This window comes from Meles meles, chromosome 2 (genome assembly GCF_922984935.1).
Source record: "Meles meles chromosome 2, mMelMel3.1 paternal haplotype, whole genome shotgun sequence".
Taxonomy (NCBI): Eukaryota; Metazoa; Chordata; class Mammalia; order Carnivora; family Mustelidae; genus Meles; species Meles meles.
Genome location: NC_060067.1, coordinates 185,885,928 through 185,946,875, shown reverse-complemented (window position 1 = coordinate 185,946,875; position 60,948 = coordinate 185,885,928). Strand labels below are relative to the sequence as shown.

Sequence of the window (60,948 nt, the reverse complement as noted above, 5' to 3'; positions counted from 1 at the left end):
TTGTGATCTCTGTCTGTCAAATAAATAAATAAAATCTTAAAAAAAAAACTGGGCAAGATGCGGAATTTCTTAGAACTAATTTATTTATTGTATAGGAAAATGTTAGTATTGAATAGAGAAATGGTATTTTATGTTCTAAGAATGCAGTAACTAGTAAGTAATGTATTAAAAAGAATAATTTATTAGATTTAGAAATAAACCTAACTTTAGGAAAATTAAATCTATTAATAACAGAGAGGACTTGGAACTGAGAAAGTATATTTCAAAACATTTTAAATGAAAAGTGTACTGGTAAAGGGATGCTCTTGGAGGGTCATTCAGAGTTACAGATCAGGATTTCTAATTTTGGAAGAGAGTGGAGCAAAAAGCATGTTCAACCCAGCTGGTCTATTGTTAATTTAAGGTGGAGTAATAGATCAGCTGAGCCAAGAGGACAGAATTTTTTAAGGCAGATCAAAGAAAGGTCACAATAGCGTGAATGCTGGAGTCAATGAAACTGAGATGGGAGACTCCATGAAGAAAGGACTACTAGCCAGATTTCAGGAGGGTCAGGACACTGATGAAGAGCAGTGCAGAACTGCAGTGGTAATGGGTATGGATGGTATGTGCTTCAAAGACTGAGCTGATGGGTCAGGATAATGAGAAGTTTCAAAACTGATACTTGGGGCCATGGTATATGATTCTCCAACTCTGGGTACACTGGAATGATAGCTGAATTCAGCATGGAAAAAATCAGAAAGGGCATTCTCATGAGAGAGTCAAGAGAAAATTTGTCTATTAGAATTTTTTGCTTACCTTTTTGTTAAATGATTAAATCTTTGTTCATTTTCCTATATTATGGAAAGGGCACACTGGTTTGAAATGAGGCTATAGTAAAAGGAACATGGAGAAACAAAGTTGGTCATCACAGGTGGAGAGGCAGAAGCAGCAGTAGTAATGGGATATATAGAAGGCCTTCTAGAGAGGATATTTGGACTAAAAATGAAGAACAAGGGAATAGGCAAGAAGGTTCTGTTTCCGTAGACAGGGAAATTATTTGTCTACACAACAATAGGAAACTGAAACATTCCTGCTGCTGTGCAAGCTGATTTAAATTAGGATTTAGGGTTGAGGTGCTGTAGAACAGCCTAGGTTGGTCTTAAGTCCACTGGTCTTTCCTAAGTAAGCACCACATTTGAGAAAGTCATTTTATATATACAGGTAGTATCAAGCTGAATGAAGGCTGGTGGGCTGCTGAACTATTATCTTAATTTTAAGTTCTCCCAAACCTAGGTATATCCCTGGGCCTTTTCAGCTACCAGTTAAAAAACAAAGCAAACAAAAAACCTTGGTGGAATATACTTAGCAGAATAAAAAAATAGGTACTAATATTTATACCAACATAAGGAATAATAAAGAAAAAGAATAAGACATTAGAAGCTTAAAGCATCGCCTATTTTTTTCCATGTGATTGACTAGCTATACAACTTAATTTTGTCAGCTAGTAGTTAAGGAACTAACAGAAGTCATGACTTGATTCCTTACCTTGGAATCTACTTATATTTAGGTTTTCACCTTTTTTTTTTTTTTTAAAGATTTTATTTATTTGACAGAGAGAGAGATCACAAGTAGGCAGAGAGGCAGAGAGAGAGGAGGAAGCAGGCTCCCTGTGGAGCAGAGAGCCCGATGTGGGGCTCGATCCCAGGACCCTGAGATCATGACCCGAGCCGAAGGCAGCGGCTTAATCCACTGAGCCACCCAGGCGCCCGAGGTTTTCACCTTTTTAAAGGAATAATGAAGTGTGCTTTGTTTTGTTCTCTTCCTTACAGTTCCACTTAGTTTCTAAGGACCAGAATTAGGAAATTGCATGATGGAAAAATAAACACAAGTAGTGCTACACCCCTTCTTCTCTACTAGCAGCACTCAGAACAGGATTGCATAACCTCATTAGATTTGCAAAACATGGTAAGAAAAATAAACACCTGGAGATCTTAATTTGTAAGTCCTGGTTATGCTCTCTGAAAATCTATCCTTTATGAAATACAAGGGTAACACTGAAACACAAAGCTAAATGGAAAGATGGCATATTGTTTCTCCATGATAGAAAATAAACCTCAGCAATATTTAAGAGAAATAGTCCAGTGGCATAAAATTAAACAGAAATACACCAAATAGTGTCAGAGACTTTCTGGGGTAAGATGAATAGGAGATGTCATAAAGCAAAACCTGCCATCAAAAATCAAAAAAGCAATTTCTGGGTCATAGGGTAGTTCTATTTTCAACAGGGAGAAGCAACATGGGGGGTTAGGGGGATAGGAGGAGAATAAATGAAACAAGATGGGATTGGGAGGGAGACAAACCATAAATGACTCTTAATCTCACAAAACAAACTGGGGGTTGCTGTGGGGAGGTGGGATTGGGAGAGGGAGAGGGGGCTATGGACATTGGGGAGGGGAGGCGAACCATAAGAGACTATGGACTCTGAAAAACAACCTGAGGGTTTTGAAGGGTCAGGGGTGGGAGGTTGGGGGAACAGGTGGTGGGTAATAGGGAGGGCACGTTTTGCATGGAGCACTGGGTGTTGTGCAAAAACAATGAATACTATTACGCTGAAAAAAATAAATAAAATTAAAAAAAATCAAAAAAGCAAAACAATCATAAAGTTCCCTTAATGAAATATGAATATTTATTTTAAAAATTAACTGTAAGCTAATAGGCTGGTGAGGAAAGAGGAAATAGTTGTGAAATTTTTTTTCACATTTTTTTTTCATATTTTCATTAAATGTAATGGATTTCAACAGGAGTGAGCCTGGAAAAATTACAGTGGAAGTTACCTTCCACTGAATTAAGGCCCTCAGGCTAATATTATAACGCCATTTAAAAAAGTATCATGAAGAGAAAGTCACAGTATAAAAGCTATCCTGAGGGCACCTGGGTGGCTCAGTGGGTTAAAGCCTCTGCTTTCAGTTCAGGTCATGGTCTCAGGGTCCTGGGATCGAGCCCCACATCGGGCTTTCTGCTCAGCGGGGAGCCTGCCTTCCCCCCCTCTCTCTGCCTGCCTATCTGCCTGCTTGTGATTTCTGTCTGTCAAACAAATAAAAATAAAATCTTTAAAAATAAATGAATAAATGAAATAAAAGCTACCCTGTCTTACTAATTTGGTTAATGAAATGTGGTAGAATGTTTTAATATGTTCTTCTGTGTCTTAAGAGTTTAGAATAACTGAAAAAATATAATTCCTGCTTGAATAGGAAGTTGGAAGCCATGACTGATTGGCATCTAGACTGGGAGTGACCCAGGAATTGCACGGTATTTGGATAGTACTGGGCCATCAGGTATGATGAGTTCATTTTTGGAATTCAGGCCTATCTTAAGAGGTATGAATATATTCATTTATTTTAATGATCAACTTCTTTCTAGAGAATGTTAGAGTTTTGTGTCTATACTTAGGAAAGCCCAGGCAGGTCCTTAACTGGGAGAGGAGAGGGCAAGAAATTAATGAGAGTTTGAGCACGTCATGGTTGATGGAGTAGCTTGTGCTAGACCAGCCCTCTCACACACACGAAATTAAACTTTAGATAAAATATTAAAAATTATCTAAAGGCAATGGAGAATGGCCAAAAACATGGAGAAACTCGAGAAGAACTAGTAAGAGGGGAAACATTTTAACATCTTTTCAACTTAAGGCAGACCCAGTGCCACTAAGAATAATTATATAGAAAGCTTAAGTCATTACTAGTTGAAGAATCAGAGTACACAGTTCAGAGTGACCAGAGAGTCTGGAAAGTGAGAAAGAAATCCTGAAGAGTAGAGAGTCACAGAAGATATTAGCCACACTGCCCAAATCTCTCACTGATCTCTGAACTCCACATCCTTGGGACTGACTTCAAGAAGCTCAGCTAAAACAAAAAGAACTGAATAGATATTTCAGCTGTTGCCCACCATAAGGGAGACAGAATTTGGAGCTCAGATCAACCAAGTTAACTGCCTACTAAACATAAAAGATCACTCTGCAGAACAAGAACACAGAATGCACAGTTTCTACAATGTTTTATTCACAATGTCTACAATATAATCTCATCAGATATATGAAGAAACATACTCAAAGGACCATCAGTGGAGACGGACTCTAAGATGACCCAGATGTTGGAATCAGTAGACAAGAATTTTTAAGAAGCCATTATAACTCTACCCAAAAACAAATAAATGGGTAGAAAAGCAGTAAATGAATAGGAAATTTCAGCAGAAATAGAATCTATTAACAGTAGGATCAAATAGATTCTAGAAATGAAAAATAATGTCTTGAGATTTAAAAATCACAAGATGTGTGTAACAGCAATTTGGAGACGGTAAAAAAAAGTGAGTCAGTAAACTTGAAGATAAGAACAACTGAAATGATCTGAAATGTGAGCAGTCAAAAATATATAGGTGTAGGGGAGCTTTTTCTTTGGTTATTGTTTTTTATCATATATAAAGCCTTTTTGATATGGCTACTGGACCTGTAAATCAGGGGAATGCTTGACCAGAATCCATCTTGACTTTGACAGTGCTTTAAACAAAGTTTCATGACATCCTTTTGTACAAGAAGAAAAATGTGGACCAGACGACAATATTTAGATATATTATTCTTGACTCCTGTCACTCTGCCAGATTACCTTCACTGCTGTAATGAGGGTTGGAGTCAAATGTAATGATAGAAATTGGGAAGGAACGCTTATCTATTACCTGCGATTTTTTCTTGCTTTCCTCCTTCAGTAGCGCATAAACTCCATGAGGGCAGGCAGTGCATATTTTTAATCTGTATCTTCCCAGTTATCAGGACCTAAAATTAGTTTTACTCTCTGAAAAGGACAAGACCTGGGGGAGCTTGAGGGTGAGCATGGTGATAGGGAATCCAGGAATACACTATGTTCTGAAATTGAGGCAGAATGAATGCTTGTTCCAGGGAAATCAGTCAGCTGGCAGATGGTCTCAGGTACTGAGCTAGTGTGGGAGGCAAGACTTCAATCTCTCGAGGGTAGTGTTTCTCAAAGTATATTTCAGATCATTTGCTTCAGAGTTACATGGAGTGCTAGTTAAAATGTCAATTCTAGGACACAATCCTAGACTTGCTAAGCTGGCATCTTTATGGATCGTTCTTGAAAATCTACAGGTACCTCAGGTGATTCTTACATATATAAATTTGAACTACTATTTATTTTTAGGGGCTGGGAGCTGACAAAAGCAAGAAACAGACTAAGTCCAAGGGCAGGTGTCAGAAACTTGGCAGTTACTATCTTGGGCTGGAAATTTTTTTTTTTTTTTTTATGGGGGCTGCTGTCCTGTGCCTTGTGTGATGTTAAGCAGCATTCCCAGTCTGTAACCCTAAATGCCAGTAGCACCCCCTCTCTCAGCTGTGACAACCAAAAATGTCTCCAGACATTGTGCAATGCCCCTTAGAGGCACACTGGTCTCTGGTTGAGAACCACTGCTTTCAGCTGTCCAAGTCGTAAGCATGTTCCTAGCCCAAGGATCAGAGGAAAAAGAACACAAGATGGGGGGCTGGGGGGAAACCAGCTACTGAACTGGAATGACAATTTAGGACTAGATTTACAGCAAGAGCTCCTTTATAAGGTTGGTACTGGTAAGCTTACCTTACTTGCTGGAGAGTGGCTGTCTAACTCCAGAGCTAGTGACCAATGGAATACAATGGCTGAGAACTAGACAGGTCTGGCACTTAGGCCAGGTCTCAATCCTGGCTGTGCATCATCCATGGGGAAAAACATAGAGATGCATCAGCCAGACTTAGTCCTTCTGAAGCAGAATTCCCAGAGGTGAAGCCCAGGCATCTGGAACACTCACAGGGTCAGGTGACATCTGGAATACTGTGTTCAGGAATTCAGAGAGACACAGGCTAGGAATACAAGTGTCTCAGAATAGCAGACCTCAGCAATGTATAGTATCTGAACCTCTTTAATAGCTCCATTCTCATCCTATCCTGTCTCTATGTAGGGAATTTTCCCAATTTTCTTCTTATTCTCCATTCAGAGCCTACCTCTCTTTTGTAATGTTTCTTATTCCCATCCTACTGCCTAATAACTGATTTCTTTCTCTTTTCCCACCCACTTTGTTTGATATCTGTTTGGCTTGTGTGATTTGGATGATATTTAGGAGGCAAAATCAAAGCCTTGTTGACTGGATTGGGAGCTTCTAACTTCCTTTTAAAGGTCCTAATTAAGCATCAGTGGTATAAAGTAATATAAAGTAAGACTGTAAAGAGATTCCATAAGCTGCACAAGACACACAAAGTTCACAGAGTATCATCTCTTGCTTTATGACAGAAAACCTAGAAAAGAGAAAAGATTCTATGGCATGTTCAGTGTGTACTCTGTTTCAATTCCATGTGAAACACTACAATTAACTAAAAAGTACACCCATGGGGACTCTCCATTAAACTTGATTCATCTTGTTTAAACTAGCTCTAGTTCAGCAATAATTCCCTAACAGCCTAAGAGCTCTGTAAAAACACTTCCACTGATTATTTTATTCAGAAAAAAACAAATAGGAGAAGAAAGAAACACAATTCTGGTCATTTGCAGTATCTATCAGCTTTCAATTTGGCTCTCCTGTTTAAACAAAGACAAATGATAAAAATTATGTAACACATGCCATACATAGTCAACTACTAAATATATATGCACACTCAGAAATTGTGTTTTCAATTTTGGTTATTGCCATACTACTTATATTAAAATATTTTAATTAAAATTAACTTTTCAATATTGTTTCATGCTAAATATGTTCTTCTCTTATGAAAGTTTTTCATAATCTTTAAGAAATGTTGCCTAAGAGCTTTTTCAATCCACAATAGCAATTTTAATTGCCTCTGAATTTAAGCATGCCCTAAACTTCTATTTAATAGGGTGGCAATGTTCTATTTTCATGAATGATAAAAGTTAACAAGACATACAACTTATTTCTTTTGTGTCCATATCCTGATTTTTTTTTTAACATCCTATTCTTGATTTCTTAAAAATAAATACATACTTGATATAAAATTCTTATATCACTTACTAACTTCTGGTAATAAGTCGATCAACTAGTTAAGAAGAAATAGGATAAGCATTATCTTTATCAGTAGTGTGAAGAAATGTTTTAGGACTAATTTTGCAACATAGGTCTTGAAGGAGTGGCAGATTACCAAATTCTTTTTCAATCTGGCACTTATTTATGGTTATAAACTTACAGCTTAACCTCTCTACCATTTTTTTGTTATAGATCTAAGACATTATTTACCTAAATAAGAATAGTATTAGATAAATATTAACAATGTGCTGTGATAAATGAAGTATGCTGTGCACACTGCTAAATTCAACTTAATGAAAATGCTTCAATTTTATTTCATTTTATACTTAGTAATTTTTAAACTTATCTGTCTTTATCTCATTTTTAGGAACCTATACTATTCTACTAGAACCCACTAAGTTTTGAAATTAAACTACTTCTTTCTAGCCCTTCTAAATAGTATAAAAAGTTGTTGTTAAATAAATTTATAAAGGGGTTTCAGTCAAACCTGAATGTCTTACAACAAAATATGTAAGTTTTTGGAATTTGGCTACTACTAGATATTGTTTCCTGGGTGATCTTTTCCTAGACTTATGATGTCCTTTTTAGGTAATATTACTATGTTCATAAATTAGGAGACAAAAATTTAAGAACAGTAATATTTGAAAAAGAACACTGATTATGTATATGCCATTTCTATTGGATCCTGAAAATAGTTGGAAATAAGTAAAAATATACCTACCTGTCCAGAAGTGTTTCATGCAAAAATCCATCTTTCCGGGCCTTTTTGAGAATTTTACTGTCTTCTTTACTTATTTTAAGTTTGTGGTCTTGGAAGCTCTGAAATTTCTTTCTGTTAAGAAAATGCCTTTCTTGAAAATCATCTCAAACTTTGATTATACATGTTTACTCTTGAATTTACAAATTTTTTAAAGTTTTTCATTTATTTAAACAAAACAAAAGGGCAGTTGTTTGGGCAGCAAACTACAAAGCCCCAGTTCCACTAAGGCATGTTGCTGGAGTCCCTGAATCCTGCCTATGGAATAACATTTGGTTGGCATTATGTACTGATAAGCTATAGTCATTCTATTAATGAATAGGGAGAAAAGACTAACCCAAGTGACTTTAGCTTTGAAAGTTAGCAGGGTAACTAGGAAAACTGAAGCTCTGTGAAAAGAAAAGCATTCAGCTTCGTTCTTTGTCCTAGAGTCTATTTTATGCTGCCCCTTGTCCTTCAAGTATTTTATTTTATGTGTCTTAAGGAGTACTTCGTTGCCAAGTCTGTAAAGTCTAAAAGGGAAAAAATACATACACATAATTGATTTCACACTGTTTAACATTTCCTTTGTCTTCTTCTGGAATATCATCTTTTTTCTTAGTTTCTCTTTCAGCACAGGATCTAATCTGGACAACAGAGATGAGAACCCAACAGATTATACATCTATCTTCCCTCTTCCCCACTTTACTTATTTCCTAAGAGCCCTGTAGGTGATTTTCTTTTTTTTAATATTTTATTTATTTGACAGAGAGAAATCACAGCCAGGCAGAGAGGCAGGCAGAGAGAGAGGAGGAAGCAGGCTCTCCCGCGGAGCAGAGAGCCCGATGTGGGGCTTGATCCCAGGACCCCGGGATCATGACCTGGGGATCATGACCTGAGCCGAAGGCAGAGGCTTTAACCCACTGAGCCACCCAGGCGGCCCCTTGTAGGTGATTTCTTACGCAAATGAAGAAAACAACTTAGCAATCAAATTCAGAAAAAGACAGGTTCTAGATATGTTTTTATTTATATATGTATAATTTATATAAATAATCGGTTATGTTTCTCTAGAGCATTTGCATCAGATATAAAGGATAAAATTATTTGAAAAACATTTTATAGATCAGGTCCTGCTGAGCAATTAGGCAATAATTTAATTAATCTGGCCTCAAAGTAAATATTCAAATTATCATATTTTTTATTTTTTATAACACTGAAAGTTTAAGATAGCTCTTTTAATTTGCATAGCTATTCCCAAATCCATTTAAACTTTTAACATGACACAGACTACTTTCACTTAATTGGAATCCACTCCTTTTAATTCTTCCTTGTATCCTCTTAAGTTGTGACAGATAATTACTATCAATGCTATAAACTGATATAGCAAGTAAGATCTACTGGTTTGGACAGGAAGTGGACATAATTCAGGCCCCAGGAACTGGCAATTTGCAACACAGAGGACAGAATTTACATCTCCAAGGATTTACATTTCCAAAGTGATCTTTGTGGCTCAGAGTCCAATTCCAAGGCTTCTTAGAAAGTGCTGACCAATGAGGCATGTCCTAGTGCTACCCCTGTGACAAGTTTGGGTAGCAGAGTCCTAGCAGACCTGGAGAAATTACTACTTTCCAGGGTCTGTGACAGTACTACTTTTGGCAGGAGGTAATGTGTCTGGGTAGGCTATAAAGGCGCATGGCTGATCCAGATTAGCAGAACCTATTAAGTAAAATGCAAGGTAGAAGGAGTTCTGGATTATCACTGCTCAGAGCTTCCAGGTACTTGACTAACCAAACAGACCCTGGGAAATGTGACAGATACTTATATAAAAAGTTATAATTAAATACACTACAGTTTTTTTCCCCATAAAGTACAAAATGCTGCACTTTATTTGCATTGTCTTCAAAAATCGTACTTTTAGGTAAGTGAGAAATCCACCAGCATTTTTCTAATGACCTGATCTTTTCTAATGAGAAGCAGTATGGTATAGAGGTCAGAGTAATTTCCAGTCAGCTGGGCCTGGGTACACATCCTGTCTCTATCCGATCTAGCTGTGTGAGTTTCATGACTGACTACAGCAGGTGAGGATACGAGGAGGTTCAAAGGCTCTCTCCTCATTGGTAAAGTTAAGATAATAGGTACCTCACAGAAATTAAAGAAGATTCAAGAAGACAATGCAGGAGTCACATTAGCAGAGTACCTGCAGCTACTGGCTTCTGTTTTGGTTTGTGTGTTGTTTTTTTTTTTTAAAGATTTTATTTATTTATTTATTTGACAGAGAGAAATCACAAGAGAGGCAGGCAGAGAGAGAGGAAGGGAAGCAGGCTCTCTGCTGAGCAGAGAGCCCGATATGGGACTCGATCCCAGGACCCTGAGATCATGACCTGAGCCGAAGGCAGCGGCTTAACCCACTGAGCCACCCAGGCGCCCCTGTGTGTGTGTTTTTTTTTAATGTAATTATAATTACATAGTTATAATTCTGTTTTGGGGACTTTTTCCTCAGATATACCTGTACACCTACAGAATGATGCCTATCCAAAGTTTTGTGTTACAGTACTGGTTCTAAGAGCAAAAGACTGGAAGTAACCTAAATTAGCATTTATGAGGAACTGACTAAATAAATTAGGGCACATCCCTAAAATGGAATATTATGTAGCTATTAAAAAAGAGAAAATTTTCTACATAGTTATTTATAAGGGAAAATCTCCAAGATAAAAACATTAAGGAAAAAAAGAAAAGTTCTAAAGGATTATGTGCAGGAGCCTAACTATATTGTAAAAAAGTAGAAAATTATGAACATATATTTTTATTAAGAACTGGTAGGCTAGAGAAAGATGGGAGTCATGTCTTTATATGCTTGTATTTTTAAGATTTTGAACCATGTGAACATATCTATTAAATTTTAAAATGTAAGCAAGCAAAAAAAAAGAAAAGAAAGTAGAGTTCTAAAAAGCATGTGGAACTACTCAGAAAAAGGTACTAATACATGGAGGTAAGATATAATAATTTCTCTAACACATGGTACAAATAAGCCATGAGTTATAGGATTTATAATTAAGCTTTTTATAATAAAGCTTATTTGGAGTATAGTATAAAAAACTATGCATTACATCTTTAAAGTAATAGCAAATGAGGATTGAACATTATTAAGAGATAGGGTCACATCATATATGTGACTGTATTAATCTATAGAAAAATTAAGAATAAAGCAATTTATAAAAAAGAACAAAATAGGTCACGATTACCTTTATCATTTCTTCTTCTCCTGCTGTTTTACTCTTTGCTTCTATATCACCTGCTTCATTGCATCTAATAAAGCAGCTATTTGAGGCCAATAAAGCCATTTTCCCCTATATAAAAAATAACAAAAAAGTTATAAGACTACTGCAAAAGAATTCTTAAGTCTTGAGAATGAAATGAATTCCGCCCCTTAGCCCCAAGTATAAAAGTAATCGGTAAAGAGAATTTGGAGAAAACACAGAAAATAAAAAAAATACAGAAAAGAAAACCAAAATTACCTATAACCTTACTACTCAAAAATAACCCAATAAGGGGCGCCTGGGTGGCTCAGTGGATTAAGCCGCTGCCTTCGGCTCAGGTCATGATCTCAGGGTTCTGGGATCGAGTCCCGCATTGGGCTCTCTGCTCTGCAGGGGAGCCTGCTTCCTCCTCTCTCTCTGCCTGCCTCTCTGCCTACTTGTGATCTCTCTGTCTGTCAAATAAATAAATAAAATCTTTAAAAAAAAAAAAAAAAAAAATAACCCAATAAATATTTTTAGTATATACTATTAGTAGGACTAAATTGTAACTAGATGAAATAGAATTGTTTCTTTCAGCCTTAAAGATCTATTGAGGATATAACTGAATTAGTTCTGTTTGAAAAATAATCAGCTTTTAAAGATAATAAAAAATTATATAATACAAAGTAATTTGCTCAAATAATAGTGTTTTAAGTAAGATTTTCTTCATAATTAGAAAATATAAAAATTTGTAAGAGCTAGCTTTTGGTGTTTTAGAATTTACTCCTCAGAACTTCAAGAATCAATGTCAGGGGCGCCTGGGTGGCTCAGTGGATTAAGCCGCTGCCTTCGGCTCAGGTCATGATCTCAGGGTCCTGGGATCGAGCCCCGCATCGGGCTCTCTGCTCTGCAGGGAGCCTGCTTCCTCCTCTCTCTCTGCCTGCCTCTCTGCCTACTTGTGATCTCTCTCTCTCTGTCAAATAAATAAATAAAATCTTTAAAAAAAAAAAATCAATGTCAGAGGGTTGTGGGCAGAAATGATGGTGGGCAGAGGTACTACTGCTATTGCACTATTTCCTCCCCCAGTTTTACTGAGATATAATTGACATAATCACTGCGTAAATTTAAGGGGTATAGCATAATGATTTGGCTTAACACTTACTGTGAAATGATTATCTTAATAAGTTTCAGTTAGCATCCATCATCTCATGCAGTTAATAATAAAAAGAAAGCATAAAAAGAAAACGATTTTTTTCCTTGTGATGAGAACTCAGGATTTAGTGTCTTAACAACTTTCCTGTATATCATACAGCAGAGTTAGCTGTAATAATCATGTTATACATTATAGTCATGGGACTTATATTTATCTTGTAATTGAAAGTTTGTACCTTTTGACCACCTTCTTCCTCTAATTCCTAATCCCAACACCTGCTACTCTGGTAACCAACCACAAGTCTGATGTCTTTTTCTGAGTTTTGTTTTGTTTTGTTTTTAAGATCCATATATAAGTGAGATCATACAGTTGTCTGTTTTTCTCTGATTTATTTTACCTAGCAAGGTCCATTTGTTGTTGCAAATGGCAAGATTTACTCACCTTTTATGGCAGAACAATATTCCATTGCATATATATATATAACACAATTTCTTTATCCATTTATCTATCAGTGGACATTTAGATTATTTCCATAATTACTCTTATAAGTAATACCACTATGAACATGGGGGTGCAGGTATTGTTTTAAGTTAGTTTTTTTGGTTTCCTTTGGATATATTTTCACAAGTAGGATTGTTAGATCTTATAATAATTCTATTTTTAATTTTTTGAGGAACCTCCATACTGTTTTCCACAGTGGCTGCATCAGTTTGCATTCCCAACAGCAGTACATGAAGGTTCCCTTTTCTCCACATCCTCCTAGCATTTACCTCATCTTTTTGAAGAGGGCCACTGGAACAGGCAGGAAGTGATACTTTACTGTGCTTCTGATTTGCATTTCTCTAATGACTAGTGATGTTGAGCATCTTTTCATGTACCTGTTGGCCTTCCATATATCTTTTCTGGGAAAAAGGTCTTTTGCCCATTTTTTAATTGGGTTATTTGTTTCTTTGCTATTGAGCTCTTTATATATTTTGGATATTAACCCCTTATCAGAGAAATGGTTTGCAAATATTTTTTCTCATCCTATAGTTTGTCTTTTCACTTTGTTGATTATTTCTTTTGCTGTGTTGCACTGTTTTTCAAGACCTTTTTAAGGTTATGAGTTCATATTGGTTTTCTTCAATTTAGTGGGTTATATTATTGCACTGTACTTTTGGGTTTTCTTTTTTTTTAGAATATGTATTCTCATTGAATATTCAAGACTATCTTACATTGACAAGAAGCTTATGAACAATAATAGCACTTACATCTTGAAAGACTGGTTCCCATTGTTCTCTTGGTCCAATTGCATCTGAACGCCCCACAACAAGTCCATCTGAATTAATACCTAGGTATTTTCCATAGCCAGATTTCAGGGCAATTCTTTAGATTAACAAAAAGGAAATGTTAAAAACTGAGAGCAAGAAAATTAAATATGGAACATAAAAATAATGTTTGTGTATAAAAATCCAGGCTAGCCATAGTCCAAATTTTCAAAAGCCCTGTGATATGTGGCTAGTGACTACCATATCGGACAGTGTAGTTCTATTTATATAATTTTATATTGTACTTATAAAGCTCCTATTACATGCTACCAAACTGCTTTCCTCTGTATCAAGTTAACATTCTCACCTCAAATCAGGAGAGTATCATTTCATGGATCTATTAACATTATGCCTTTTTAAAGAAAAAATTAGAATATCAGATACAGGAAAAATAGTATCCTATTTATCTTTTAACCACCATAAACTGACATTTGCGCTTCCTTTCCTTTTTAGGTTTTATCTTTTTGTCCATTTTTCTATTGGGATCTTACTGTTTTCCTTAGAGTTATGAATCCTGTACGTACACACAAAGAATAAAAACTCATTGCTGTTAATGCTGTTGCAAATATTTTCCTCATTTGCCTATTTTATATTTTTTGTTTTCAACTGTAAGTTTGAGTTTATTGATTTTCTTCTGCTTTTATTCTTTAAAAGTCTCTCAGGCACCTGGGTGGCTCAGTCAGTTCAGTGTCTGACTTCAGACACTGACTTCAAGTGATCTTGTGGTCCTGGGATAGAGCCCCACAAGCCCCACAGTGGGCTCTGTGCTCCCTATTCAGCAGGGAGTCTACTTCTCCTTCTCCCCCCACCCCACCCAGTGTTCAGTTGTTATCTCCAAAGTAAATAAATAAATTAAAAAAAAAAAAAGTCTTTCACTATACTTATTGGCCACTCAGATTATAGGAATGATAATCTTCATGTGATGTTTTTTAAAGAAAAAAATATGATTCGTAACTTTTAGCTTACCCAATTCCTTGTAATGCCAAGGGACCGATTTTATATTCATCTACAGGTTAATGATCGTAAAATACAAATCATGATCATGTTGATACAGCCAATTATTATTACTGAAATTCAATTTCTGTATGCACTACCCAAAGTATCATTCTATACTTTGGCACTGTGAGAATAAAAAAGGTCAGCTTATAAAATGATTGTAAAAACAATGAAATTCCTTTGGTCTTCATGACTATGTAACATTCTTTACTGATTTTAATAATATTCCTTTTTTTTTTTGTTTATCTCTTGACTTCTGACAATGAGTTTATGTATCATAGTAACATCAAACCAGGTTTTGTCTTATGTCTATTTTCTTTGCATGATCTTTCTAATCTATATCTTATTTGGTCTGTGACATTATTAATACTCATTTTTTTCTAGTCTAGTATTATATATTGGTAGGAATCACAGGGTATGTTTTTATTTGGAGCTTTCATTCTCTTTTTTTAAGATTTTACTTATTTGAGAGAGAGAGAATGAGAGAGAGAGATAGAGAGCATGAGAAGGGGAGGGTCAGAGGGAGAAGCAGACTCTCTGCTAAGCAGAGAGCCTGATGTGGGACTTGATCCCAGGACTCCAAGATCATGACCTGAGTGGAAGTCTCAACCAACTGAGCCACCAAGGTGCCCCGCTTTCATTCTCTTTCAAAGACACAGTTGTTACAAATGAAATTTAATAATACAGCATATATAAATGTCGTATTTTTAAAATGTCACAAAATATACTTTCAAAAAGATTGTTTTGCTTTTTACATCAAAATTGGTCTGTGGAATTAAGTTAGCTTACTTAATTAGCTGTATATAGAAATTTTTCGGTAAATAAAATTAAGTTAAAAAAATAAAAGGTGATTAATTATAGTTCAACTTACTTACCTGGAATCAGACAGTTTGACAGCTGTAAACTGCTCTGGAGGACTAGGGCCTTCATCAACTGTAGAGGAAAAAACATTTTAAAATAAATTTGACATTTGTTACCAATATACACGTAAAAATATTCTTCAGCTTTAAAAAAAGTTTTCTTTCGGGGAACCTGGGTGGCTCAGTCATTAAGTGTCTGCCTTCGCTCAGGCCATGATCCCAGGGTCCTGGGATGGAGTCCCACATTGGACTCCCTGCTCAGTGGGAAGTCTGCTTCTCCCTCTCCCATTCCCCCTGCTTGTGTTCCTTCTCTAACTGTGTATCTCTCTGTTAAATAAATAAAAAAAATATTTTTTTTAAAAAAGGGTTTTTAAAAAAATTAAATATAAGAATACAATAATATTTTGATATAATCGTAACACACTATTCAGATTAGAATATCAAATTCTACTTTATCTTCTCATAACTACAGTGTTAGTTTTACATACTTAATAGGTAAGTCAGCATGATGCTTAATCACTTATATTTTCTTTTTGTGTTTTTTTATAAAGTTGTTTTTTTTTTTTTTTTTTTTTTTTTTGACAGAGAGATCACAAGTAGGTAGAGAGGCAGGCAGAGAGAGAGGAGGAAGCAGGCTCCCTGCGGAGCAGAGAGCCCGATGTGGGGCTCGATCCCAGGACCCTGAGATCATGACCTGAGCCGAAGGCAGCGGCTTAATCCACTGAGCCACCCAGGTGCCCCTTCTTTTTGTGTTTTAAAATGCACTCGGTATATAAACAAGCATTCAATATTTATTTATTTATTTTTAAAAGATTTTGTTTATTTATTTGACAGAGAGAGAGACAGTGATAGAGGGAATACAAGCAGGGGGAGTGGAGAGGAAGAAGCAGGCTTCCTGCCGAGCAGGGAACCCGATGTGGGGCTCGATCTGAGGACCCTGGGATCATGACCCGAGCTGAAGGCAGACGCTTAACGACTGAGGCACCCCAGCTTTTAACATTTAAAACACTAAATGCTGTAACTTATTCAAGGGATGGTCATTCATACTTAAAGATACTGCTTTTTATCTTCTGATTACTTCATGTCTCATTAGTGCTTATTCTGGTGGACCAGAAGGAAATAGAAAACTTCAAATTGTTAATAATGTTCCAGGTTAGTTTTGGCAAAAGGTCTAAAGAATAAAGATATCAAATCTTTATTCTTTATTGAAAATTTCCCTTTCAAGTCAATTATTTATGTTGCATTTGATTTCAATTGATACTTTTCTGGAACCATAAAGAATGTTTCCACAGGCTTATAATGGAAAGAGGGATTTACCAATAATTGGTAAATATTAAGGAAGGAAAAAAGGGGAAGAGTCAAATGCAATGGATTTATTCCTTGTACTATACTTGAGATGTTAGAATTTGGCCTAAGGGAATGACTGTCATAAAATATATGCTTTTTAAAAATTTTTTTAAAAAATTTTTATTTGAGAGAGACCACAAGCAGAGGGAGCAGCAGGCAGAGGGAGAAGCAGGCTCTCAGCTGAGCAAGGAGCCCTATACAGGACTCGATCCCAGGAGCCTGGGATCCTGACCTGAATTAAAGACAGATGCTTAACTGACTGAGCCACCCAGGCATCCCTAAAATACAAAATTTAAGTGGTCTTTTCCATTCCATTGTTTCAACTAGACACAAACCTTCTTTATGTGGAGCTCCCAGTGTAAAAAGTCCATTGTCAAGTGCATGTATGTAGGTTCCTTTATCCATTTCAATTGCTATGGTTCCTGATATTTCGCCAAAGTTTGTTACTGTCCACCAGATTCCTAAAAAATAAAATCAATATTTTAAATTTAATTTTAGATTTGACACAAGGTTCTTATTTGATGTTCTTGTTGTTGTAACTTATTTTTTGAAACTTTTTATTTTGCAGTTATAAGAAATAATACAGAGAGATCTCATATGTCCTTTATTCACTTCTCCGGGTGGTAATATCTTACATAATTATTGTACACTGTCAAAACCAGCAAACTATCCTTTATACAAACTATGAACCTTATCCAAATTTAATCCATTTTGCATACATTCATTTGCATGTTTGTATGTATGGATATAGGTGACCACCACCCAAAATCAAGATTACATTCTTTTCAAAATATAAAAAAGCAGTGCATGTGAAGGCACAAAATGATGGAGAACAGTCTCTTTCATTTCTTCCCCAGCCATCCACGACTGCTTTCCAGAGGCAATGACTATTATAACCTGTCCCTTACATATCCCTCCAAAAAGACTTTTTTTTAAAAAAAAGATTTTATTTATTTATTTGACAGAGAGAGAGATCACAAGTAGGCAGAGCAGCAGGCAGAGAGAGAGGGGGAAGCAGGCTCCCTGCCGAGCAGAGAGCCTGATGTGGGGCTCGATCCCAAGACCCTGGGACCATGACCCGAGCCCAACCAAGCCAGATGCCCAAGCCACTGAGCCACCCAGGCACCCCCAAAAGACTTTCTAACATAGTATTCTTTTTAAATTTTTTTCAAGTTTTTATTGAAATTCCAGTTAGTTGACATACAGTGTAATATTAGTTACAGGTACAGAATTTAGTGATTCATCACTTATAACACTCTGCTTATCACAACAAGTGCAGTCCTCAATATCCTTCACTCATTTAACCCATTTCCAAGCCCACCTCCCCTCCAGCAACCTTCAGTTTGTTCTCTATAATTAAGAGTCTGTTTTCTGGTTTGTCTCTCTCTCTCTCTCTTTCTCTTTTTTCTACATTTATCTGTTTTGTCTCCTGAATTCCACATATGAGTGAAATCATATGGTATTTATTTTTTTCTAACTTAACATAATGCTCTCTAGCTCCATCATGTTGCAAATGGCAAGATTTCATTTTTTTTGTGATCTAGGACAGTATTCTTAACTATGATTTTAGATTAGAAACAATATGAGCAGAAACTATGTATTCTATATACATGAACAGAAATGGGTGTCTTTTTAAATTCATTTTAATGCAAATATAATTAACAAATGGTGTTATATTAGTTTCATATGTATAATATAATGACTCAGCGACTCTATACATTTCTCAGTGCTCATCAAGATAAGTGTACTCTCAATTCCCCTTCACCTATTTCTCCCATCCACCTACTCATGCTGCATATTCAATATAATCTCTATCAAAATACCAGTAACATTTTTCACAGAACTAGAATAATCCTAAAATTTGTATGGAACCACAAGAGATCCCAAATAGCCAAAGCAATCCTGAAAAAGGATTAAAGGATAAAGGAAAAAGGATAAAGCTGGAGGTATCACAATCCTACATTTCAAGATATACTACAAAGCATTATGGTACTGACAAATACAGACATACAGATCAATGGAACAGAAATGAGTGTCTAGAAATAAACCAACACTTGTACGGTAAATTAATTTATGACAAAGAAGGCAAGATTATAGAATGGGGAAAAGACCATCTTCAACAAATGGTGCCGGGAAAACTGGACCCCTTTCTTATACCATATATGAAAATAAACTCAAAATAGATTAAAGACTTAAATGTGAGACCTGAAACCATAAAATTTCTATGAGAAGACACAGGAAGTATCCCTCCTAATTCTTTGACATCAGCCATAGAAACGTTTTTCTTATATCTGTCTCTGCTGGCAAGGGAAACAAAAACAAAAGCAAAATTAAACTACTGAGACTACACCAAAACAAAAAGCTTTTCCACAGTGAAGGAAACCATTAACAAAACAAAGACAATCTATAGAATGGAAGAAGCTAGTTACAAATAATATATCCAAAAAGGAGTTAATATTCAAACTATATAAAGAACTTTTACAACTCAATACCAAAAAAACACAAATAATCCAATTAAAAAATTGATCGAGGACCTGAACAGAAATTTTTCCAAATAAGACATACAGATGGCCAACAGACACATAGAAAATGCTTAACATGACTAATCATCAGGGAAATGCAAATTAAAACCACAATGAGATACCACCTTACACCTGCTGTAATGGCTAAAACAAACAAAAAAAGACAATAACAAGCGTTGGAGAAGATGTGAAATGACATGGAGAAAAAGGAATCCTTGTAGGATTGCAAATTGGTGCAGCCACTGTGGAAAATAGTATGGAGTTTCCTCACAAAATTAAAAATAGAATCACTACATGATCCTGAAATTCCACTACTGGGTATTTACCCAAAGAAAACAAAAACACTAATTTGAAAAGATAGATGTGCTCCTATGTTTATTGCATCAGTTTATTGCTGGACTTTTTGTTCTGTTGATCTCTGTATTGGTATTATGCTAATACCAAACTGTTTTGATTAGCGTATTTTTGTAGTATTGTTTGAAATCAGAAGTGGGGTACCTCCAGACTAGTTCTTCTTTCTTAAGACTGCTAGCTATCTGGGATTTTTTGTGGTTCCTTACAAATTTGAGGATTGTTTGTTCATTATGTGAAAAATGTGAAAAATGCCACTGGAATTTTGACAGAGATTACATTGAATCTGTAGATTGCTTTGAGGCAGTGTAAGTATTTTAACAATTTAATTCTTCTGATCTGTGAATATGGAATATCTTTCCATTTATATGTGTCGTCTTCAAATTCTTTTATCAATGTCATACTTTCAATGTACAGATCTATCACATCCTTGGTTAAAATTATTCCTAGGTATTTTTGTCTTTGGTACAACTGTAAGTAGGATTAATTTTCTTATTTCTCTTTCTGGTAATGAAGTATTAATGTAGAGAAATGCAACGGATTTCTGTATGTTGATTTTATATCCTGCAACTTTACTGAATTCATTTATTAGTTCTAATGATTTTTTGGTGCAATCTTTAGGGTTTTCTATGTATAAGATCATGTCATCTGCCAATAGTGACAGTTTTATTTCTCCCTCTCTGATTTGGATGCCTTTTCTTCCTTTCTTTTTGCCTACTTGCTTTGGCTAGGGCTGCCGATACTATGTTGAGTAAAAGCAGCAAGACTAGGTATCCTTGTCTTATTCTTGATCTTAGACGAAAAGCTTTCAGATTTTCACTGTTGATTATGAAGCTAAATTGTACATTAGCTAAAGGAGAAATGTGTCAGTCATTAATAAGATATTAGATGACATTAGGAACTCTTATTAATTTTGTTAGGTCTGATAGTGATATACTCTTGGTATTAAAAGAGACGGCAGGGCGCCTGGGTGGCTCAGTTGGTTAAGGATCTACCTTTGGCTCAGATCATGATCTGAGGGTCCCAGGATTGAGCCCTGCTGAGCAGGGAGCCTGCTTCTCCCTCTCGTACTCCCTCTGCTTGTGTTCTCTCTCTGTTAAATAAATAAATAAAAATATTTAAAAAAAGTAAGAGAGCAAAACAGAAGGAAAGATAGTAAGACTGACTTTATCAGCACTGTGCATTTATATATATATGGGTAGAATGACATAATATTCTGTGTTATACTTTAAAATTCTTCAGAAAAAAAAAAATGGGGCCCCTGGATAGCTCAGTCCATTGAGCAACCAGCTCTTAATTTCAGCTCAGGTCATAATCTTAGGGATTGAGCCCCCGCAGTAGGGCGGGAGAGAGTCTGCCCGAGATTCTCTCCCTCTCCCTCTGTCCCTTCTCCCGCTCATGCACACACTCTCTCTCTCAAATAAATTTTAAAATTCTCCAGAAAAAAACTGTGCATAGGATATTATCTAAGAGTAAGCAAGTATGTAAGTGAAATAAGATTGGCAAAAGAAGGATCATTACTAAAGCAGGGGGTATGGACACATGGAAAATTCATTATATTCTCCTATCTACTTATGTATTAGTTTGAAAGCTTCCAGATTACAAAGTTTTTAAAAACTGAGTTTATCTCAATGCATAAGATTTCCTATTTATCTAAACAAGAAAGGCTTTTAATACCCAACAAAAAATTAGTAAAATTTCACTTATATTAAGTTGGAATTTTACCTAATTTCATATATACAAATTAACTCAAAATGGATCAAAGACCTAAATTTAAGAGCTAAAACTATAAAACTCTTATAAGAAAACATATGGTAGAAACCTCACAAAATGGGATTTGGCAATCATTTCTTGGATATGACACCAAAGGCGCAAACAACAAGAAAAAAATTAAACAAATCAGACTCATCAAAATGAGTAACTTTGGGGGCACCTGGGTGGCTCAGTCAGTTATGAATCTGACTCTTGATTGCAGCTTAAGGTAGTGATCTCAGGGTTGTGAGATTAAAGTCAGGCTCTGGACTAGGCCCGGAACCTGCTTAAGATTCTCTCTTTCCCTCTCCCTTCACCCCTCCCCCACATCCGTCTCCCTCTCTAAAAAAAGAAAGAAAAAAGAAAAACTTTTGTGCATCACAGGGCACTATCAAGAGAGTAAAAAGACAATACAGAATAGAAGGAAATATTTGTACATCACATATCTGATAAGAAATTAAGATCCAGAAATTAAGATCTGATAAGAAATTAAGATCTTAAAACTCAACAATAATAACACAACCCATTTCAAAAAATGGGTAAAGGACTTAAATAGGTATTTCTCCAAAGAAGATACACAAATGACCAATGAGCACATTAAAATTACTCAATATTGCAATTTCACTGAGGAAATATAGATTGAAATACTATTTCATACCCACTAGGATGGCTACTATCACAGAACCAGAAATAACAAATATTGATGAGGATATGGAGAAATCGAAACCCTTATGCACTTGCTGGTGGAAATGTAAAATGGTACAGTGACTACGGAAAACAGTTCTCACAAAATTAAAAATGGAATTACCATATGATCCAGCAATTCCACTTCCAGGTATATGTTCAAAAGAACAGAAAGCAAAGTCTTGAAGAGATATCTGAACACCCATATTCCTAGAAGAATTATTCACAATAGGCCAAAAGTGAAGTAACCTACGTGTTCATTGAAAGATGAATGGTTAAATGAAACGCAGTATATACACACAATGGAGTATTATTTAGTCTTAAAAGGAAGGAAATTCTGACACATGCTACAACATGGATGAACCCTGAAGACCTCACCTGATTTCAAAACATTATGAAATGACAGTAATCAAGACAAACGTATTAGAACAACAGACAAATCAACGGAACACAGAGTCGAAAATTATACCAACCCATATAAAGTCAGTTGATTTTTTACAGAGATATCAAGGCAGTTTAATGAAAAAAGAAAAATCTATTCAACAGTGGTGCTAGAACAAGTGGATATCATTACGAAAAAATGAAAAAGAACCCTGACCCATAATTCACTCCAGACCAAAAATTAATTTCAGATAGATCACAGATCTAATGTAAAAACTAAAACTGAAGTCTCTTACAGAAAATGTGGAAGAATTTCTTCATGACCTTGGGTCAAGCAACAGTTTCTCAGATTGAAGATGCAAGGTGGTAGCCATAATAGGAAAAGAGTAATAAATATGGTTTTATAAAAACTTCTATACACATATATCAAATCATTATATTGTATACCTAAAACTAATACTATGTTGTATGTGAATTTTACTATAATTGAAAAATAATCTAACTTTTGCTTTCAGAGAAATAACATTTAAGCAAATTAAAAGTCAAACCACAGACTGGGAGGGAAGATAGGTAACAGAACTATATTACTTCGTGGTGGGAGTATAAAATGGTGCAAGCACCTAGAAAATTCTTGGTGATTATTTATATCGCTAAATATCCACCTATTCGTTGGCATAGCAATTTCATCTCTAGATATCTACCCAAAATATTTACGCTAATTTTAGAACTGTTGATTTGCTATTTCAAAAAAAAGTGAGATTTTTCTAGACTATTATCTTTATCCCATTTCATATAAAATGTAAAGGAGCCAAAATTTATGAAATTTCAAAACGTGACTGGCCATATTTTTTTTGTTTTGTTTTCTTTTGTTTTAAGATTTTATTTATTTATTTGACAAGTAGAGATCACAAGTAGGCAGAGAGGCAGGCAGAGAGAGAGGTAGCCCCTGGCCATGTTTTAAGAGAGGAAAAAGTTGCTTTAAAGTATAGATGTGGAAAGGATCAGAAAGCAGGCTGGGTAAATGTGTTTGGGTCAGTTTATCTCTGGTAGCATTACAGGCTACCTTGATGTTTTGTTTAAGATTTTCATTATTTCATAATATATAAAAGAATCATTTTTACTGTGAGTTATTTTTACTGTTCCTTTGGGGACATACTTATCACTGGCTTCTACAATCAAAATGCATAAATTTCAGGGGTGCCTGAGTGGCTCGGTCAGTTAAGTGTCTGCCTTTGGCTCAGGTCATGATCCTGGGGTCCTGGATTGAGCCCTATTATGTAAGTCTGCTTCTCCTTCCACCCTTTCCCCTGCTCGTGTTCTCTTCTTTCTCTCTCAGATAAATAAAATCTTTAAAAAAATGCATACATGTTCAAAGAAAATTTGTGAAATACATTTAATTAAATAATATTTATCCATATCTGGCCTTTAAAATTATGTACCAGATCTGTGGGATATCAGGTAGTCTAATGAGCTATATTTCTTCTCTCTGTGCCTTGTCCTGATGATGAAAAAAAGGTATCAGTGACATCTACACTGCCAGGCAATAAAAGGAATCCATAACTTTAAATCATATTGAAAACTTTAAGAAAACTATGTATAGGTCACAAGTTCTTTTGAGTTTCTTTGAACTACTTATCCCTAAGTAGGAAAATATTTTTAAAGGCATCTCAACCAATGTTAACTTTTCTCAGAATAAAGTATAGGAAACCTACCAACGATATCAAGTTGAGTTTCTTCATCTTCTTCTCTTTTTCTCTTCTTCTCTTTGCTCTTTTTCTTCTTACTGCAGGAGATAATTTATATAGATGAGTTCAGAAATATTGATCTGATGTTAAGTATCTCAAGATGCAATCTTAGAAGAATCTTTTAAGCTGTACATAGATACATGAATTATCGATTTACAGTTATGTACACTGATATACTTTCTTATTTCTAATATTGAGAAGTCACTTCTGATCCTGTATGCACTGTGTTATAGTTAAGACAACAGATTCTGAAGTCAGACTGCCTTTTTAATCTTGATATTGTCATTTCTTAGCTCTGTGACTTTTGGAAAATTTACTCAATCTCTGCCAGTTTCTCACCTATAAAAGGAGGATAATAATTTAACTAAGCTCTTAAGGTTGTTTTGAGGATTAAGAGATGACCTGTACCTTCAGGTCATCTATGTTGCTGGTGAAAATGTAAAATGGTATAGAAAAAAAAATGTAAAATGGTATAGCCACTTTATAAAATAGTTTGGGTTCTTCAAAAATTTAAACACAGAGTTACCAGAAATGAAAACACATATCCTAACAACAGAAATGAAAACACATGTCCACATAAAAATTTTATTAGAATATTCAAAGCAGCATTATTCACAATAACCAAAAAGTGGCAACAACCCAAATGTCCATCAACTGATGAATGGAAAAACAAAACACGTTATATCTATACAACAGAATATTATTCAGCCATAAAAATAAGAGTACGAATAGATGCTACAACACAGTTGAAGCTAGATACAAAAGACTGCATACTATATGACTCCATTTATATGAAATATGCAGAATAAACTGATGTAGATGGAAATCAGATTAGTGGTTGCCAGGACTAGGAAAACAGTGGAATGGAGAGTAACTGCTAATGATTATGGGATTTCCTTCCCATGATGAAAATGTTTGGCAAATTGATAGTGCTGAATTTTGTCAACACATGAAGACCCACAAAATTGTACTTTATAGGGTGAATTTCTGACATATGTACTGTATCTCAGTAATTAAAAAAAAAAAAAACCCGAGTGCTTCAAAAAAAATGGTATTAAAAGTGCTTAGAATAGTTCTTGGCACACAGAAAGTGGCTGTGTGTGTTGGTAATGATTGATAGTTGTGAGAATTATAAGAAGGCACACTTGTTTGTATTCTCATCAAATGTAAGCTTTCAGAAGATGACTCTCCCCTCTCTCTTGTAAATTCAGACAGTACAAGTTTCGGATTTATTCAAGGTAAGTTCTTTGTGATTCCAGAACCGTAGGCAGAATTGCTCCTTAACGCTTCCTTTCATCTTACCTAAAAGTACTGAAAACTATCACTGAGACATGCTGAAATGCTTAATAATTGTATGAATAACCAACGCTAAGCAGATCTACCAGTTAAAAGAGAGATGGAGATATGAGTGAGCAGATACCTTTTCCTAAAACTCTAATAATTATAAATCACCACTACAAGCTTCTTGCTACTGACTCTACTTACTTACTGTACATGTTATCTCATTTAATCCTCATCATAATTCTTTTACAGTACCATCAATCTTTCCTAATGAATGAGTCCGTGTAAGCTCAAGGATATTAACGAACTTGCACAAACTGCAAAACTGGCAACTGGTGGGAATCCAGATTTGAGTCCATAGCCCTATCGAAACCCACATCTGCATGCTGTATTTAAAAATTAAGGATTTTTTTGGGGGGGGGAGGGAAACAATGGTGAAAATAAGTATCTCTAATAAAGGAAGTTATTGTTAAGATCTACATCATCAGACTAAGGCTGCGGACGTCTGGAGGGTCTTGGTTCCCTCATCAAGGGACCCAAACTTGTGGTTCCTGGGCTAGTGGTTCCGCTCTCCTGTCTCCTCCCTTTTGAAGGCGCGGCAGTCTGGGCGCATCTCCCGCGGCCCGTCTCTCCAGCTCTGTACAGGTACCCGGAACCGAGTCGCAGGATCGGTCCCTCCGGGACCAGAGGCCAGGCCTAAGGGTTGGGAGCCTGAGTAACAGCTCTCTAAGGCCTCCGTGAGATTCTCCACGGGGGAGGGGAGGCGAGGGCGGAGTGCTGTCAGAAAAAGGGCCAGTCTCCCGCACAAACTTTGGCCTTACCTCTTAGCCTTGGTTCCCTTGAGCACGAGTTTGGTGGACTTCACATACGAGTATTCGGCCATAGTTCTGGGGACACTCTGTATAAAGACGTGAGAGCTGTCTAAGGGCTAAATACCTCCACTGGAGAACGAACTGGCGAGGGAGAGCCCAAAATAATACTGCAGATTCCCTGAAACCGTACGCAACTGCAGGAGAGGACCTGGCCCTCTGAGTCCCTAGTATTTTTCACCCGACTCTCAAATTCTACTTCCTGTGTGCTGTCTGGGGCTACGGCAACCGCAGAGGGCCTCAATACATCAGGGTTCATTTGCTCTTCAGAACCGAACGTTCAAGCGTCCCTAAATGAGGAAACCTGGGGAGACGCGCCCTCTGGTGGACGCAGAGGGCCTAATAGGTATGGAACCTTTTTCTTTCTTTTTTCTTTTTTCTTTTTTTTTTTCTTTTTTTTTTTTTTTGATGTTAGTTTATGTTTTCTATTTATTTATTTTTTTTTCAGCGTAACAGTATTCATTCTTTTTGCACAACACCCAGTGCTCCATGCAAAACGTGCCCTCCCCATCACCCACCACCTGTTCCCCCAACCTCCCACCCCTGACCCTTCAAAACCCTCAGGTTGTTTTTCAGAGTCCATAGTCTCTTATGGTTCGCCTCCCCTCCCCAATGTCCATAGCCCCCTCCCCCTCTCCCAATCCCACCTCCCCCCAGCAACCCCCAGTTTGTTTTGTGAGATTAAGAGTCATTTATGGTTTGTCTCCCTCCCAATCCCATCTTGTTTCATTTATTCTTCTCCTATCCCCCTACCCCCCCATGTTGCTTCTCCATGTCCTCATATCAGGGAGATCATATGATAGTTGTCTTTCTCTTTTTTCTTTTTTTAATGGAGCCATTCTTGAGGTATCCTCCTGCTCGTTCTCAGGAGAAGGGCGACAGTTTGATGAGCAAGAAGGTGATATGACTCAATCAGCCATCCGGTTCTATTAGCTGTGAGCTGGGCCTTACTACCCGGCGCGACTGAGTGCATTATCGGGCCTCGGACGATTTACAAGCCCTTCCAGTTCCATAAACGCCTGTTGTATTATCTAGAGACTTGAGTAACGTACAAGAAACAAGTAGGGAGTAAAAAAATATAATTAAGTGCATAAATTTGGGCCACAGATTTCACAAGTGCTGTAGGAATTTGGGTGGAGGTGGGGCGGGAGGTTGACGGTGGAGGTTGACGGTGGAAACTAATGTAATCAGAGAAGTCTGTGTAGGATGGGTCTTTACCGAGGCTTTCTGTCTCAGTCACTGAGTATTTCTCCTGCCTGCTCCAATCGCTTCAACAGATTCATAGTTCACTTGCCTGATTCCATTTCCCCCCGCTTCCAAACCATCTCTGATAATGCTACCCAACTGATCTTTCTAGAGAAATAGCTGATTATTTCCCTATCTAAAATCTATTAAAGGCTACCTATTACTTTCGGGAGGGAAAAACCTGGCATCACTTAATAAACTATTGACAGTCTGGCCTCTTTTCCCACCACTTAACCCTGCCACCTTCCTCAGTCACACTAAGCAGCTGGAAATGTTTGAATGCTCTCTCTTTGCTCCTGCTGCATGGCATGCTGCCCTATCCTCTTTCCCACGCTCTTCACTTGGCACAGTTTTTCAACCTTGAAGACGAACTGGGGCATCATTTGCTTCTGTGAATATTAATAAAGGGAAACCTCACTAAAATGGAGAAAGGAGGAGAGAAAAGGAAGTTAGGAGGTGAAGCCTTACCACTCCACTTGAATTACAGGAAGAATTGCCAATTACAGAACCCCAAAGAAGAATCATCAGCATGAAAGAATTATCAATTACCAGCCCCTGCAAGGGAAAGATGTATATTGTGTCTCCTACCAGGTACTTCTACAAGATCTTCTACCGCTGTATTTCAGCCCATTAGAAACCATCATCACCTGGAATTCCGCCCCCCCCCCCCCCGCAATGGACTTTTGTTCAGAATAACCCCTCCCAGACTCCTCCTTCTTCCATGCAAAGTAATGTTCCTCTTCTTTGTTAAACTTGCCCATGGTTTTGCCATAGCTTGCATCTCCCGAATTATAAACCTGTTACTCCCTAATAAACCATTTTTGCTAGTAAAATGACTGACAGTTTTATTTTTCAGGTTAACACTCCAACAAAACACCATCCTCCAGCATCCTGCCTTTCTCATTCTGTAGCTAATTGTGTGCTTTTTCAGGGCAGAAACATAAGTAGCTTATTTTTGTTTCACGCATACTACAGTACTTGCCTCAAAGTAGACCCTGCATAAATGTCTGTTAACATGTTAAGATTCTAAAGCCTGAGGTGTACCTCTGGGATAATAAAGAGAGTGGAGCATTTAGGAGTGTGGCTTGATTAAATAGGAAGGGTTTTTCTACCCCTCCTACTTAAAAGGAAAAATCGGAGGAAGAAAATTGAAGGGTTATAGCATATCCTGGAGACCACTGGAGATCTATTCCTTATATATTTATCAACCATCTCTGCAAAGACACTGTATGCTTGGTGCTAAGATGGTGGCAACAGTATGGACAAAGGCAAGGAGCTAGATGAGGGCTGGGCTTTTCACAGCAGTGAATGGCCCAGTTGTAAAAGGCCCAGTTATTTGCAGCACAGAGCACGTACAGTATAGTGGTGGGAACCAGGATTGAGAAGGCACAGTGGGGGCATTTTCTAGCTGAAAACTTTGCATGAAGTCAGGAACCAGTTATGAGAGATTAAATTTCAGGGGATGAGATGAACAGAACGGTACTCTAGGATGGTTATTCGGCAGCACTTGGCCTACGTTGTGTAAGCCCTGAGCCTAGGCTTTTCTTTGTGTAATACAAGCAACTGACAAAAGATGGTTATCTCAAATAAAAACATTGCCAACCACAAGACTAGATAAAGACTCAGGCCACCGCATGCTATTCCTTTGTGATCTTAGTTGATTTCAATAATTGACCATTTAGATCCCTGTCTTTTCTCTTCCTGAGCTTTAAATTTGCACTTGTATGTTTTAAATTCCCTAAGAGTGAGCCTATAAAACCTTAGACCCTCACCCCTGGCTCCAATAAAAGCAGAACCCTCAGCCTGTGCACACGTCTGTGCTCGCCATGCCCTGTCCCGCTGCCCTGTGCAAACTTGCTGTGTGGCCCCAGCTGTGCTGTGTAATTTCCAGGTCTTATACTTCTGTTTTTTTTTTCAAAGTTTCCCGTTGTTGTTGAAGGGCATCTTGCAATCACATTAAGGAGCACAGTGGCTGGTCCAAACACAACACTGGGTATCAATATACTACGACTGGAACAAAAGAATGTGATGGGTTGTGTAAGTGATACCAAAACTCTCTTACTCAAGCTGCAACTCTTTACATAATGTAGGAAACTTAGAGACCAGTTGGATTCAAGAATCTTAGGAGACATTATTAAACTCATGGTTCCTGGTAGCACCATAGATGCAGGATGGGCCCATCTCAAAACTAACTCAGAAAACAAAACCATAGCAAAAAATTTGATAGGTCAGTATCCTTGCATACTATTATCACATTTTTTCCCAATATTTTCACACTACTTCCCTTTTTCTTTTAACAATCTGGGCCATGTTGAAAAAATTCCCAGAGCCATGAACAAAAAAGATAGGATGAGCGGGTGCTTGTGTTGGCTTTTATAAGTGACATTTGCAAAAACTCAATTTCTTCATCTCTTAAAATGGGGTTAGTAATGGTACCTCTGAGAGTTATGAGGATTTAATGGTGTAATTCATGTAGAGTGGTTACGACCCACACGTAAGTGCTCAGTAGATGTCAGTTGTGACTATCGCCAACCTCGTTATTATTATAGATTGTCATCACATTGGCAGGAATGTTGAAAGCAAGAGAATGGATGCATGCTCTGAGGGAATGAATGTGGACAGACCAGAAGAGCAGGCACTAAACCATACAACCATACAGTAGGGGGGCAGAAAGAAAAAGTGAGACAGGAAGATAAAAAAGGAAGGCAGTCCATCAGAAAGGATGAATACCCAACTTTTGTACCAACATGGACGGGACTGGAAGAGATTATGCTGAGCGAAATAAGTCAAGCAGAGAGAGTCAAGTATCATATGGTCTCACTTATTTGTGGAGCATAACAAAGAACACGGAGGACATGAGGAGATGGAGAGGAGAAGGGAGTTGAAGGAAACTGGAAGGGGAGATGAACCATGAGAGACTATGGACTCTGAAAAACAACCAGAGGGTTTTGAAGGGGCAGGGGGGTGGGAGATTGGGGAACCAGGTGGTGGGTAATAGGGAGGGCACGTACTGCATGGAGCACTGGGTGTGGTGCAAAAACAATGAATACTGTTACGCTGAAAATAAACAAATAAAAAAAATTTTTTAAAAAAAAGGGAAGGCAGTAACAGGGTTACAGTAGAATTATAGAAATCAAGACGGAGTAGAAACTCCATGAAGATCAACATCATTTAATATCTCAGATGTTAAGAAGAACAGAATCGAAGGAAAGCCGTTGAGTTAACCCACAGGTGACATGTGGGTAAGAGTTTTCAGCAGAGCAGCGTGGAGGGAAGTTGGCTTGACCTAGAGAGTAGCTGGAGAAGAGGTAAGAGCAGCTTGCTACTGACTGGCTGCATGGGAAGCAAATAGGGATAGTACATTCTGCATTTCTGGATTTCATTCCTTCTTGCTCAGCCACTGTATCTACATAAGAGTCATAGCACAGAGTTACAGAAAATAAAAATGAGGCCAATTTCATTTGTAGAACCAAATAAATACCTTATGCTTAAATTAAGATAAATTCATGACTCTCCCTTCTATTCCCACCCTCGGTTTTTAAGTTAAACAGGGCTTTTCCTCTTCATGAATTTTGTTTCCAGATCCTCCCAGGTGTCAGTGGCTTTCAGGAGTTACATAAGTCCTCTTGGTTCTTGATGAGTTAAGGAGGATGCGGAGGTGTGAACAAACACTGTATTCAGCAAAAGGGAGGATTTTGAAATTCTGTTCATGTGTTTTCAGTAATTGTTCCAAGTTTTCAAGGTTATTCAATGACGTGGATCCTTGTGTGATTTTCCAAGCTTTACTGGTAAGAACAATTGCAGGTATTTGTTTAAGATACTGATTCCCAGGCTCTTCACATAAGGATTCTTATTCAGAAGATCACTGAAGAGACCCAGGAATGGGTATTTTTGACAACTGTCAAAAACGATTCTTACAGCCCAACAAATTTGGGAAACATTGACCTAGCTTTTGTATTTTCGTTGCTGGCAGCTGAAGAAGGCTTTTCCCCAAATTTCTAAAATTTCTAGAATTTCTAAAAATAAAATATATTTTAAAGAAAAGTTGTCTGACTAGATAAAATATTTATACACATACTAGATGTACTGTACTGTATTATATACTTCTGTCATATTTAAAATTAAAGATGGGTAAGAATACTCAGAAAAATTGTATATTAAATGAAATATAGAAAGGAAGGCAGTTTATTGCTGCAAAAAAAAAAAAAAGATAGTTAAAATGTTAGAAATCTAATGTTGCAAACAGCATTTTGTAAAGTGCAAGAGCTTCAAAATCATGCCTGAAATTTTCTTTGATGTTCAGTTGTAAACGGTGACTTTGGACTAGATTTAGGGAGAAACCAATTATGCTTTAAAGTGTTCTTGTAAAAGGCTTTAAATGAAAGAAAATCCTTATGTGTGGTCGCAGCAATTTAAATTGAAGGCTTTTAACAAATTACTAACCCTTTGCCTCTTAAAAACTGTCTTTCATTTGAAATGAAAATTTAAGTTGTTATTTATGCTCTGTTAACATCCTTATGCAGCGACTCAACAGCATGTTTTACATTTCCAAATTTTTATTTCTTGATTTTGCTGGAAGGAATATACTAATCCATTGATTTTTTAAAAGCGAGGTAAAACAATTTATTTTGACAAGGGCAGACGGTACTTTCTTCCTCCATATTCTGGTAGCAAAAGATTGCATTTAAGTGATTTCGGCATGAGAGTGGCGAGGTCTAGGTTGGGTTCAGACCAAGTGCACTAACTTTACTAAAACCCTGTTCTGTTGTTTGGATTAAAAGAAACACAGGAGAAACATTTAGATCTGATACAAAAAATAAAATCAATAAGTATTTATGATGAAGAAGAAAGAATGGAGAAAATAGAACTTTGATTATGGGCATTGATAAACATTAGTAGGCAACTATGTCAAAAGCTCTTAATCTGCTAAAAATATTGTGTTTTTAGAGGTGTCTGGTCTGGGTGGCCAGTCAGACGAGCAACCAACTCTTGATTTCAGCTCAGGTCAGATGAGCAACCAACTCTTGATTTCAGCTCAGGTCATGATCTCAGGGTCCTGATACTGAGGCCTGAGTCAGGTCTGCTCTCCGTGGGGAGTCTATTAGAGATTTTCTCTCTCTCCTTCTCCTCTCGCCCTCCCCCTGCTAGCTCTCTCTGTCTCTGTCAAATAAATAAATAAATAAAATCTTAAAAAATATTATGTTTTAAAAACTGGATTAGCTAAATTTATTATTGAGGAGAAAAAAAAAGAAAAAGGAAAACAGAATGCATGAAGGTAACCCATAAGGGCTACAAAGCTACAGTGAATTTTCAACTCTATTTAATGAAATTAAACCCATTGTCATTATACAACCTCCTGCTACCAGTAAATAGTGTCCATTCAGTTTACATTCATAGATACATTGAATTTATTCTGACATCCCAATTTTTAGAATTTTTTTAAGAAATATTGATTGTTTACTTTTGTCTCACCTGAGCCGGAAACAACAATTTTTATTCCTGTAATTATTGTCCCTTCCCAGCACCATTCCTTCTATTAAGGAGTGTGCAGAGTGACTGGTAACAGAATTGTTCACAGAATTAAGTCAAAAGTTGAGAACATTTCAGGATGATCTTGGTAATATGGTCAGTGAGCTAAAATAAAATCTTCCTAGAGGTGGTGTTACCGTAATCCATGTTATCCTCTTGGTTCTGTCACACCAAAGTTGACAAACTGATTAATAACACGGCCATTGATTAGTTTACAATTTTTGGCTATGCCAATCTTTCTTCCCGCCCTCTTTTTTTTTTTTTTTTGTTTTTTTTTTGTTCTGTTTTTGATCATTTTATTTATTTATTTTTTTCAGCGTAACAGTATTCATTGTTTTTGCACAACACCCAGTGCTCCATGCAACACGTGCCCTATTACCCACCACCTGGTTCCCCAGCCTCCCACCCCCGCCCCTTCAAAACCCCCAGGTTGTTTCTCAGAGTCCATAGTCTCTCATGGTACGCCTCCCCTTCCAATTTCCCCCAACTTCCTTCTCCTCTCCATCTCCCAATGTCCTCCATGTCATTTGTTATGCTCCACAAATAAGTGAAACCATATGATACTAGACTCTCTCTGCTTGACCTATTTCACTCAGCACAATCATCTCCAGTCCCGTCCATGTTGCTAGAAAAGTTGGGTATTCATCCTTTTTTTTTTTTTATAAACATATAATGTATTTTTATCCCCAGGGGTACAGGTCTGTGAATCATCAGGTTTACACACTTCACAGCACTCACCATAGCTCATACCCTCCCCAATGTCCATAACCCCCTCCCCCTCTCCCAACCCCACCTCCCCCCAGCAACCCCCAGTTTGTTTTGTGAGATTAAGAGTCATTTATGGTTTGTTTCCCTCCCAATCCCATCTTGTTTCATTTATTCTTCTCCTATCCCCCTAACCCCCATGTTGCATCTCCACGTCCTCATATCAGGGAGAACATATTATAGTTGTCTTTCTCCGATTGACTTATTTCACTAAGCATGATACCCTCTAGTTCCATCCATGTCGTCGCAAATGACAAGATTTCATTTCTTTTGATGGCTGCATAGTATTCCATTGTGTATATATACCACTTCTTCTTTATCCATTCATCTGTTGATGGACATCTAGGTTCTTTCCATAGTTTGGCTATTGTAGACATTGCTGCTATAAACATTCGGGTGCACGTGCTCCTTCGGATCACTACATTTGTATCTTTAGGGTAAATACCCAGTAGTGCAATTGCTGGGCCATAGGGTAGTTCTGTTTTCAACATTTTGAGGAACCTCCATGCTGTTTTCCAGAGTGGTTGCACCAGCTTGCATTCCCACCAACAGTGTAGGAGGTTCCCCTTTCTCTGCATCCTTGCCAGCATCTGTCATTTCCTGAGTTGTTCATTTTGGCCATTCTGACTGGTGTGAGGTGATATCTCATTGTGGTTTTGATTTGTATTTCCCTGATGCCGAGTGACGTGGAACACTTTTTCATGTGTCTGTTGGCCATCTGGATGTCTTCTTTGCAGAAATGTCTGTTCATGTCTTCTGCCCATTTCTTGATTGGATTGTTTGTTCTTTGGGTGTTGAGTTTGCTAAGTTCCTTATAGATTTTGGACACTAACCCTTTATCTGACATGTTGTTTGCAAATATCTTCTCCCATTCTGTCAGTTGTCTTTTGGTTTTGTTAACTGTTTCCTTTGCTGTACAAAAGCTTTTGATCTTAATGAACTCCCAATAGTTCATTTTTGCCCTTGCTTCCTTGCCTTTGGCGATGTTCCTAGGAAGATGTTGCTGTGGCTGAGGTCGAAGAGGTTGCTGCCTGTGTTCTCCTCAAGGATTTTGATGGATTCCTTTCTCACATTGAGGTCCTTCATCCATTTTGAGTCTATTTTCATGTGTGGTATAAGGAAATGGTCCAATTTCATTTTTCTGCATGTGGTTGTCCAGTTTTCCCAGCACCATTTATTGAAGAGGCTGTCTTTTTTCCATTGGACGTTCTTTCCTGCTTTGTCGAAGATTGGTTGACCATAGAGTTGAGGGTCTATTTCTGGGCTCTCTATTCTGTTTCACTGATCTATGTGTCTGTTTTTGTGCCAGTACCATGCTGTCTTGATGATGACAGCTTTGTAAGAGAGCTTGAAGTCCGGAATTGTGATGCCACCAACTGTGGCTTTCTTTTTCAATATTCCTTTGACTATTTGAGGTCTTTTCTGGTTCCATATAAATTTTAGGATTATTTGTTCTATTTCTTTGAAAAAAAATGGATGGTATTTTGATAGGGATTGCATTAAATGTGTAGATTGATGTGCAGAAGTTTTTTAGTTTGATGTAGTCTCACTTGTTTATTTTGCTCTTGTTGCTTGTGCTTTTGGTCTTATATCCAAAAAGTCATTGCAGAGCTCAATGTTGAGGAGCTTTTCCCCATGTTTTTCCTAAATTTTATGGTTTCAGGTCTTAAGTTTAAGTTTTCAATTTCTTCCAAGTTAATTTTTGTGAATGACATAAGATAGGGGTCTGATTTAATTTCTCTGCATGTGATTATCCAGTTTACTTAGCATCATTTATCAAAGAGAGTATCCTTTTATATCATCAAGTATTTTTGGCTCACTTGTGAAATATTGGTTTACGATTTATACAAAGGTTTATTTCTGAGCTCTCAGTTATGTACCATTGGTCTATATATCTATTTTTATGCCAGTACCATATTGTTTTGATTACTGTAGCTTTTAATAACTTGAAATGAGGAGGTATGATGCTTTATCTCTTTCTCAGGAATGCTTTTACTATTCAGGGTATTTTGTTGTTCCATATGAATTTTTAGAATTTTTTTTTGTTTCTGTGAAAAATGCCACTGGAATTTTAACAGGGACTACATTGAATCTGTAGATGGCTTTGGAGTAGTTTAGACATTTAACGGTATTCTTCTGATCCACAAACACAAGATATCTTTCCATTTGTGTCTTCATAAATGTCTTTCATCGAAGTCTTGTCATGTTTATTTTACAGCTTTTTCACCTTTCTAGTTAATTTATTCCTAAGTATTTTATTGTTTTTTGATACTATTGTGAATAGTATTTTTTACAATTTTCTTTTTAAGATTTTTGTTTTTAATGTATAGAAATGCAACTGACTTCTGTATGTTGATTTTATATTCTGCAACCTTACTGAATTCATTGATTAATTAGAACTTGTTTTTTCCTGGAGTCTTTAGGATTTTTTATATATGAGATCATATCATCTGTAAACAAAGACGGTTTTGCTTCTTCCTTTCTGATTTGATGCCTTCTATTTCTTTTTCTTGTCTGATTGCTCTAGTGAAGATTTCAAGTACTGTGCTTAATAGCAGTGGTAAGAGTGGGAGCCCTTGTGTTCTTCCTGATCTGAGAAGAAAAGCTTTCAACCTTCACCATTGTGCAGGATGTTCATTTTGGGTTTGTCATATATGTCTTCATTATCTGAGGTACATTCCTTCTATACCCAATTTATTCAGTTTTTTTGTAAAGAAAGTTTGTTGTATTTTGTCAAATCCTTTTTCTTCATCTTATTGACAGGATTATATGATTTTTATTTTTCATTCTATTAAAGTGGTAATCACATTTATTGATTTGTGTATGTTGACACATTCTTGGATCCCAGAGATAAATTCCACTTGATCATGGTATATTATTTTTTAATGTGTTGTTGAATTCACTTTGCTAATATTTTGTTGAGAATTTTGTATTTGTATTAATCAGAGATATTGGCCTATAGTTTTCTTTTCTTGTAGTGTCCTTACCTGGCTTTGTTATCAGGGTAGTGGTGGCCTCACAAAATAAGTGTGGGGATGTTCCCTCTGCTTCAGTTTTTTTAAGGGTTTGACAAATATTGGTGTTAATTATTTAAATTTCTGGTAGAATTCACCAGGGAAACCATCTGGCCTTGGCCTTTTCTTTGTTGGGAGATTTTTGATTACTCATTCAATTTTACTCATTATTGGACTATTCAGGTTTTTTCTTTTTTTCTTTTTTTTCATGATTTAGTCTTGGTTAATTGTATGCTTCTGGGAATTTGGCCACTTCTTCCAGGTCATCCAATTTATTGGCATGTAATTATTTAAAATTATTCTTAGGATCCTTTTTATTTCTGTGGTATCAGACATAATGTCTCCTCTTTCATTTATGTGATTTTATTTATTTGAGTCTTCCTTTTTTTTAAAAAATAAGTCTAGATAAAGCTTTGTCAATTTTATTTATCTTTTCAAGAAACCAGATATTAATTTCATTTATCTTTTCTAATGTTTCTCTGCTCTCTTATTTCATTTATTTCTGGTCTGACCTTAGTGATTTTCTTCCTTCAGAAACCTTTGGGTTGAATTTATTCTTCTTTCCCTAGTTCCTTAAAGTGTAAAATTAGGATCTTTACTTGAGATCTTTGTTTGTTTGTTTTTTTTTAATGTAGGCATTTATCACTATAAACTTTCTTTTTAGAACTGCTTTTGCTGCTTCCCATAGGTTTTAGTATGTTGTGTTTCCATTTTTGTTTGCTTCAAGACATTTTTAATTTCTCTTTTTTATTTCTCCTTTAAGTCAGTGGTTATTTAAGAGTGTGTTATTTAACTTCCATAAATTAGTGAATTTGGCAGATTTCCTCCTATATTTATTTCTAGTTTCATACCATTGTGGTCAGAAAATGTGGTTGATTTTAATCTTTTAATCTTTTTAAATTTGCTAAGACTTGTTTTGTGAACTCTCTTTTCCTCCAGAGAATATTCTGTGTGCTTGAGAAAAGTACAAATTCTGCTGTTGGAATAAATGTTCTTTATATGTCTATTAGGTCTAAAGTATGTATGGAATATCTGTTGGTCTAAAGTGTAGTTCAAGTCCATTCTGTCCATATTTATTATTTTTCTGGATGATCTCCCAAGATCCTAAGGAATCCTTGAATGTAAGAATGGGAAGTCAGGTGTGGTGATATCCAAAAATTGTACTTAATATTTTAAAAAATGTCAACAAATTATATGTTCATACTAGATAAAACTACACAGATTAAAAAAAACTGTGGCTGAATTTCTTTATTTCTATTCAGTATTAAGTCAACAGAGTATAATAATGTTGGTTATCTCATATTGATTAGAATCTCTAATGCATAGCCTTATATGTCTTTGATTAATTAAAAATAAAGTAGGAAACAAAGGAAGTAAATATCTTTCTTTAAAAAAGGGTTTTTAAATATGGAATGGAAAAGAGGTGAATTAAAAATGATTCTTGGTGACAAAAGGTTAGGAGCTACTGATTTAGAAAATTGTACCAAAAAAGCAAAATCTATACATGGCCACCAGGCAATGTTCCCCTTCCTTTAAGGTTTTATTGGAATATAGCCATGTGCTATGGCTGCTTTCCTATGTGATACAATGACAGAGTTCCATAGTTGCTACAGAGACTTTGTGACTGGCAAAGCCTGAAATATTTATCACCTGGCCCTTTTCAGAGGTTTACCCTGTCTTGGAGTATTTCCTGCACAAAGTAAGACACAGTGGGAGGAATTAAGACATTTTGGTGCTCCCTTAGTTGACCTCCACTAACTGCTTTGCCCAATAAACCAACATTCTCTGGTATTCCTGTTAAACCTACTAATATCCACTATAAGCTGAAAACTGTTGAGCTACTCTTTTTCTAAAAATCTACTCTTAATGCCCATATATACCTTGTATATTTTCTAAGACACATTTGTGTTTGTCCCCAGATGTGTTTGTGTCATTTGTTCCTACTGTCATAATTATATCATTTAATTAAATATTATGTGAGTTGAGAAAATGAGTAAAATAAGAGTATTGGTTCTCTGAAAAATAAGCTGGATGCATTGGAAAGATGAAAAAATAAAACAGTTGCTGCTAGATTAAATTGTAGGCAAGACAACTGGAAACAAATGGGAAAAACTGTAAAATCTGTGACTCAGTTTGTGGACTGCTTTGCCCCAGTTTTCAATATCTAGAATGTGAAGCTCGAAATCAGGGACAATGCATCACTGGCATGGTTTCTGCAAGAAGTGCCAGTGAATCTACCTAAGGCTTTGACCCTGTAACAAAATACTGACAAATTTATTTACACATGTAGCTTTTAAGTTAAACAGTTTTATAGGTATATGTGTAATACTTTTTAGGATTCCCCCTCTTAACTGAAATGTTTAATTAATCTACCCATTACTGGTCCCACTCTTATTGAATAAAGGTGTTTCTTCCATTTGTGTTAACCAAAACTTTACCTTAATGAGGATGGAATTATAAATACAATAATTTATTTGAGCCCAAGCGTTTATAGTAATAGACTTCAGCAGTTAATGAACTTTAATATGCCTAAAAATCACTTGAAAAGCTTACTAACAATCCAGATTTTTTTTTTTGAGAGAGAGAGATTGAGCACAAATGGTGTGACGTAGAGGGAAAGAGAGAAGGAGAATCAAGCTTAGTGTGGAGCTTGTCATGACCCAGAGATCATGACCTGAGCTGAAATCAACTCAGATGCTTAACTGACTGAGCCATCCAGGCACCCAGAGAATGCAGATTCTTGGGCTTTAAGGCTTTGATTTCAATTCATTCAGTAGGTTTAGTGAGGAACAGGAATTACATTTTTAGTAATATCAAAGGAAAATTGTTTAAGAGGGTAATCATGATTTACTTACAAATATATAAGAACACTTGACAAAAAATTTTATTTAACTGAGTAATTAATGAACAATCTAATAAAATGCTATAATGAATTCTATGGAGAATTCAAAGGTCTACACATATCTAGGCAGTAAGGAACACTGAAATAGATTTGCTTCCATAGATTCAAAACTGACTTCTTGATGTAAGATGGAAGGAGGAAGAATATTAATTCTACTTCCATCAGAAGTCAGTCATTTTCAATTCTATAGACAAGAATCATTTGTAGTGCTATCAGTGATTTGCAATTTATAGAAATTAGAAATAGCTCAAAGACAAGAAAGGCCCAGGGACACCATAGATTCAGATAACCCCAAAGGTTGTGCTAGACAAGGTAGAATTTTCCATTGAAGACAGCTGGTTATCCCTTTGGTCCATCTGAGATTCCTTCACAATTTTTCCCTACAATACTTTGCTCTGGCAACTCTAATACTTAGTGGTTAGGGTTAGGGTTAGGTGGGTCATGATCTGAGGTATCCTTTTAACAGCCTGTAATCAAGGCTGTTGAATTATTTCCCCATTAGAGAGCATACTAACATGTCCACATAGTTAAATATGATGAAAACAGCTTACTATCTGTAAGTAGCTTTGGAGTTCCTGATTTTCTTAAGGTTATTAATATTTCTGGGGAATCTACCATATGTCAAGCAACGTATTATGTGTTATAATTTAATACTCCATTGACTTTTACTTCCAGTTCATTGAGCTACACACTCCCATGGCTATAAACTTAACTCTTCAATAACTGAGACCTACTCTCAGTGTGGTGGTATCTAATGTCCTTGTTCTTTCTGTCTCTCCCTTTTTTTACTGCCAATTCACCTTCTCTTCTATCTTACTGAGTCCCCAGAGTCCTGACCATTCCTTTTTCTAACAAGAATTTGGCTCCTCTTAAGATTTTTTTTTCCTTCCGTAATTAATCTAAATACATCTCTCCAACCCTACTTCTTCCTTCACTTCTAATGTATTGTTTCTTTGTATTTCTGCCATATCTACCATGCTATGTGACTTAACCTGGCTATTTACAAACTATAAATCTTAATTTCCCAGAAAATGGGGCTAGTAATAATAATGACCTCATAGTAATGTTAAGTTAAGCTACCCATATTAAATGAAGGTGACTTCTTGAAATACATTGGTGAGATTTTTCTTTGCTCTGTTTGGACATTTCCTTTGCTCAGCCAGAAGTACCATTGTCATGGAAAACATTAGGATTGTGACAGTAGAAATTAAAAGTAGGTAGGAGCTTATTAAAATTAAGCATTCTCCTTGTCAATTCCAGAATAAGAACTTGAAACCTGTAACAAGACAATAATTCGGAGAAACAATTTATTGAGGTCGATATGGGTTTTAAAATCCCATAGGGCTCTGTTTGCATATTCAAGAGTGAAGTTTGGCCGGATACCATTCTATTAGGATTTCACTGTAGATTTTAGTTAGAGAGGGTGGAAGTGTCGAAGAAAAAAAATTTGCACCACACAAAGTTAAACCAGTAAGGAAGACTTTATGCAAGGCTGTTGCAGTAGGGGAGAGAGCTGAGAATCCAGCCTGAATTCAAGTTCACTGAAACAGAGGGTCATGAGGATTTTAAGAGGTAGGGTACAAGGGAGATCATGGGCCATCTGTGTTTGCTATTTGGGTTGAACCAAAGGAAAAATAAGCTTTCTTGTATCTCCATAACAGGAAGTAGTTTTATAACTTGGAACAAGGCACCCATCAAATTTTGGCCCCCACCCTCCCATAGAGACTGGGAGATAGGAATGCTATCTCTCCTGAGGATTGCATTTCAAAGGCATGGCTCCCAGATTCTTGAGAAAGACATCCTTGAGTTGTAAAAGTGGCAGGAGGCTTTAAAAATGATTTATCTCTAAAAGGATAGAAAGAATTTATAGTTATAAATTTCCTAAAGTAAATATTCTAAGAAAAGGGATTTCCAGGACCTGGTGTCAGGAAGAAGTCTGTCTTAAGTGTAGTCTGGCTGAGGGGAATGTCTTGGTTAAAGGTATGATATATGGGGCAGTTCCCATTGGACAAGAGGAGGAGCAAAGCCTTCCACTGTGGAAGAAGTGGGAAGTTATAAGGGCATGTGATCATAAGGGTGTACTGCCTGGATCTTGGATGAGGTACCCAGCCCCTTCTGGGACTTAGTCAAACAGATAGTAAATGGCGGACAGATAAAAGGTCAGGGTATACGTTTTGGTGTTTTGCTTTTCTACTACGTGCAGTGGCATAGTAGGGGTAGAGCAACAAGGACAGAGAAATGTTAAGCTTTGAGCCCCAGGCTGGAGAACCAGCATTCCTTTATGCCTTGTTAGAAAGTGACTTCCAGATGTTCTGAGGAGTCAGTCAGTGGTCCCTGGAAGCAGGTGCACTGAGGGGAGGAGAGTTGAGAGGATAAAGCAGAGGCTGGGGACTTTGTGGACTGGTGGACAGGAGGAGGAGTTCAGGAGTGTGGAGGTAGACTCTGAGCTCTCATTTCTTTCCCTTTCCTTTTGTGCTGTTGTTGCTGGAATTTGATTTTTAGATTATGATATTACCATAAATTAGGAATCGTGTGAATGGACATCACTGATACCTGCCTGATTAAAGCCTTTTTTTGTCGGTCTTCTAAGTTTGGGTACATTCAAAAAAATCTGTATCATTTTTTTCCCCACCCAAATTTGGAATTCAGAGTCCATGTAGCTATGCTTATGTGATGTGTCCCCCTGAAAACATTTTGGGGATCATTTATAAATCTCTAGAAGCAAGGCTATTCTGTCCTTTAAATATAAATGTGACACTATTTGTTTTGGAGAAAGGGCTATACAAACCTAAAAAATAGTATTTTTAATACAACTGGATACTACTTGAGGAAAATGTATCCAACTTTCTCATTTGTCCACAAGGTGCTGCTGTTTCCTTTCTAGTAACACAAGGCAGCAGATCCCAGGAACACAAGGTACTTGAAAAATTTACCATAGTTGCTCTTCTATAATTATTTAGTTTTTAGGTTGCTATTAGGTTTGTCCCATAGAAGGAATGTGAGGGGTTTTCTTATAGAAACATGGTTTTTAGCATGACCTTTTAGATAAGGTCAAAATTGAACATTGTCAGAGTGAAGATTTCCCTTTCCCCTTGTAATTTCATTTATAATAATTATATTTTTAGTGATACTAACAGCCTGAATAAATAAATAGATAAAACATCATGATATTATATACCCAATGACTGTGAAATCATCTGCCTTGAAGCACAGCGAAATCATCAATCAGCAAACTGGGTCTAAAATGGGGCCATTTTAAGAAAGCTATTTACACTGTAATTTGCAAGTTTTTTTTTTTTTTTGAAATTAAAACATTTCTAAAATGCACTAACTATGATTGTTTAAAAAAAGTAATGGCTCTTTTTATGGTAAGGAAATAAACTGAAACTCTGTACTAGAAAGTGCAGAAAACAAATCAGCTTTCTTTATAAATAGATTTTACTGCTGGTTTAGAAATTGCCTTATGTGCTTTTTAGATGATGGAAAAAGGAAATCAGCTTCTGTTTGCACTGTGCATGCAGCCTATTTGCTGTGTCACTTTCCAGAGGATTATGGAATGTTGGGGAGGTCAGGATGCTTGAAATGTAGAATTCTAAGAAGTAACAAAGTGAGAAAATGGAAATGAAGCAAGCCTAGTTGTTGAATATATGTACTTATGGAGTTGAGGGGAAACCCTGGACTTGGAGCCGGCAGATCGTGTTCTGACTTTGACAGAGTCGCTGGTGGCTACAGCGGGCCTGGCACTCCGTGAAGGCCAAGGCTGACTGGGACTTAGGCTGACTTGCATTGGAACAGAGAGACAGGCCACCCGCCAGAGGTTATAGCCGAATGTTCACGGCTCAGAGCTAAACATGGTGTTCACGTGCATCCCAGGGGCAACACTGACACCAAAATCTGGGCTTCCTGGCTGAATCTGTGACCTCATTCTGAGGTGTTTTAATTTCATTACAAATGTTCTTTGATTGTCTGAGTCAGACAGAAGACCCCACAGTAGCTGAGACAGACTCTTCAAATGTGAGCTAAAGCGTTGGCTCCACGGAGCAAGAGCTTGGGAGGAGGGAGGAAACGGTGTCTCAGGATGAGAGGTGACTGTAACTAAACCGGATTTCTAAAAAAAAGAGAATCCTTAGATCTTGGTCTGCTTGGGCTGCGATAACACGTTCTCATAGACGGAGAGTCTTAAACAATTAATGTTTATTTCTCTCATTTCTAGAGGCTGGGAAGTCTAAGATCAAGGTAGATCCCAGTACCTGGTGAGACCTGCTTCTCTGTTTGCCAGTGGCCGTCTTGTGTCCTCACATGGCTGAGAGGGCTCTAGTCTCTTTCTCTTCTTCTTTTTCTTTTTTAAAATTTTTTATTTTTTTATTAAGATATAATGTATAATTAGCCCCAGGGGTGGAGGTCTGTGAATCACCAGATTTATACACTTCATAGCACATACCTTTCCCAATGTCCATAACCCCACCCCCCTCTCCCTACCCCCCACCGCCCCAACCCTGTTTGTTTTGTGAGATGAAGAATCTTTCATGGTTTGTCTCCCTCCCGATCCCATCTTGTTTCATTTATTCTTTTCCTACCCTCAAGCCCCCCACATTGCCTCTCAACTTCCTTATATCAGGGAGATCATACGATAGTTGTCTTTCTCTGATTGACTTATTTCTTTTCTTTTTTTTTTTTTTAAAGATTTTTATTTATTTATTTGACAGCGAGAGAGAGAGAGAGATCACAGGTAGGCAGAGAGGCAGGCAGAGAGAGAGGGAAGCAGGCTCCCTGCCGAGCAGAGAGCCCGATGTGGGACTTGATCCCAGGACCCTGAGATCATGACCTGAGCCGAAGGCAGCGGCTTAACCCACTGAGCCACCCAGGCGCCCCTGATTGACTTATTTCTTTTAAGAACATTAATCCCATTGTGCATTCCCTATCTCAGGACCTCATCTAAACCTAAGAAGCTCCCTGAAGCCCAACCTCCTAATACCAACCATTGTAGGTTAGGGCTTCACACTATGAATTTTGGGAGGACACAAGCATGGAGTTCATAGCATATCTGATAACAACCAGTATCCCCTGGATAAAAATCTAGCTCCTAGACAAAGACTTAAAATTATGCCTTGATTCTTGTCCAAGCTCTCTGTCTGGACTTGTTAAAAACAAAGCACACGACTATTTTCTCTAAAGATTTGCACCCTATTATAGTCATAGGATTTTTTCCGAATGACATCCACAAGACTCCTAATAGCTTAATCTATTATAGGAGCCTTTATAACACTGTTGGTAAAAGCATGTGCTTTGAAATGATACAGTAGAATTTATGAATAAAGTTAATGCTAAGTGCTTTATATATACATTATTTAATTTAATCCACATGAAACCCTGTTGTTGGCCACTCTTGCTGGTCCAGTTTTGCAGAGAAACTAAATTTGAGAGAGTTGCCTGAGGTTGCACAGTTAATAAATGGTATAGCTGGGATTTGAATCAAGTCTCTCTGATTCCAGGACCTATTTACCATTCTCCTACAATACTTTTTAAGTCCCTGGGAGTGCTAACATTTTTTCATTGCAAATCTCACTCCTTTTCGGGTAGCAGCTTTATTAATCTGTGAAAAGGGCACCACAACGCAGATGAGAAATTCTTTGAAATCTTTAACATTCATGGTGAGATAAGAACCAGTTCTGTGGTACTGTCATTGCATAAGCATCATTCGAAGGCTTCCTCTTTCACCATACAATCAAAAAATAGGAAAACAAAATACGAAAAACAAAAAAACTTCAAAGCCTAGGCAAGTTCCCCTGGCATCATTGAGACCAGTCTCTGGCTGGCTGTCTTCCTTGTCCTCCTCTCTGATAGGTGTTTCAGTCCTCTCACACCGGCGTGACCAGATCTAAGACAGGGTTTGGGTCTGGGGAGAAGTAGATAGAGGAGGTCTCTGGCCTGCTTTGGCAATAGACCATGTTAGTAACAAAATCCCTCCAACCTTAAGCTTAGCTCATTAGACCTCTTTCTGTATTTGCGGAAAATCTCTGGGTAGTAATAAAGTGTTATTTATATATCTTTCTTAGGGACGTCATGGGGAAATTTGTTCCCTGCCGGATACCGTCTTAATCACTTGGATTATAACAAATTTTATTTCCTTTGTGGAACTGAAATCTAAATGGAGTTTTGAGAAACAAGTATGGTGAAAGAATTATGTTACGTTATGTAAATCATTAATCAGCTTCTTGGAGGGAGATGTTGTCCCCCCACCCCACCCCACCCCTTTGTTCTTTGTTCTAGACTTTCATAAAGGTAACATTTTGGTCTAAGGCAGACTTCCTGATTGATTTGCGGTAAATTAGAACCACCACTTATAGGACCTCTCCTGTCTGTTAGAAATCCCACTATTTGGACATGAGAGCTCGAAAGGCTAGTAATGTATTTTTTTCAATGTTAAGTACTGGCCACATTAAGTAATTTTGAGTATTTTCACATTTGACCCCCCACAATAATATTCTTGAGGTACAGGTTACTAGTTCCATTTTAGAGATGCCAAAACCTAGGTTCAGAGAGACTAAGAACTGCGGCTACAGGAAAAGATGGTGCGGAGGTTTGTAGCACTTTTGTCTAATTCTGGACCACCACCTTTTGGCCATCTCTTCACCAGAGGGTTCTTTCTTTGATTCTTCAGAATGCTTAGTTTTCAGGAATTAATCTTTAACTGTAGATTTCACAAGGGGAAAATTACCACTTTAAACTTTGCCGCTGAAAGTGGAGGTTTGGAGTTTGAGAGATGCGTGGTGCTGGGGGGGCGCTGTTCATTGATAAACGTCATGTAATTCGTGGGGTTCTGAAAGACTGTCTCCAAATTCTTGGTCTTGTTGACTTGCCATGTTCGTTCAAATGTCATGCTAGTTTCCCTTTTGGGTTAAATAAAATAATTTTTATGAAAACTTAAAAAAAAAAAGCCAGAGAAAGGACTGAGAGAGATGAAAAAAGCCACCTCAGATTTTACGTTTAGGTCTCAGAGGTTTGCTCAACCTAAATGGACCTCGGTTCAATTTGAAGTGCGCAGAGCTGAGTTTGGTCATTGTTAGCCAACTTGTCAGTGTGCAGTGTTCATGAAACCATGAGTAGAAATGTAACCAAACTCAAGGAGCTCACTGCTTGGAGTGCATCAAACTGAACACAACCCAAGAAGTGCTGGAAACAAAGGAATTTGTATTACTTGTGTTAAGTTAGGAGACAGGGAGATAGCTCTTAAAGCACTGTCTGCCCATAGGCTTAATATAGGAAGCTTTCATTCAGTGTATTAGGGGGTAGAGGCAGGGAGCTTGCATACACTTTAAGGAACTTACTTAGACGCTTCTGGTTTAATTGTGCACGCTTAGTGTGTCAACATGCTAGTGCATTCATAGTAGGCTTTAAAAATGGCAGAAAACCCCACCCACAGGAGGAGATCTTTGTATTATAATGAGCTAAAGGTAACTTCGGGACAATTCCGGGGGGGGGGGGGGGGGGGGGGCTTGTGTGCAGACAGTCAACTCCAATCCAGCTCAAACTGGCTTATATAGGGGCTGTCAGGGGAGACACACCTAGCTAGGGGCTATTAGGTGAAACACCCAGCTGAGCCTTTTCTTGGCTGCAACTGTTGGTTCTGCTAAACAAAACACGTTCATTCCCAGCTTTTGTCCTTTCCCTTTTTCCCTTTTGCTGATAGCTTTCAGTCCTCTTATTTGAGTAACTTCCTGTTGCATCCTAGCTAATGAAAGTTCACTTAACAGATTTATAGGATCAATTAGTTAGTTGTACAGTCCAAAGGGAAACAGACACAGCACTGCTCAGTTTTGACAGGGACAGAAGACAAGTCTGGTGATAGTGAGCCTGGGCAGGCCATCATAAAGCAGGCAGGCTCTGGGGGAAGGTGCTGCCAGGAGTCTAGGGAACTGTCCACATTTGGGTTAGCTGAAGATCACAAAAATCAACCCTGCTTTCTTCAAATGCTTTTCACGCCTGCTGGAGTTAAACAGAGCTCTGACAAGGACTGTACCGCGGCCTGAGCATTGGTCACCAGCTGCCTTCCCTCATCAATATCTTGGCTAGTGGCTATGCACTTGGGGACAATTTGCCTAGCTTTCTTGATCCATACCAGAAAACTTGCTTTTGAAGTGGTTTGGAAAGCTTCAAAAGAAATGTGCTTCATGGAATTGGTATTGCTGCCAAACAGAAAAGATTCTGCTTTTCATCAGCTGTTTGCTTCAGCACTCTGTGTCTCTCCAGCACCTACTGTCCATGGCCCTGGTTTGCTGACATGTAGACAGTGCAGCTGAAGCTGAAGAACAGCAAAGGGTCTCCTGACCCCGTCACTTCCAGGCTGGGCTAGGACTAGGCTTATAGATGTTCAGATGCTTGAACGCAGGTAAGCTGGAGATCTGCGGCAATTCTTTTAACGTGAGGCTGGATATTCTTTATAGTTTCCCCAGACGTGGGAATTGGCAGGGCTTGAAAAAAAAAATCACTGGCAGGAAGTTCATTTTCTTTATTGCTACCTCCCCAGTCATAAAACTAAAAGCTTTTTACCTAAATCATGTTTGCTATCTCACGGGAGTGGGAGATCATTTTCTTCAGAGTTTTTCCCAGTTGGAGTTTTTATTCTTAGGATTCCATACATTTAATAGTCCTCTTGAATTTGAAGAGCTTTTCTAACTAATGGTTCTTCTATTCCCTCCCCCCACTTCTGATTTTGTGTCATTTTCATTTCCTTTCCCCCCCTTAGTCTCAGATTCATGAAAGTGAAATCCTTTCATTTTGAACTTCATCATTTTTCACTTAATTAGAACTTCATTCACCTATTGTGCTAGCTTTAATTTCATCACTCCAAAAATAATTTTCCTCTATTTGAATTTCCTGTTTGACCTAGACCTTATTTTACTCATGCAAATAAGCGGAAAAGGGAACCTCTCTTTGTGTTTTGTGATTTGGGTAACAAAACACTTTGAGGGGGCTGACCCTCTGATGTATACTTTGTTAATAAGTAAAAATCTTACAAAGAATTTTCTAATTTTTAAGATTTAAAAATATAATAACTGACACTGTATCTAATTCGATCTACATTTCTGGTGTGAAATAATGTCAGGAGCCCTGTGATCTAAAGCTAACAGGGTGACTGACCCATTGTATGATCTCAAGCAAACTATTTCATTTTTCTGGACCTTATTTCTTCATATGTAAAATATAGATATCTTTGTCTGCCCCACTTAATTCACAGAGTGAACAGTCTTAGAAAATATACAACCAAATTTATTGAAAAGAATAAAGCTCTGTAATTGTAATATTACCTGTTATTTGCAAGCTTCTACAATTGTGGGGCCATGGAAGAAGTATCCTTCTTCTGGTAAAAGATCCCTCTACAGGATTTCTACAGGATCTTGGGTTCATTCTTTTCCTGGCTTTTCAGGGATTCTGTTCATTATTTTTCCATTTCTCATCCACAGTTCAATCTCTTGCCTTCTTGATATATTCTGTCAGCCTGCAAATATAAATCTTTCTTTCTTTTTTTAAAAGATTTTATTTATTTATTTGCTAGAGAAAGAGAGATCACAAGTAGGCAGGGCAGCAGGCAGAGAGAGAAGGGGAAGCAGGCTCCCCGCTGAGCAGAGAGCCTGATGCAGGACTTGATCCCAGGGCCCTGAGATCATGACCTGAGACAAAGGCAGAGGCTTAACCAACTGAGCCACCCAGGCACCCCCAAATATAAATCTCTCATTTAAAAAATGTTATCTTCCATCTTGGAGAGACCCTTCCTTTGACTCTGCATGCCTTTCTAGCTACGGAGCCATCTATCTTCTTCCTTCATGCCAAATTTTCCTGAAGAATATTCCACTTTTACTACCTTCCCTTCCTCATTTTCCTTTCACTCTTTTATCCCCACCAACTTGACTTTCACTTTCACAGAGTTCATTGCACTACTTTTGCTAAGGTCACTGTATTAGTTTGCTAGGGTTGCCATAACAAAATACCATGGACAGGGTTGCTTAATAACAGAAATTTATGTTCTCACAGTTCTAGAGGCTGGAAGTTCAAGATCAAGGTATCTTCAGGTTTAGTTTCCTTTGAGGCCGCTCTTCTTGGCATAGTGTGTCCTTCTCTCACTGTGTCCTCACATTGTCCTCCCTCTGTCTGTGTCCTAATCTTCTCTTTCTTATAGGACACCAGTCATTGATAATGGTCTATCTACAAGACCTCATTTAACCTTAATTACCTCTGTAAACACCCTATCTCCAACTATAGTCACATTCTTTGGTACTGGGGTTAGGACTTCAATATGTGAATTTTGGAGGAACACAAGTGAGTCCATAAAGTCCCTAATAGCTTTTCTGTTTTTAAGTCCAGTGAGATCTCAGGAACACTCAGCAGAGTGGACCTCTTCCTCTAGCTTAAACCCTCTTTTTTAGGGGTCTTGTTTGTACTCTATACTTGGCTCCTTTTCTTTGGCTAACTCAGACTTTCCCCTCATCTCCTCCTTCTGTGTCTTCAATCTCAGTCTACTCAGGCTCAAAATAAGATTTTATTAATTCCTATGGTTTTAAATATAATTTAAATTATCATGACTCCCAAATATAAATTTGTCCTATAGACCTCTCCTGCTAAGTGCTGAAACATTATGTCCAAATCTTTTCTTAAAACTCCCTCTTGGATTTTCATAGGCATTCCTAAACCAGAACTCAGAACTCTTGAGTTCTGCCCTCAAACTTATGCCTCTTCCTGTATCTATTCCTTCCTATTTATTTATTCTCCAGTTTTATTGTTCTTCATACAAATTATTTTCTTTTACTTACTTGCTTCTGCCAGAAATAACTAATAATAAACCTTGATGCTTCCTTGTTCCTGCCACACTTCTACCATAACTGTTTGCAATCCAGCTCTGCTATTCTACCTCAAAAACATATGCTACAATAATCCTCTCCTGTCATCCCCCTTGACATCTCCCACTTGGTCTGCAAACATAAACTCCTCTTTCTAGCTTTGTACCCTTCCACTACCTTCTCTGCAGACCATCCAGAGAGATACTTTAAAGATTTCAGTTAGATCGTGTCTCTTCTCTGTTTAAATATCGTTAATGGTTTCCCACTCACAAGGTAATTCTGCTAGATTGTAGGCTCTAATGATATAGGGACTAGGTTTGCCTCCTTTATTGCTATTTACCCAGAGCCTAGCCTGGTGCCTAGTATCTAGTAGCACTTAACACATTCTATCTACCTTTTCAGCCTCATCTCTCACACCAGCACTCATCTGTCTCAACCATATTGCTCTTTTCTCAGATCTGTGAGCTCAGTCGGGGTTGCCTGAGCTGTGATACACTCACTCTCCCTTGTTGGCTAGCATTCACTTGTATCCTTGCTACTCTATATGGTGTCCCAACCCAGCAACATGGGCATCTGGGGATGCTTGTTAGGACTCAGGTTCCACTCTAGCCTTCATGAATCAGAGTCTGCACTAAAACAAAATCTTCATGTGAGTCATGTACATAGGAAAATTTGAGAAGCTCTGCTTTAGATCTCAGCCTAAGTGTTAGTTCTTTAGAGAGAACTTCCTCAACTGGCCAGTATACATTAAGTCACCTAATGGATTCACTGAAAGCATCTGTGGCACCCATAAGGAAAAGAAAGTGAAGCATAAGGGAGGAAGCCTGGAGAGGTGAAGCCTGCCAATCAGAAGCTTTTTATTTTGAATTTTACCTAAGGTTGACCTTTCAAAAGTTTGGGTTTATATAGAGGGACATGTGAAATCTGTGAATTGTTTAATCTGAACAAACTGAAAATTGCAAGAAGTTTTCTTTGTTTTAACAAATTTTTGACTTCGCTTTGAAAAATCACTTATATAGTTGTTTTGTTTTGATTGGCCACATTGTGACACCATAGGATAAACACGTATCAGCGAGCCGCAATTTGTTTGAGTTTTCCAATATTTCATTGATCCATGGTTGTGGAGCACATTGTAGAAAGTCCAACTTGAACCCTATTCTTTAATGTAGTTTGATTTTTAGCTTTGTTGCAAGTCAATTGTTCAGTGTTTTGTTGCAGACTCCTTGGATATTAAATAGTCAACTCATTGGTCTGTGGTTCTTGGAGCTTTGTGTCAGATGCCCAGTAATAAGATTATTGCAGATCTTCAGCATTTCACAAAGGATGTGTAATGAGTGTTCAACCAATGAAGTAATCCATGGTTGTGACTAAGAGATGAAAGAAAACACGCTAATTAAAAATAAACACCTTCACTGCTTATCTCCGGAAGCATTTCTAAGGTGTCATACATGTACACTTTACTTGCAAAATATTTTGTTACCGCTATTTGCCAAGTATTTCAGGATTTTATGGTACCAGAGCAGTCTATTAATTTAACTGGACAACTTGTTGGAGTTAGTCAATAAACTAAAACTCTTGGCAGAGCTATATTTTTAAAGTGTAATCCCACTGGTTCCATGAGCATTACAGCTGCTTCTTGTTTTTTTAATAATAGAACTGATGAGAACTTCATTTGAAAGGAAAGCTGGGTGCAGGTGCAGTGCTATTTAGATGTAATCGAGGACACATTTGACATCTGTTGCAAGATCTATAGGTAAAGAAAAACTGAAGTTAAAATCAGCCCTTTGTCAAATCTACATAGTTTAAAAACTTCACAGAGCTTTCCTGGACATTGAGGGAGGAAGTTTAATAGAAATCTGGGGGATGAGAGAGAGATCAACATTTGTTGACTGCTTTTTATTGGGCACTCATTTAATCATCACATCAACCCTTAAAGTTAGATTTTATTTTTCATTTTACCCAGATGAAAAATTGAGCCTCGGACCCATGCCCCATACTTTTTTTTTTGTTTGTTTCCCTGGTTACACATTAGAATCACAGAATCACAAGAGGGGCATTAAAAACACATTTTTATACTCATTAGGATGGCTATTATTTAAAAAAAAACCAGAAAACAACAAGTGTGAGCAATGATGTGGAGAAATTGGAACACTTGTGCTTGGCTGGTGAGAATGTAAAATGGTAGAGCTGCTGTGGAAAATAGTATGCTGGTTGCTGAAAAAGTAAAACGTAGAATTACCATATGATTCATCAATCCCACTCATAGATGGATATATATGTAAAGGAGTTGAAAGCAGGGATTCAAACAGGTATAGCACACCCATATTCATAGCATCATTATTTACAATAGGCAAAAGGTAGAAATAACCCAAATGTTCACTGATGGATAAATGAATAAACAAAATGTGGTATATAAAACAATGGAATATTACTCAGCCATAAAAAGGGATGAAAAAATTTTTTAAGTTTTTATTTAAATCTAATTAGTTAACATGAAGGGTTATATTAGTTCCAGGTATACAATTAGTACAATTATTCCATATAAAACCTGATGCTCATCACAGGTGCTCTCCTTAATCCCTACCACCTGTTTCACCCATTGCCCTACCCACCTCCCTACTGGTAACCATCAGTTTGTTCTCTACAGCTCAGAGTCTCTTTCTTGGTTTGCCCCTCTCTCTTTCTCTCTCTCTCTCTCTCTTATTTCCTTTTGCTCACTTGTTTTGTTTCTTAAATTCCACATATGAGTGAAATCATACGTTATTGGTCTTTCTCTGACTTATTTCACTTAGAATAATACTCTAGCTCCATCTATGTTGTTGCAAATGGCAAGATTTCATTCTTTTTTATGGCTGAGTAATATTCCATCATATATCATCTCTCTCTCTCTCTTTTTAAAATCTACTCATTAATTGATGGATACTTAGGCTCTTTCCATAGTTTGGCTATTGTAGATAATGCTGCTATAAACACTGAAGTGCATGTATCCCTTTGAATTAGTATTTTTTGCATTCTTTGGGTAAATACCTAGTAGTGCAATTGCTGGATTGTGGCATAGTTCTATTTGTAACTTTTTGAGGAAACTATACGGTTCTCCAGAGTGGCTGCACTAGTTTGCATTCCCACCACCAGTGCAGGAGAGTTACCCTTTCTCCACAGCCTTGCCAACATCTGTTGTTTCTTGTACTGTTGATTGTAGCCATTCTGACAGGTGTAAGGGGATATGTCATTGTAGTTTTAATTTGCAGTCTCCTGATGATGAGTGATGTTCAGCATCTTTTCATGTGTCTGTCAATTATCTGTATGTCTTCTTTGGAAAAATGTCTATTCATGTTTTCTGCCCATTTCTTAACTAGATTATTTGTTTTTTTGGGTGTTGAGTTTTATAAGCTCTTTATATATTTTGGATACTAACCCTTTATTGGATATGTCATTTGAAAATATCTACTCTCATTCTGTAGGTTGCCTTTTAGTTTTGTTGTTTCCTTTTCCATGCAAAAGCTTTTCATTTTAATGAAATCTCAGTAGTTTATTTTTGCTTTTGTTTCCCTGCCCTCAGCAGACATATCTAGAAAGAAGTTGCTATGGCCAATGTCAAAGAGGTTACTAACTGTTCTCCTCTAGGATTTTTATGGTTTCATGCCTCACATTTCATTGTTTAGTCTATTTTGAATTTATTTTCATGTATAGTGTAAGAAAGTGGTCCAGTTTCTTTCTTTCTCTCTTTTTTCTTTTCTTTTCTTTTTTTTTTTTTTTTTTTTTTTTGGCATGTAGCTAACAAGTTTTCCCAACATCATTTGTTGAGGAAACTGTTTTTTTTTCCCACTGAATATTATTTCCTGCTTTATTGAAGATTAATTCACCATATAGCTCTGGGTTCATTTCTGGATTTTCTATTCTGTTCTATTGATCTCTCTGTCCACTTTTATGCCATACTGTTTTGATCACTACAGCTTTGTATATAATTTGAAGTCCAGAACTGTGATGCATCCAGCTTTGTTTTTCTTTTTCAAGATTGCTTTGGCTATTTGGGGTGTTCTGTGGCTCCATACAAATTTTTAGATTGATTGTTCTAGTTCTGTGAAAAATGCTCTTGGTGTTTTAATGGAGATTGGACTGAATATGAGAATTGCTTTGGGTAGCATATCTACTCCTTGAATGAAGAAATAAGTTTTAATGGAGAGTGCTGAGCTATATTACTTTACATTAATTCATTAGTTAATTAATTAATTCATAATATAAATTCATAATTTACATTAATGTGATTAGCTCCATATTGGCTTCCAATGTTAGAAAAAGAATGGTGATGACTGTCCCTGTAAAAGAAATGTCACTATGAGCCATCCTGATCATGTTTTCCTAGGACATAATCTACTTATGATGTCTGCATTTGATGTACATTTCAGTGTATATAAAATATAGTGTAAATTATATTGATAGACTAGGTACTCTCTTGAAACTCTAAGATTGTATACTTTTATGTTAGAGCCACTTTTTTCTCCAGGGCCTCTTAAATTTAGCTTCTTCATTGGTTTCGTCAAGAGTGGCTTCTTTCCTATCCATCTACTTTTTTCCCTTCGATTCATCCAATATACATTAACATTTTTTTACACAATATCTCCTTTCATGAAGCTAGCCTCTGATAATGTTTCTGTTGAACATAATGAAAAATAGACAAGACTGAATACAGTTAAAGTTTGTCTTCTATTTATTTGGTGGCAACATTCTCATATGGAGGAGAAGTCCTTCTTTTTAAATCAACATTTAATCACTAGGCAGAGCAGATGAGGAGAAATTAGATTCTAGAATCAGGCATCTATCAAATGCAAGTATCTTCTCACTGATTTTTATTGAGTCCTTTCTTATATATTTTGCCACTAGTTAGTTGACTCCTAAATTATTTAGCCCAGATGGGATATAGTATGCAATTGGCAAGTGGGGATCATATGAGGAATGTCATATTGAATCTGATAATTAAATATTTAGGAATTTTGTGAGTTGGTTGTTAAACAATTGGTAGCTTGAAGTCAAGCATGGTGAGAGTATTTACATCAGAGAAATCAGCAAATGCTACAAATCCATCTACACTCCCCCCGTTGGTTTTCAGCACATCACTTTTATTCTTCTTGTAAGCATTCAAAATTCCTATAAATATTCATAACCCCTCCTAAATTCTATGTCTCACTCAGAATAAGACAAAGTGCTTACAGTGGCAAATAAGACCCCAAATGAGCTGACCCAGCCTACTCTCTCTGCTTCTTCCTGTTCACCCCACTCCTGTTGTTGCTGTGTTTCATGCATATGGCTAAGGATGTTTCTGCAGAGGACATTCTGCTGTTTGCACCCTTCCCCCAGATATCTGCAGAGAGGTTCCTTCACCACCTCTAAGTCTGCTCAAATGTCATCTTCTCAGTGACATTATCTGTTTTAGTTTCTTATTACTGCTATAGGCAATTAGCAAAAATTCAGTGACTTAAAAGAACACACGTTTTCTCGTCATAAGAATTCATTTCCTTAGCTTCTGCACAGCAAAGGAAACAGTCAACAAAACAAAGAGGCAACCCACGGAATGGGAGAAGATATTTGCAAATGACAGTACAGACAAAAGGTTGATATCCAGGATCTATAAAGAACTTCTCAAACTCAACACACACAAAACAGATAATCATATCAAAAAATGGGCAGAAGATATGAACAGAAACTTCTCCAACGAAGACATACAAATGGCTATCAGACACATGAAAAAATGTTCATCATCACTAGCCATCAGGGAGATTCAAATTAAAACCATATTGAGATACCACCTGACACCAGTTAGAATGGCCAAAATTAGCAAGACAGGAAACAACGTGTGTTGGAGAGGATGTGGAGAAAGAGGAACCCTCTTACACTGTTGGTGGGAATGCAAGTTAGTGCAGCCACTTTGGAGAACAGTGTGGAGATTCCTGAAGAAATTAAAAATAGAGCTTCCCTATGACCCTGCAATTGCACTGCTGGGTATTTACCCCAAAGATACAGATGTAGTGAAAAGAAGGGCCATCTGTACCCCAATATTTATTGCAGCAATGGCTACGGTCGCCAAACTGTGGAAAGAACCAAGATGCCCTTCAACGGATGAATGGATAAGGAAGATGTGGTCCATATACACAATGGAGTATTATGCCTCCATCAGAAAGGACGAATACCCAACTTTTGTAGCAACATGGACGGGACTGGAAGAAATTATGCTGAGCGAAATAAGTCAAGCAGAGAGAGTCAAGTATCATATGGTCTCACTTATTTGTGGAGCATAACAAATAACATGGAGGACATGGGGAGATGGAGAGGAGAGGGAGTTGAGGGAAACTGGAAGGGGAGATGAACCATGAGAGACTATGGACTCTGAAAAACAACTAGAGGGTTATGAAGGGGCGGCGGGGGAGTGGGGGGGTTGGGAGGTTGAGGGACCAGGTGGTGGGTAATGAGGAGGGCACGTACTGCATGGAGCACTGGGTGTGATGCCAAAACAATGAACACTGTTATGCTGTAAATAAACAAATAAAAATTAAAAAAAAAAAAAAAGAATTCATTTCCTTACCTTTTCCGGCTTCTAGAGGACGCTCACATTCCAGGGCTCATAGCCCTTCCAGCCAGCAATTTTCCCTCCAACCTCTACTGCCATATCTCCTGTCTCTGAATGTGCCATCTACCCCTTTCCCGTAAAAGGACCCTTGTGGCACTGAATCCACCCAGAAACCCTGATACTCTCTCTATCTCATGATTCTTAACTTAATCACATTTGCAACATCACTTTTGTCACACCGGGATGTAAACATATTTGAGGGCCTTTATTCTGCCTACTATACCTTCCTTGACCATCCTATTTGTCTTTGTACCTATTCCCTCCCAGCATTCCTTATCCCTTTTCCTTGCTTAATTTTTCTTTGTACCCCTTATCACTTTCTAGAATATTATATATTTTACATGTTTATTTTATTGATGGTCTGTCTTCACCCACTAAAATGTAATCTGAATGAGGGCAAATATTTTTGTTTTATGTATTTTCAAATATTTTGTTTTATATCATTGTTGTATTTTCATTGCTTAAAACAATGCTCCTAACTAAGCATTCTATATATTCTGTTTGAATGAATTAAGTGGAAGAGTTTGTGAAAAGAAACTGACATGGCATTGAGGGTTCTCCAGTGAGGGGAAGAGGCCATGGAGTAGAGCCTGTAGAGGACACTGAAAAGCTCCAGAGATCTCTCACAGTAGAAATGCTTTGTTCACACTGAAATACTTGTCCAAGTTCTGGCTTCTCATCTTTCCCCTCATGTTTGTTTTTGCCCTTTATTTGGAATATATTCAAAATTTTTATATTAGTTTCTAACTCTAGTTTTTAAACTCCTGACACAAAGGAAACATTTTACCCTTCATAGTTCTGTAATTCTTCTACCTTCTTTGTATAGTGCTAGATGTTGAATACACAACACAGCACAACACAACACAAGTATTTCCTTTTCTGATTTCTTACTCTTCATTTTTCAGAAATCAGCCTAAAAGAAGGAAGGGAGCTATGATCTCAATTTTCTATGGGTTTTTTGTTTTCATTTGTTTTGTTTTTGGAGGTTAGCAATGAGGTCTTTATTCAGGAGAAAACATCTTCGTGTGGAAAGTATAGCTTTCCTAGCTTGGGCACCATGATAAGAAAGTTGAACTTGCAATCCAGAAGAAGACCAGATATCTTCAAAAATGGTCTTCGCATTTGAGATTTCTATGGCTGGTATTCTGATTAGCGGGAAACAATGGGTTTAGATGTCTGTATCTAAACCCGTCAAAGCCACAAATCTTCATGAACCATTCTGTCAACTCTGGATAAAGGTAGGGTAATGGTTCCAGGGATGAATTTTACTTCAAAATGCTCAGTTTATTTATGGGAAGAGTAGAAGGATTTACTTTCCAAAGATCTATATTTTAAGAGGTCAAAACATTTTTCTTGGTACTTGTCTTAATTTGTTTGAGTTGCTGTAATAAAAATACCATAAACTGGGTGGCTTATAAACAATAAACATTTATTTCTCACAGTTCTGGAAACTGGAAACTCTGAATCTGGTGCCAGCAGATTCAGAGTCTGGTGAAGGCCTGCCTTCTTACTGTGTCTTCACATAGTGAAAGGGGTGACTGAGTTCTCTGGGGTCTCTTTTATAAGGACATGAATCTCATTCATGAAGTCTCCACCTTCATGTTCTAATCACCTCCAAAGGCCCCACCTCAAAGTACTATTGCATTAGGGATTAGGTTTTCAACTTATAAATTTGGGGGAGGCCTGTAAAACTCAGACCATGATAATACTGTTTTGTGATTATGGAGAAAATAGAATTCTTTTTAGAATTCTCAGGTCCAAGTAGAGAATCAGTATTTTGATATATGTCCTGCTGTGGCCTGAGCCTTAGAATCATGGTTTAAAGGAGATCTTCCAATGGTCTACTTATAGGTTAAAGAACATGCATAAGCACTAACATTGAATCTTCATTGGTCGTTTTTGGTAATTATATTTACTTATTCCAGAGCAAAATTAAAATATGATAAGAAGTGGAATATTATCTGTTGTTATGTCAGGTATTATGATCGGAACCTTCCTTAGAAAAGCAATAGTGAGTCACAAAGACACTGTATGCTGCAACATCCTTTGCCTTCAAGGCGCTGCAAACAACTTGAATCAATCCAGTAACCTTATCAAACACAAGCAAACAGAAAAATGAAAACCATTTATCTGAAATAGCAGGTTGGAAAATTCATTGGTATACTTTGAAGTCGTCTCACTAACCCTGCCAAAGCTTTGCTCCACCAGAGCAGGGCATGAATTTTTCATTGCCCCAATAATCAAGGTCTTTAGAGTTTCATTATGTTTTCTCTCTAATATAGCTAATATGTTGAACACTGTTGACATTCTGCTTATAGTTGCTAAGGATAAAATAAAAAGAAAACTTGCTTGAATGATATTATAAAAACATTGAAAGAAATAACTGCTGTCCGAACTAAAGTTGAATTATGTTCTCTATTCGAAGTCACTTAAGGTGGGAGGGGGCAAGTCTTTCAAGTTGATTTTAGATAACAGATACAGACATCTTTATTGGATTTGTCTGGAAAAAGACAGAGAAAATTCTAACATTATCTGCTCTGGTCAACACGTGTAAGGTTCAGCCCTGTTAGAACCCCCTGCCCCCATCCTTTTAGATCCTTTTTTTTTCTTACTCAGATTCCATATATGGAGAAAAAACTCAAAAGACTTTCAAATAGTTACCCTGGAAATTTATTAACTTATTCTCATGACACTATAATTGCTCATAAAGCATTTTGAAGATTCTTCTATTGAATTGGTCTTCAAAGCTAGTGGTAATTCCTATGATGAAGTTGATCTTACTGGTTTGCATTTTAGGGTTACATATAGTGGGACTAACATGGACTTCAGGGTCTCATAACTGTCTAGAATCCAGGCTTTGCTCTCAGTGCAGATGTAAGGTTTTAGACAAGTTATTTAAGCTCCTTGAGCCTCAGTTTTCTGATACAACAACACATACTTTATAGGGTTGTTTTGTGGATGAAATGTGGTCATGTGTATAAATCCTGTACAGAGTATTCTTTCCCTCCTTCCCTCTTCCCTGTCCCTGATTTCCCATCAAGGCTTACTATGAGGTCTGACCTCTCAGAGGTTAGACACACAACCAAGCTTGATGTTTACTAGAAAATGAGGAGCCATACTTGGGTAGTAGGGAGCCAGGGAATGGTAATTGTGATGCTGGAGGCCCCTGTAAGTCCTAGGAGGAAAGGGAAACAGATCAGAAGAGTGGGAAGTAATGCTTTTGAAAGCCACTTAAGCATGAGGCTGGGGCCTCTGGTCAAGGTATTTCTAGTGCTGAGTTATTTGGAGCCAAGGTAGTAGCAGATATAGAAGATGGATGGCAGTTATTGTCAAGAGTCCAATAACTTGTTTCCTGTTAAGCCTAGAGTAATTTCTTCTGTCCCAGTCAAATTCATGGGCAGTTCAAATTCTCCCCATACTTTTTTCTTTTTAAAGATTTATTTATTTTAGAGAGGGTTGGAGGGGGGTAGGCAGAGGGAGAGAATCCAAGCAGACTCCTCACTGAGCATAGAGCCTGATGTGGGGCTCCATCCCATGACCCATGAGATCAAGGCCTGAGCTGAAACCAAGAGTTGGATACTCAACCAACTGAATCACCCAGGCATCCCATCCTCCCATATTTCTGATCTGGTCTCTGCACCATCATTTCTCATCTGCAAGAACATCTTCTTTGGGCAAATGGGAAAGTTTTAGAGTACCAGGGACAGGTAGGGACTTGGTCCCTTTTCCTCTTCATTGTCAAAGCCATGGGTTGCCAAAGTTAGGGTAGAGC

General features: G+C 37.3%; 1 protein-coding gene across 1 annotated transcript; it reads right to left on the bottom strand.

Annotated features, from left to right (window-relative positions):
- Positions 1 to 4,010: 4,010 nt before the first annotated feature.
- FRG1 (FSHD region gene 1) lies at positions 4,011 to 26,452 on the bottom strand. The gene is made up of 9 exons (XM_045997049.1): positions 26,217 to 26,452; positions 24,082 to 24,152; positions 17,015 to 17,140; positions 15,348 to 15,405; positions 13,420 to 13,534; positions 11,023 to 11,127; positions 8,336 to 8,427; positions 7,766 to 7,876; positions 4,011 to 6,584 (listed from the first exon to the last, which is right to left on the bottom strand). Exons 1-9 carry the CDS (start codon positions 26,276 to 26,278, stop codon positions 6,548 to 6,550), a joined length of 777 nt encoding a protein of 258 aa, XP_045853005.1. The 5' UTR covers positions 26,279 to 26,452; the 3' UTR covers positions 4,011 to 6,547.
- Positions 26,453 to 60,948: the final 34,496 nt, after the last annotated feature.

Coding starts and splice junctions, on each gene's coding strand:
- FRG1 (XM_045997049.1), bottom strand. CDS start 26,278: ATGGCCGAATACTCGTATGTGAAGTCCACCAAACTCGTGCTCAAGGGA. Junction 24,153..26,216: donor AAGGGAACCAAGGCTAAGAG/GTAAGGCCAAAG, acceptor TATCTCCTGCAG/TAAGAAGAAAAAGAGCAAAG. Junction 6,585..7,765: donor CATGAAACACTTCTGGACAG/GTAGGTATATTT, acceptor TTGTTTAAACAG/GAGAGCCAAATTGAAAGCTG.